Here is a 69857-nt window from a genome sequence, read left to right on the forward strand (position 1 = left end):
GGCTAAACTGACTGGCACCCTTTCCTCAGCTTTGCAATAGGGTAAAACACTCAGATGTATCCCTTGCCAAGGCTCACAGAAGACACAGGCTGCATTGCTGGATATTCTGCAACTTCATGCCCCACAGCATGTTTTCCCTGCATTTGTTTTTTCCCAGAGGTCTGCAGATTTGGGGATGAATGGGTGGAAAGAGCCTCATGGCGCTGCAGCTCTGTGTACTGGGTATCCTCTAATGGGTCAGCATGAATTGTCCCTGATTTCTAAATAATTCATATGTGATCTATTACTTTAATTTTTCTCCAATGAAATTTTGGGAAAGAAATGGAGTAACAGATAGTGCAGGGAGACTGAATTCTTCCCTCTTCCATGCAGGCAGTCCTTCTGTACAATGCTAACTTAGTGTTTATCTGAGGACAGAACCTTCTGCAGGTGTCTGAAGCTGCAGGGAGAACCCAGGCTCCTTCCCCCAGCAAGGCCAGGGAGCACGCTCTGGCCAAGGCCTGTGCTGCTGCTGCTCCTTGTCCCTGTGCCCCAGGGTTTGCTCTCTCCTTCCCAGGAGCCGCTACACCCAGGCGCGGAAGTGTGCGGCCGAACTCCTCCTGTCCTTGGTGGAGAAGATGGGAGTCACCAAGCTCGCGGGCACCCCCAGGGCTGAGAGGCTGGCACAGGTGGCAGGGACACTGGCTCAGGACTGTCACAAGGACACCAGGTAATGATCTTCATTTCACCTCCAAAACCAGGAGAACCATTTTGTGTTTGGCTATAAAGGCAAAACCACAAAAGAGTGGAAACTCAAGGAAATAGTAAGACACCTTTCTGTGTGGATAAGGGTCATCAGATCATGGAATATGCTGAGTTGGAAGGGACCCATGCAGGTCATCAAGTCCAGCTCCTGACTGTGTGCAGGACAGCCCAAGAGTCACTCCATGTGCCTGAGAGCATTGTCCAAACGCTTCTTGAGCTCTGTCAGGCTTGGTGCTGTGACCACTGCTCTGGGCTGCCTGGGGAAATGACTGTACTGGGTAACCTGAGGTTGGCCAGCAAGAAGGAGCATTGCCACCTTGCTGTGACTTGAAGGATTCTTTACTGAGATCAAAAGAGTGCTCAGGTTAGCCAGTCCAACAGTTTAGGTTGTGCAATAGAAAGCCAAATGTTGGGTAATGTTCATCACTGAAGGATCCCAAACATCTAGTTCACATTAACTTAAGACTTCCCTAGAAATAGTTCAGAGGTATCTGGCAACATATTCAGTCTTTCTAAACCTCTTCTGCAGATTTCTAGAATGCTGTTTTCTGTGGCTCAGTGACCTCCAAATTTCTTCTTGAAGAAAACTGTGGTTTCCTAGTGGCAAAATCACCCCAAACCACTAAAATCCCCTTACTTTGATGATGAAATTCCCATTAATAGCTGCCAAGAACACCAGAGCAACTAGCTGTCCCTGTGCATACATATAGTATAGAATAAACAAAAGCAAGGATGAGGTGAGAAAGGTAAATTACTGTGCAATGGCAGTAGGACACTGCTAATAGGCTCTGACAACAAAGCAGATTTGTTTCGCTTGTTCCCTGGGATCCTTTGATCCCACAGAAGCACACCCCCAGTTTCAGAGAGAAATGGTATTTTTCTCTTGCCCCACGTTCTCCTCTTACCTCTAGTGTTCAGCTGCAGCACTGTGCAGTGTCAAGTGAGGTAAATCTCCCTCTTTGCTGAGTAGGTAGTGCCTTCTCATGCAAGCATTGCACCTGATGAGTTTAAGGCATCAGCCTCTTCTGTTAACACTCCTCCTTGGTTCACTTTTCTATTCTTTCCTTCTTTCCTTCCTTAGGCATTATGGACAGGAGATGGTGAAGATGTTACTGAATAATCAAAAATTTAAAAAGATTTTGGAACAATCTCTTTCCCCACATGACCTGGAAGATATCCTGACAAGAATTAAGAAGAAAGTAAGTGCTTGGCAGGAGGAATATATCCTTTGTGCAAGTATTGTGCCTGCTAAAATGAGATCAAACGTACCCAATGTGTCTTTCTCTCATTCCTCTTCTGCTGAATCACTTTGCTTCTGGGAATGAGCTGTTAATCCTCAGCCTCTTCATCTGCAGACCACAGAGGAACTGCAATTATTAGGGGAAGAGTGGGGTTTTGAATACTTTGAATATTGGTCACAAAGAAGAAAGGGAAAGAGGAGAAAATGGGTTTACACTCAGTTTATGCCCCAGCCACACTCTCCCTACTCTGCCCGGAGTAAAGCAATTAAGTGGGAATGGTGCTTCTGAACATAACAGAGTCTTTCTAAAAGAGACTGGAAGTAGCAGTACCAAGGAAATTTCCAAACATAGAAAAGATGTCCAAGTCAATCCTAGTTACTACGATTGCTGTCTGTCTTTTGGGAATACTGCCCTGCTGTAAAGCCCTGTGGAGCTGGAAGAAGCTTAGTGAATTCAGCACCATCCAATGGGAAATCATGTGTTTGTTTGGGGGGGATTTTATTCTTTTTATCTACACTACAGAAGGGAGTGTGCCTTGGTGCAGGAGCAGGGAGAGTAAGCGTTGAACCAAATCAACTTCCAGCATAATGGGCCAACCTCCAAAGAGTCCAATTTGTTCTGCTGCTTCCTTTAAGACCACTCAGTGCCTGTCAGTTTGCATTATTCCCATTTATGCTCAAGACTAATGAATTTGGGAATTTAGACTGCTGCTCAGTGTGGTCGCACCCATAATCTGCCTTGGGCTACTGAAAACAAAGAGTTGGCATCACTGAATCTCTGGTCTTTTTCTTGTTGTAAATTAGGAAATGTTTCCCTAAGCCTTGGTAGCAGTGATCCTGGTTCTAACTTGTGTTTTAAAGAGGGAATTTCCTATTTTATTTTCTAAAGATTCATGAGGTTTCTCTATGTCTTTGTAGGGGATGGAAAACCAGAAGGGTGAACACCCATCTGTCAAGGAGCCGGTGAAGGAGAGGAACGATGGCTCAAAGAAGCCCCAGGCCACATTGCCTTCTAGCAAATGGTACTGAGCACTTTTGTCAGATGTGACCAAGCACACGACAAACTTTACATGCCTCTTCCTCAGGCAAATCTTTCTGCTGGAGATGACCAGTGCCAGAGATTGTTTCCTTTCCCTACAAATGCTCTAGGATTAAAAAATGTCAACTTCTGCATTGTGTTGAACACAACTTCTCTGCAGGGCTTTGCACAAAAATTGGGTGACAAAGAGACACCCATTGGTTGCAGCTCAGACGATCCAGTGCAGTGGTAGTGGCAGTGTTGTGGAGGCTAGGAGAGGGCTAAGTCTCTGCTGCCTGACTTGAGACAAGTCAATCCAACCAGGGTTTTTTTTCATCCAAGTGGAGTCCTTTTTAGATGGGTGTTTTAATGAGAAGTCCCAGTCTAGAAGCAAGATGCCATTCCCCAAACAAGCAGTTCCCATCCATGTGGTTTGGCCTGGCTGATTCATGGTTTTCTTATCCTGAAACAGTACAAAGTTTGAATAGTAAGTAGCAAGGCAATTCCTGAGCAGCTTTGGTCAACAGGTGTCTCAACGTGGACTTTTTGTCTTGCTATTCCTGTCCTTCATAGAGTTTGCTTGTTGGACAGCATGTTTGGTTTATTTCCCCCTGTGCTGCAATCAGCATTTAAGAGAGGAATTTGGTCCTTGCTGTCTCTTCATGCCAGTGGCAGAGCTACTTGTACCTGTTCTCCTCTGATAACAGAGGGAATTTATTTAGCTCTGTCATGGTCAGCAGTGGCAGGAAAGTGACCACATGCCTCAGTAGCATGGCTAGCATCTTCCTGTGCTCATGGAAGAGATAGGTTGATCCAAGAGGATTATTCCCGGAGGGTTTGTTAAGCTGTGCATCTAGTCTCTAGGGAAGCAAATGAAATGTGAGTGTAGTTCTGGCATGTCTGGCTTCTGTTTCTATCTCTGTTCCTGATTTTCTGGATCCTTCAGCTATGCCCCTGTTCATCTGTTCAGATGCATCTGAGCTGCTTTTCCAGATTGTCATGCCTGGTGTAGAGACACTTCTCCAGAATGATGAGTTTCCTTATTATAAGACACACACGTCCCATATGAGCAGGCGTTTAAACTTGGAAGTAGTGTCTCTCTTTCCCCACAAAGCATGCCTTGGAAGGCATCTGAAGATAGATCAGATGCATCTCATCCTTGGTTTTCCTGAGTGAGCAGTGATGAGAATGTCACTTGCAGATTGTCTCCCATAATGATTGTCACGAGGTCCAAGTTGTTCTTCAGAGCCTCATGATTTTCTAGCTTGAAATCACATCATTACGAAAGCTCCTCAAGATGTTTGGCTCACAATTAACTGAAGGTATTATCAGCCAAAGGTCCTAATTTGGTTTTGTTTTCCAGGGTGAAGTCTGCCCCTGGTGGATGCCTCCTCCACCATCCTAAAGCCCAGGTCACATCACCTGCAGCTGTGGAAGGAAGGGAATCACTCCAGAAGCTTTACCATCTCCTGGAAGCCAAGGGGTTTCAGGCACGGATGGAAGGAGTGGCACTCCTCCTAGATCTGTGCAAAACCAGCCCCCAGCTGATCTCCAGTAACATTGTCCAAGTAAGTGGGGTATCTTCATTGCTCCTTTCATTTAGCTCCTTTCCCAAGCCTGTAGAAGTAAAGTTAATTCAGTGTGTCTTGGCACTACATCCTGGCTGTTTGGGACAGGCTAGTCCCTCTTACCCAGACAAATTTAATTCAGGTCCAAGCTTCAGGACAAGTTCTTTCAGCCCAGCTGTATTTGTCTGGCAGGTGCCTATTGCTGCTGTTCATCAGATGATGGCAGAATTTTCTGCTGGTGTAACTGCTGCTGTCTCCTACTCCCAGCTGGGTGAAGTGAAGGGAATCCAGCCATTGAAAGCATGGCAGTTATTCTCTAGACAGCAAATAGGTTTTCATGGGGAAGAGAAGTGTCAGGCTGAGTTGGTTTAAATGAAATGTTTTTAAAAGGATACTTCTGTAAACTCCATCTTGTCTTGCACAGGCACAACTCTGGCTACTCATTTCCATCCTCATCCCTGTTCCTCTTGGTAAAATAGTGCTCACCCTTCTTGAGGGGCCTTTTTATCTCTTTGGAAAAGGAGGAAAACAGCTAAGGACAGATCTATCCTTTCTCCTCCCAGTGGCTGCTTTTTCCCTTTTTCCTGAAAATGGTACCTGATGATGTGGCTGTCAAGGGACTGAACCTGCTCCAATGAGAGCTGTAGAGCACATTACATTTCAGAAGTCCACCTGTTAGTTAGAGAAATGATCTGGATCCGGGAAGAGTTGATCAGAGCCTGCCCATCTCCAGACACAGGTTCTGAGACAGACAAAATAAAAGTTAGATCTCCTCCCGCCACAGTTTTGGCAAAATCATAACTGCCCTCAGTACTTGAGGCAACTGTATGGAAAAATGGGCATGGTAAATATCGGCTTCCATACTTTGAAAGCAAAGGTAGTCTTCTGAATTAATAAATGGAATTGATTTAATGATTTCTAGGTGGAGGGAAATACCATAGGAACTTTTCTGTCCCCAACCAAAATTCTTAAAAACAGGAGAAAATCTTTCAAGCAGCATCAGGTTGCGCAACTATTCCAGTGAGTGGCCCACAGGAAAATGGTGAAACTGTGCAGGCAAGGGCTGACCTGACGGAAAGATCCCTTTCATCTTTTATATTGCTAAGTGCTCATTTCTGCATGCCCTCTTGAAACAAGGACATTTTAATCCAGCTTTCATGTTGTTTGTTCTCTTCACAGATTTTTGATTATTTTGTCCTGAGAATAAATGACACCCACAAGAAAGTGAAGCAGAAGGCGCTGGAGGTGCTGGCAGAAATCATTGGACTCCTGGAAGATGCCCTGAACCCGGTGATGGTCCGTTTGGTGGAAGGGATAACAAAGAACCTGAACTCAAAGGATCCCGGGGTTCGTGCTGCAGCTGTGAATGCACTGGACAAATCTGTTGCTCATTTGGGTAAGGCTGAGCCCTGGCATGGACTCTCCTCAGCTGTGTCTCTGTCTCTCCCACACAAGAGAGAGCTGAGTGCCTTGGGAGCTGTTGCTGTCTGTGGAACGCTCCAGCTGACACCCACCAGAAGCTGTGGAGGTGCAGTCCTTATGCACCATCCCCAACAGGCTGGAATGTGCAGCAGCATTTCCCAACAGTCCCAGGAGCCCTGGGCTCTGTGCTGCTGGTCTGAAGAGCAAGTCCTGGACTACAGCTTTGCTACAATTCAGAGGCAAAGGGGTTTTGGAGTTTGCTTGGGCCCCGTCTGACTTCCCAAATGAACAGCTTTGCTGTTGGCATGAAGGGACACTGGCCCATCAGAGCTTCTGCAGAGCAGCCACCTGGAAGGCTCCACAAGGCACTGGGGGAATATGCCTGAAAAATGGAGTGTTGAAGAGGCAGGTCTTCAGGGGCAGTTTCCACTTTCTCCACCTCAGCTGCTCTGTGAACTCACAAACTGCCTGAGTCAGTGCCTTTCTGTGTCCCAAGTACGGGCTTCTTCCCTTTTTGCTCTGGGATGCAAAACCTTTTCACTGCTTCCATGTGACTGAACTCTTGAGGTCCCTGATGTGAAATGTTTTAACATCGCTCCTGGGACAGCAGACAGCTTTGGATTTACAAATGTGAAAGGAGAGCTTTTCTTTTGGAATTTTAAACCCTGCCAAGTAGGCTGGAAGGAAAGAAAAAAAGGATTCAAAAATCAGCAGAAATCGACTTTATTGTATAAAATGGGGTTGCCCCTGCCCTTTTCCTCCCCACTCTCCTTTCTCCTATGTCCTCAGAAGAGTGAGCAGAGATGTGTGTTTCACTTGTAGATGAAGTATCAATGATGAAAGAGCTCAGCCACCAATGGAGCCAACTGAGTGGCCAAGCTCTGCTGGAGGTCACGGAGCGTATCACAGGTATGGCCTCCCCTTCTAAGCCAAGAGGTCTCTGAGGGAGTATTTACAGGGGATGCCTGTGAACAGAGAGGAGAGTAGCTCCTCCACATCAGGAGGTGCTGAGCTTGTCCCTCCTGCCCAATAGCCAAGGCAGGTGTATTTGGCAGGCTTTCCCTGGCTGCTGCAGAGCTGTGCAGCCTCTGAGATGGGGGCAGAAGCCTCACTGAGGCTGAGCTGTCACTGGGGCTCTTCTCAAGTTCCGTAGTGACCAAAGTCTTTAACTGCATTTAAACTCAAATGAAGTCCCATTTTAAAATGGGGACCAGAACCCTTTTCCTGCTTAGCAGAATTGGTTTTGGGTACTTTCAGGAGCTCTTTCAAAGTTGATGACTGCTAATGGATTAACAGCATAGAGAAAATGAAGTCTCTTCCACCAGAGAGTAATAAATGGATACTACATAACATTTTGCCTGATCAGAAAATAAGACTGGTCTCCTGAGCATTTCAGGTGTTGATCTCTCAGCCAAATCTGCCATGCAAGGAGCTTGTTGGTAGTAAATTTTTGTCTGTGTTTGATACAGTTCAGTTCAGAAAGTGAGCAGAGAGCAGATTCCAGAGACAATGTGAGAAAACACTTGTGTTCTGGCTAAATTTCAGTCCCCTGTGTAGCCTTTTTCTCTCTCTATGCCCCTATTTCAGTGGACATTGTAAGAAAAAATGCCATTAACATTGGGAAGGGAAATGCCATTAAAATGTGGAGATGCTCAAATGTCAGGGCAATGGGGCCTGGGTAATTCTCTAAGACACACGGAGGTTTGAAAGAGCTCTTTGTTGGAAGCCACAAAAGCACTCTGCCAAAGACACCAGCTCGTCACTGCTGTTTCTCATCCAGCTATCAAGCAGGACCCATCTCTGGTGGGCTGGAGTTTTGAAGTGTGTTCTAATACTGCCCTTTGCTGTGGGCCATGGAGCAAGGGGAAGAGTCAGATGAGACTTTTGGCCCCTGACATCAAAGTTACAAAAATGGAATCATCCCTTTTATTAGAAATTTCTCAACTGCCTTTGTAGGATGCATTTCCAAATCTTCCGTGTGGGTTTAGACAATTTCTTAATGGAAATAAAAGGCAATTTGACATTTTATTCATTGTTCATGCAGAAACAAATTGTGAAATAATTTAGTAAAGGTACCAAGTCTGCCACAGGTACAAGGCTCTGTTTGGAGAAATTAGTCCTGAGGGGTTGGTGGCTCTGTTTCAAGGATGATCAGCTGCTTTGCCCATTTCTGGGTCATGGGGCTCTGTGTGCTATTTCACTGATCTTGGCCAGAGAGGCTTCCAAGAAGCAAAACCAGAGGTAGATCCTTGTTTGCATTGAGGTTGATGAGTAAGGAGCTGTGTCTCTGTCCCGGCAGATCTTGTGGAGTGGGTTTATGCCAGGAGCCCTGAAGTGGTCCAGCGCTACGCCCTGCCCGTGCTCTGGTCCTGCCTGGAGAACAAGGCGCTGCCTGTCCGAAGCGCCAACATCTGCGCTGTGGTCACCAAGCTTGCCTGTGCCCTCTGCGAGGTGATGGGCACCCAGCTGATCAAGTGTGCTGAGAGCAAGCCTCCACACGTGCAGGAAAACCTCTCCAGCCTTTTGGGCTGGTGAAGGTTTCATGTTCTCCAGAAAGCTGACCAAGTTCTGAGTTGGACACCTCCGGATGGGAGTTTTAGCTGTGCCAAAAATGACCAAAGACTAAGGAAGGGTGTGCATCTGCCCCACTCTCTCCATCGCCCTTCCTAGTCATGGCATGGGGGGCCTGAAGCAACTCCAGACTGAGGATTAGGTGAAGATCAAGCATGGATCAGCCTCACACAGAGGTAAGCGGGGAGCTGGGCTACTCTCTGGTGGGAGGAAGGGTCTTTTGGCAGCCCAGACAGGCTGCGCTCACTGGCAGGGAACACTTGTGCCCTGCATGTGCCCCCTGCAAGGAGCTGTGCTGCTGCCAGTGCCCCTGGAGCTGTAGGGCTGCTGAGCTGTGGGGCAGGGAGAGGAGCAGGAGGCTGCATGTGCAGCTGAGCCATTCCTGGAGAGCACAGGGCTCTGGGCTCCCTGCTGTCCCAGGGCAGCCCAGTGGCCAGGCTGTTCCTGTGGTAGCTCTGGGGAAGTGGGGCAGGATTTTCCCCTGGCCTGCTTCAAGTGTCTGCCAGGGAGGAGCATGTTTCCCTGTGCAGCTCTTTAGAAGCTTCCAAGGAATCTGTTCCATGAAATATGGAGCTTCAGATGCTTTAGATTTTCATTGCAGTCTCTGTTAAACTTTGTGTCTCCCCTTTGCAGGCCTGACTGGCTACAGTCTTACCAAGAGGTTTTCCCTGGATGTTTCTGATGTTCCCTTACTGAAAAAGTCCTTGCCTCCAGAAGAGCTGTTTTTTCTCAAAGATCAGGAAGAGGCTGCTGACTGACCGAAGAGTGTTTCAAGAATAGGATTTATGTTTTAGGCTTTAAAGCTGCAGATGTACATATGTTCTGATATTTAGATGTAGTTTTTAATAAATGTGTTTTGATCATATCTTTAAATTTTGATGACATCATTTTAATTGTATTTATTTTATTGTGATTATTTTATAATCTAAAAAAAAAAAAATAAAAAAATTACATAAACCGAAGGAGATTGGGAGTGCATCTCACTCGATGTGCCAGTGTCTCACCACGTTCTTTCCTCACTTGCCCTCTCTTCTTCCTCTTTTGCCATGATTTTTTTGTGCTATTTGTGCTGCTCTTTGTTACTTGGCATTACAATATGACCAACTGTTCACATGTTTGGGGGACAATGAACCCAAAGGATCCTGTCTTGTCCAAAGTTTTCTACCTGGATGTGTTCTGTGCTCCCCAAAGGCCTAAGCAAAGAAACCAAGAGTAGTGTGCCCAAATGGGAAAGCTTTGCTCCTCTGCAATCTCACACAGGTCTGGCTCACAGGTGTCTTCAATCACAATTCCATAGGTAAGAAGAGGTTGTGTATTTCACTGGGAAAAGATGCACTGCTTTGGAAAAGTCATCTGTATGTATATTTACCCAGGACAGCAGTCCAGCTGTGTTGTTTGCAGGAGGATGAGTGGACTGTGAGGTCAAGAACAAGTGACAAGGGTTCCTCAAATCTAAACTGGAGTCTGGGTACCATTCAATCCACAGCTGAGAGATCATTTGTTCCCATGGACCAGTGCTTGCAAGGGTAATGAATTCCTGCATAGCTGGAACAAGCATTTCTGGATTCAGCTCCAGCTCTTTGTGGGCTGCATGATCATTGACAATGCTCCCTATTGTCCTTGGTTAGAGTCTAACGATGTATTCCAATCCCGTCCTCGAGAGCTGTTGAAACCAGGAGGGGCATTGTACTTTTCCTCATCTCCTGTTAATGGGCCCATCAATGCCTTTCCCCATGACTCAGAGATAACTCCCTCTGGGAGCCATTTCTGTCTAATGGACCCACCTCATGACTCATACAATTACAACAGCCCATTGTGAAATGCTGTGCCCAGGAGGAGGAACTAAGCATCCCCACCTGGATACAATCTGGAGTTTGGGACAGAACAAGAGTTGGGGGGGGATAGAATGTAAGTAAACAAAGCCCAGAAGGTAATCTCACACCTGAGGAATTGCAGCTGTACTAATTATCAAAGATTAGAAACAGGCCTGCCCTTAATAGGCCACAGCTGTGTCCAATAAGAAGAGTGCTACAAAAGAGTGGTTGAGGAGCGAGATGGAGTTTGTTGGCTGTGCTGTGAAGAAGGAGCTATTGCTCTGATGAGCTGCCCATGAGAAATCATTGAGAAGGTATGAGAGCTTTGCAATTAGATCACAACAAAGAAGTAGTCTTTCCACTGGATCTTTGGAAGACGACACGCTTCTACAGGATCACTGCTCCAGCAGAACAACATCTGCTCTTCTAGGAGGACTGCAGCCACTATCTAACTGGACTGCTACCAATACCCTGATCAACAGGGTGTCAGGTTGTATTATGACTCTGTCAGTGGTTTTTCTTTTGTATTACTGTATGTGTTTTGGTTGGTGGGGTTTTTTTGTTTGTTTGTTTTGGTTTTGTTTTTTTTTTTCCTTTTCCTAGTAAATTGTATTTCTAACTTGGAGTCTCTTGCTGGTTTTGCTTTCAAACCAGAATGTCTTTCCAGAAATTATTTTGCGGTTTCCTTTGATAGTCATTTGAAGCTTTTAAATGTCACATTTCAATTTGCTTTGCCTTAAGGAAAGCCACTTCTGGGCCCAGTGGAAACTGTGACCTTTTGACAGCAAATTCCTCATGGTTGCCAGCTTCTGATGTTACAGAAGAAACTGCACGTGATTGCGTTAATTGGGTTTTCTGAAGGAAAAACTCTGTGTATCACATGGCTGCATGTGTTTGCTTAGCTGTGGGTCTAGTCGTGGCCTAGTAAAGCCCAGGCAGGGTGGCATGTTGCAGGGAAAACTGGTCCATGAGCTTATGGGGTTGCCACCAGCAGCAGGTCCTTTGGGGATTTCTCTGTAGACAAAATTAGAGACCTGCTCTATGCTGCAATATTCTCTTAGATCTTTCTAAAATATCCTAGAAAAGGCTGTGAAACTTCACATCTCTTTGCACAGCCACCGTTTGAAGAGGGACATTTTTGTCCCTCCTCAAAGCTATTGCTCTTGCACACCAAAAACATGAACATCCACAAACAGCAGTGATGCATGGTCCTCCTGCTGCTGCTGCTTCAAAGCACTGGGAAGTGCAGAGCTGGGTATTACCAATATGAGCACTTAATTAGCATTTGGTGCTCCTTCACCATATCCAGATCTCAGGGCTTTTAGTTTCAAAGCAGCCCCTGTACCGGCTCTAGGGAAGAACAGTAAATGGGAAACAGCAACTGCCAGCCTTGCAGGTGAGTTGGGGAAAACCTGGAGTGTCTGAATCAAAAGACGAATGGGAAGAGTGGAATTGCCAAAGCCAAAGCTTCGTTAGGAGAGCAGGATCAGTTTTTTTTGCATGCTTGCATGAAAATAATTTTGGACCTCCTTTTTGTATCTTGTGCAGAAAAAGGGGGCTTAATAATTCAGTGCTACTTAAAAACACAGTGGGATCTAGCTCTGTAGTGGTTCACAATGAAGCAGACTGCCTGCTTTGTCACTGCCAGCCCTGGTGACCCTGCAAGGAACTGGAGTGTATCCCATGCCTGTTTTACCTCCAAGCAAAGCTTGGTTTTGCTTATTAGTGTGGAATAAATAAAAGAGTAATAAAATGGACAATTAAGCTGGTCTCTTTGGAGGATATGCTCATGCTTTCACATGTCAGTCCTGTACCACATGCTCCCAAGGCTTGTCACTCATCATGAAATATTTTAATTAAGAAACTCAGATCCCATGTTACACCTGAATAAAATTGCATCAGATCATCAAGAATTCTGTTGGCAAGAACAAGACAAAAGACTTTTGACACTCACTTGGAGCTTTCCTGGATTTCTGCAACCTTCTGTGAAAAGCTGCTGTAGGCAGAGTGTTTGGAGTTGGTTTGGGCCTTTATGAGAGATATGTGGAACAGTCTGCAGGGCTCTCCTGGCAGAAAACTGTTTGTCCAAGCCCGGGGACATTGAGCTGGCAGAAGCGGAGCAGCCCCACTCCCAGCCCGAGAGTCTGTGAGCTGAGCCACACTGGGGAGAAAAGACACTGAGGGGCTCCAGCCCAGCTGCTTCACCTGCCGTGCCACTCCACGGAGCTCTGCCATTGGGAGAAAGTCCATGCCGGATGTGCCACTGAACTTTCATCGGCTGCTGGAGCTACTCCATGATAGCTCCTGTTCTTCCTAAGGGAGAACCTGGGGCCATCTTGGAATGCCTGTCCTGGGGGGATTTTCCTCTGGCACTTTGGGTCTTTGTTCCAGTGGGGGGACGGTGAGGTCGGACAGTTTGATATCTAGAAGTTACTGGCCTTTTTTTCTTGCTTTTCAGGCTTTCTGTTAATAAACTGTTGGGTTTTTTCCACTTTCATCGATTAGTATTCAATTCCTATTGCTGGAAAGGGATTGTTGGAACACTTTAGAGGAGACGACCTATTGCAGAGTGTCCTGTTTTGTCTCAGACTGTGTGAGACAGATGGCTTCACACAGGAGCATCCCTAAAGCTGCTGAGGAGAAGGCACAGAGGAAGACAAACCCAGGATTTCTGAGGGAAATTCCTTGACACCAAACCAACCTGAGTCATCAAACAGCACACCTGACGTTTCCAGACATGGGCCAAAGGGGAAACCTTTCAGTGTGTTTGGTCCAGGCTGGGTTATGCTCAAGGCAAAGGTGTGTCAGGGCACTTGGCTCCTTCTCGCCTCATTGTGTCTGGCACGCACAGGAGCCCAGAGCTCCTGCAGAAACCATCGCAGCACTCAGTGGGAGCAGCTTGTGTCCAGTGCTCACATAGAGCTGTGGAGTCCAGCACTGCAGTTCATTGGAATGAGGAACTGTTCCAGCCCTCTTGGGAGGAGCTAAGGAGCTTTGGCCTTCAGATCAGCTCCTTGCCAGCTCTTGATTTGCTGCCCTGGGAGAGCTGCTGCTTGTGGCAACACTTGTTTCACAGCTGACAGCCCTGCTCTGCTGGCCAGCAGCCATTGCAGGAGCTTGTGCTGGTGCCATGGAACCTTTCAGATCTTCCTAAGGAAAGCTCAGGGCAGAACTTGTCAAAAGAGCATTGCCTGGGCGATGCCTCTGACATTAAATCTTTCCTCTGTGCTCTGTGTGACACTAAGTAAATATTTGAGGAAGCAAGTTTGGTGCTCCAGAAATTCCTCAAAACGGTCAGTTAAACTGTAAGAAAACATGATTTGGAATGTGTAATCTGACTTTAATTCATTGTGCGGAAAGCTACAGGAGCACTTCTGAGCTGTGTGTCTAACCTGAGTGATCTTGCCACCAAGAACTGAGAAAAGTGGGAGAGATGGAATCAGCAGCACAAGTATCTGCATTGTGATTCTCCCACAGGCCTGAGGACAGGACCCCCTTCCTCTGGGCCATGGCTTTTTACCCCACATCAAAACTTGGTGCCTCGGATTGTGGTGGTGAACGGGCCCGGCCTTGTCCGGCCCCACGGTGACCTGGGACACGCTTGTCAGGCCTCGGCCTTGCTGAGCAGCCCCTGGGCTCAGCTCCTCCTGAGCTCCTCAGAGACACGGAGTGCTCCCAGGAGCTGCTGCTGTCTGACGAGCTCCTGGGCTCTCCTTTGGACAGCCTTGGAAAGCCCTTTTGTTGCCTGAATGGCATGGCATCCTTCTTCTCCCACTGTCAAAGGCAGGCTGCTGACCCACAGTGCGGCCATGACGAAGCATTTGATGGCTGAGGCCCACTCTCTTGTGGCCCATAAAGAGCGCTCCAAAAGGAGGCCCTTGGAGCTCTCCTGGACCACAGGGGCTGCCAGCAGCAACCTCCCTCTGACTGGGGCCTCTCAGAGGCAGCGAGCTCTCAAGTTTGCTGCGCTGGCAGGATGAGCGACCAACAATGGATCCTGGGCCAACAGCCCCACTCCTGGAGGCTCCGGTTTAACCACTGTTAGGCTTGAGTGCTGTTAAGCTTTTAGGCCATATTCCTTTTTAGCCTTGTCCTTTCTTTGGCTTTGTCAAAAGCACCTAAACACACACACACACACACAGTTCTCAGAGTGTTTCTCGTTTGATAGACTGAATTTTGTTTGTTGCTTTTTTTTTCCTTCTTGTTCCTTAATCAAGTAGTAAGTAGCGGATGTCAATCAACTAATAGTGTGGATGTTGCCAATGAATTTTCTTGAGCTGTTGCTCAATATTCAATCTGGTTTTTACTGAACCTTGCCTGGGAATTTTTAAGCAATCTCAGACACTTGTTCATAACAAGCCTTGGGAGCATGAGGTGCAGTGTTGACACTGGAAAGCAGGAGAGTCATTCCAAAGGAACATGTTTGCCTGCCCATTTTATTACTCTTCTATTTATTTCACTCTAATAAGCCTAGCCAAGCTTTTCTTGGAGCAGAATGTTTGTGGGATGCACTACGGCGTTATCCCAAAGCTCTGAGCTGAATGGCACCCAGGCTGGAGTGGAAATAGATTTGAGGAGCCCTTGTCACTTGTTCTTGGCCTCACAGTCCACTCATCCTTCTGCAAACAAGTTGCAAACAACACAGCTGGACTGCTGTCCTGTAAATATGCATACAGATGACTATCCCAGAGCAGTGCATCATTTCCCAGTGAAATACACAACCTCTTCTTACCTATGGAATTGTGATTGAAGACACCTGTGAGCCAGACCTGTGTGAGATTGCAGAGGAGCAATCTCACACTCCTCTTGGTTTCTTTGCTCAGGCCTTTGGGGAGCACAGAACACATCCAAGTAGAAAACTTTGGACTAGACAGGATCCTTTGGATCCATTGTCCCCCAAACATGTGAACAGGTGGCCCTGTTGTAATGCCAAGTAACAAAGAGCAGCACAAATGACACAAAGAAACCATGGCAAAAGAGGAAGAGGAGAGGCCCAGCGAGGAAAGGACGTGGTGAGACACTGACACATTGAGTGAGCTGCACTCCCATGACCTCTAGGCTAGCAGGTCCTGGTCCACATTCTCTATTTGGTTTATTGAAATTTAAATTTTTTTTTTTTTTTTTAAATCTTCAAAATACAATATATACAATTAAAAAGATGTCATCAAAATTTGAAGATAGAATCAAAACATTTATTCACAACTACATCCAAATATAGAATATAAATCCATCTGTAACTGTGAAGACTAACACATAAATCCCATTCTTGTGACACTCTTCAGACTGGCAGCAGCTTCTTCCTGAGCTTGGAGGATGGAGCGCTCTTCTGGATGGGAGGCAAGGAGAACATTGGAAGTGTCCAGAGAAAACTTCTTGGTAAGACTGTAGCCAGTCAGGCCTACAAAGGGGAGACACAAGGTATAACAGAGACTGCAATGCAAACCTAAAGCAGCTGAAGCTCTATATTTCATGGGACAGATTCCTTGGAAACTTCTAAACAGCTGCACAGAGAAACATGCTCCTCCCTGGCCGACACTTGAATCAGGCCAGGGGAAAACCCTGAGCCACTTCCCAGAGCTAGCACAGGAACAGCCTGGCCTCTGGGCTGCCCTGGGACAGTAGGGAGCCCAGAGCCCTGTGCTCTCCAGGAATGGCTCAGCTGCACATGCAGCCTCCTGCTTCTCTCCCTGCCCCACAGCTGAGCAGCCCTACATCTCCAGGGGCACTGGCAGCAGCACAGCTCCTTGCAGGGGGCACATGCAGGGCACAAGTGTTCCCTGGCAATGAGCACAGCCTCTCTGGGCTGCCACAAGACCCTTCCTGACGCCAGAGAGCGGCCCAGTTCCCACCTCACCTCTGTGTAAGGCTGGGCCATGTTCACCTTGTCCTCATTTGGAAATTACTTCAGGCCCCCCATGTCATGACTAAGAAGGGAATTGGAGAGAGCAGGGGCAGATGCACACCCTTCTGTAGGCATCCCCAGCACCTCTTGGCAACTTGTTCCCAGTGCCTCTCCAGCCTCACTATAGAGAATTTCTTCCTAGAAAATTGCTAAGAGAATAAAAATGTTTCTGTAAATGCATCAGCCACAAATGGAGAGCTAAGGAATATCTCTGTCTTCTCATGGATGTGGGGGGAAACACGGAACAAAGGATGACTGAAGAACTTAATGCACTCTTCTCTAGGTAAAAACTGTCAGGATGGCTGGGCCCAGGGAATGGTGCAATTCAGTGGGATTAAATCGAGCTGGCGCCTGGTCACAAGTGGTGTTCCCCAGGACTCAGCACTGGGGCCAGTTGTGATTCCTATCTTTGTCAATGATGTGGAGAAGAGGATCAAGGGCACCTCAGGCAGTTTACAGACCATGCCAAGCTGGGTGGGAGTGTTGATCTGCTGGAGGGCAGGAAGTCTCTGCAGAGAGCTCTGGACAGGCTGGATCATGGGCTGAGGCCACTTGCATGAGGTTCAACAAGGTGAAGTGCCCTGTCCTGTGCTTGGGCCACAGCAGCCGCACGGAAGGCCACAGGCTGGGGGCAGAGTGGCTGGAAAGCTGCCCAGCAGAAGAGGACCTGGGGATGCTGGATGGCAGTGGCTGAACGTGAGGCAGGTGTGCCCAGGTGGCCAAGAAGGCCAATAGCATCCCATCCTGGGATATGCTTTAGTGGTGGCCTTGGCAGTGTCAGGGGTCTCAGGTGATTGGAAGGACTCTATGATCTTAAAGGTCTTTTCCAATGGAAATAGTTCTGCAATTCTAAACCTCCATTCCTGTTTTGGAAGGATGCAGTTCCAAATAGACGTGCATTTGTGTTTTTAAGGAATTTAGCATTGACCTCTCCTTGAAAGTAATAGGAATTAGGCTTGAAATGTTCTCAAAACACTTTAATTCCTTGATCTTAAGCTGTGTGTTTGAATCGAGGTGCTTTTGTACAGGAAGGTTGGACCAAGGGATAAATGCAGGCAATTCAGCTGCAAGGGCATTTGTTTCATCTGCTTTCCTGCTTCCTTTCCCCATGGGTGGCAGATTTGAGAGTATTTGTCTTGTTCTTTGACTTCTGGCTCAGACTTGCTCATGGATGTGTTGTGAAATCTTATCTACCCCTTTGTAGTGAAAAATGCTTGCAGACTGGTGGGAATTGCTAGAGACAAGGCTTACAAAACCGGTATGATTAGCCCAGTGTCCTTGCTTAAATCCAGGTACCCTTGTATTAAAAAGGAACTAACTATTCTAACTCCCCTGCCCCCTCCCCTTTTTAAAAAGCTTTTGTAGCTCTTGGGGCAAGACCTGTGTGCTACTCCAACTCTTTGTTGTCAAATGTGTGGAGTGCTGTGGCTGCTGTAGCAGCAGCCTGAGTTCAGTGGGAACAAGCCCAAAGCACTGGGTCCCACAACAGTGGGCACGGTGGGAGACCTCCCTCTGCTGCCGTGGCCATCCAGCCACGGGGAGAACAGCTGCTGGGGCTTCCCCCATTCTGCTAACAGCACTGCCTCCAGCATGTGAACTGTATGGCCATGATTCTGCCAGAATGTGGAAAACACATCGTTTGAATAGATTTTGATGTTGTCTGACATCACGTGACTGGAGCAGTTTGGTGGGCAGGACGGTCTGTGGGCAGGGCCATGGCAGGGATCAGTGGCTGGCAGTGGCACTGGCAGTGTTATTTTCCCAGGCAGGCTCCTGATCCAGCTGTGGGGGAAGGCACCAGCAGCTGTATCAGCCCAGCGAGCAGCAGCACATGGAGGAGACCCTCATCTACAGAGATCCCGTCACCCCATTGCTCCCCCCATGTCAGAGGGGAATGATTCTGCCGCAGGAGAAGGGCTGCAGCAGCCTGGAGACTCCTTCAGGCAGGGCTTGGTGCAATCTCCTTCCTGCAGCTATGCCTGGAGGATGTTGGCCTGCAGCAGCGGTGCCGATGCCCAGGAATGCTGCTGGGCTCAGGGGGCAGAGTGTGTACAAAAGCTGATTATATCGGCCCACTGAACACTGGGGGCATCTGATGCAGAGTGCAAAGCTTCTTTGAATGGATAGGAGAGATGAGACTTAAAGAAATAATTTTGCAGTTGCAGAAAAAGGGATCAAACCCCCCAGTCATGTGGGTCAGGCTTAGTTCTGCCAAATCAAGGATGATTAGGTTTATCTGCTCTGTTGGGGAGTATTTCAGAATGACCTGCCCCATGCTATTTACATTAAGAAAATTTGGAATTGTCAGGAACTGCCAGGATCAGAAATGTTTTCAGAGAGATCATGTTTTTGTTGGGTTTGGATGTCTCTGCAATAAAGAAAGTAGGAAATAAACCCCTGGAACAATGAAGTAGAGCAAAGAGGAGTGTTTAGATGGTGAATTTTTTCCCCACAGCTCTTGGCCAATGGAATTTTGGGGTCATCCACTGGGGAGTGCAAAGTTGCTTTTACTTCCACCGCCCGGTGCCATTGTCTTAGTCCCAGTACTTTGATGAGAAGAGAATTAAACAAAATCCCACACCAAGAAGCTGCAACCCAGAACCGAGTGGGAATTACAGAATTAAAGGCCTTGAAAAGCAGCTTTGGAGAGGGCCTACATCCTAGATAGTGTGAAACCCTCAGGCCAGGCTGGGCTTATGCCTGGCTGCCCTTGAGGAGGGCATGGAAGGGGATGGAGTTGGGGTGGGGTTTTTTAGCCATGGAAACGAGAGATCCATGGGAAGCGTGTCACAAAGGGGTAGCCCCAGGCTGGGCTGCTGAAGGTTGTGCTTGACACGGCCACAGTGGCAGCAGACGCGTCTGGCTCTGCCTCTCTGTGCCGAGCGCTGGCGATTGGAGTCACCCGGCCTTGTTCTAAGGCTGGGTACCGAGCTCCCGTCGCTGCCAACTGCGAGAGCGATCCCAGATTCAAACCCAGACACTTCTGCCTGGCAGAAGCACGGGTTTGGAGATGGACTTTACTAGAAAAGGCAAGACCACGGAAGGGAAAGGTGAGGAGAGAAGGGAGCTAAAAGGCCAGAGCCAAATTGAAAAACAATCCCCCCAGATTTCAGGGACAACTGGTCCATGGTGGTCAGTGCTGGCTCTGTGTAGGTGGCTGACATCTACAGATGATCCTGCAAGGACACCCATGGTAGCACAGTATTGTCTCGTTAGTTTATGCTGCTTTGTCCTTTTTGACAGTGGCCAAATCCCTCATAGTGTCCGCCAGGAGAGGGGCTGTGGCCACAACTGAGCCCAAATTGGAGATGGTCATGAGATGCAAATCCTGTTGCTTTCTTTGCCATCAATGTTGGGTTTCACTACAGATAAATTTCCTGTTCTTCCTTTGCTTGCTGATTTGGTTGAACATTGAGGATGGTATTACGGTGCTACGGAAACACCAATAAGGCCTGCCTGGTGGCTGACAAGTCTTTGTGGTTTGCTGAACTAGCAGTCACAGCTGTGTGGGTTTCTCTTGTGGATTCACAGAAGGCAAGCCTCAAGAAGGAATCTTTGTTCCCCTTTTACAGTTGGAGCCTTCTATCTTTCCTTTCAGTCTTGCTAACTCAATACTATTTATAGTAATTGAACATAGGGTAGTTCCACGAAAAATAAAACCAAAGACATTGTCTCAAAAATTAAAAAAACCCCTTGAATTTCTCACCCATTCAATGCGTTGATGATAAAGCTGGGAGTTCACTGAACCCACTTCTTTTCTTGTGAGCATGGCTCAGCCTCACACAGAGGTGAGGTTGGATCTGGACTACTCTCTGTTGGAGGAAGGGTCTTGTGGTAGCCCAGAGAGGCTGTGCACATTGCCAGGGAACAGTTGTGCCCTGCATGTGCCCCCTGCAAGGAGCTGTGCTGCTGCCAGTGCCCCTGGAGCTGTAGGGCTGCTGAGCTGTGGGGCAGGGAGAGGAGCAGGAGGCTGCATGTGCAGCTGAGCCATTCCTGGAGAGCACAGGGCTCTGGGCTCCCTGCTGTCCCAGGGCAGCCCAGAGGCCAGGCTGTTCCTGTGCTAGCTCTGGGGAAGTGGGGCAGGATTTTCGCCTGGCCTGATTCAAGTTTCGGCCAGGGATGAGCATATTTCCTTGTGCAGCTCTTTAGAAGCTTCTAAGGAATCTGTCCCATGAAATATGGAGCTTCAGATGCTTTAGGTTTGCATTGCAGTCTCTGATACATTTTGTGTCTCCCCTTTGCAGGCCTGACTGCCTACCCTCTTGCCAAGAAGTTTTTCCTGGCAAGTCCATCTATGCTCCTTCCCTCCAAGCCGTTGCCTCCCATCCCCAAGAGCTCTACTTCTCCCATGGCAAGCAAGATGTTCCATGGAGAGCAGGAGACTGGGAAACCTGGCACCGGCTTGGATCAGGAGATTAGACAGAAACAGCTCACTTCAGAGAGAAAAGGAACTAAGGTAAGGAGACCAAGTTAAGTCCAGTGGGGTAAATTTTCCATTTGTGTCCTATTGGCAGAGCTCTGAGACCTTTCCCCTGGCAGGAACTGACCCTATCAGTGAACTTTGAACAGGTCCAGATTTGGCTGTTTAGCTGGGCCAGAAATGATGGGATACCAAGGATGGGTGTGCATCTACCCCCAGTGTCTCCAGCCCCGGTTCATGGCCATGGCATGGGGGCCCTGGAGCATCCTGGGCAGGCAGAGAGCTTGCAGAGAGCAGCAGGGCAGAGAGCTCTGCTGAACTTCCTAAATGCCAGTGAGCTAGAGATGATGGGTGTGTGGGAGCTGGAGAGCAGCGAGCATCGCTAGAGCTCAGCAGCATCTGGGCTCAAAGGCTGCTGGGGAAGTGTAGGAGGGAAGGGCAGCAGCAGAAGGAATGAAGGGCTTGAGAAAAACAGGTTTTGACATCCTGCAGAATGGCTTTGTGGGGCCATGGCTGGAGATCAGCACTGGCTGGGAGGCACCTTAGGGGCAGGGAGAGAACAGCAATCTAAACCCACTGCCATGCCATCCAAAAGGCCAGTGGAGGCAGTGGCACCCCAGAACATCTTGATGTCAAACATGGGGATGCCAGCTGGGAATGCAGCCACACTTGCAGAGGAGTGAGCATGAGGGGAGTGGTGTCGAATGTGTGATTTGGTCTCTCCCTCACCAGTTACCTTTGCATTCCTCGTGCTGGACCCAGCAGCAATATCAGTTAGACTTGTCCTTTCCTGCCAGGTCTCAGTTGAGGGCATACCTGAATGTTTTGAGTTAGGAATGTTGCAAATCTGGATCCTTTTTCTACTCTTTCCAGGTTTCCTTGCCATATGCCAGTGGTGGGGAAATGAAGAAGGGGTCACTGGGACTGCCTTTGATCCCCCCAATACACAAGGCAGGAAGTCTCCCTGTTCCCAGTGCTGCTGGGTCCGTGTGCAGCTCTCCCCAGCTGGATTTGCAGGAGTCCCGGGAGATGAGGTAAGCCAAGGTGTCTGCTGCTCCAGTGTGCTGTTCACCTGACTCTTCCCATCTCCTGAGGTGATTTTCCACAATCTCCCATATATTTAGGCAAGTATTCTGTGTATTCACCATTTTGCCCATTCAATGTCAAACCCAACAGCAATGCCCCCAAGAGCAGAGGTGGTGGTGGGGAAGAGGAGGCAGAGCTTGAAAGCACCTCCAGAAGGGTCCTCTGCTGGACTTGCCTATTGATTCCCTCTGTAATTGTTGTGGGATCATTTGGGATCTGTTTTGCATGGGTCTGGATCCTGCAGAATTTTGAATGCTGTGATCCTTGACTGTTAAATTCTGCAGCCAGGAGAAGATGCATGGGCAAATATTGGCTGTTGGAGAGGTGTTTGCAAATTCAGGTGCTGCTTCTGTAAGCATCAGCTGTAGTTTCTCTGTGCCTGGGCCTCCACTGTGAAATGAGATCCCCGATAAATTTTGAGATATCGATGTCTCTTCTGATTGATCTTTAATGTTTAGATCTGGGCTTAAGGTTAAAGAGGGCAAGGTGCTAGAGAAGAGCCATAGGACTGTACCTGATGGAAAGATCTTGGCTTGGATATGTGTGAGAAAATGTAGCTGTGTAGCTTATCCGAGTGATAGCCATAAAGAGGGAGTCACAGAAGTATCATTCCAATTGGAAATCTTTGGTAGGGCTTTGAAAGTGCATTGTGAATATCCTTCCCTAGCAGCTGAGTTGGAAAAAGCCATTTTGTTCTGGAAAGAGCCAGGAGGTGTAATATCATTCTCAGGAGACAGCAGTGCTCTGACCACATGTAGCACGAGGCTGTTGCCAGTGCAAGGCACAAGCAGGCAAAGTCAAGCTTGGGCAGCAGTACCAAAGTAGCTGCCCTCCATACAGACTCGTGTCTCAGCCCAGCAACTCTTGCTGCTTCAGAGAGGCTTTAGGGACCACTTAGCTCCAAAAGGAGAGACAGCAGTGTTGGGGAGTTCTGATGCAAGTTGAAGAATGACTGCTGTGTTTTAGCCGGAGCTTAGCCTGCTCTATGTGACTGCAGCAACTGAATGCTTTAGGACAATTTATCAGCTTTGCATCCTCTTGTGATTTATGAGTTACATTTGCTGCTTCATAGAAGTGACCATGCTAAGTAGGTGTGCCTCCTTTTGTGGTACACCCATTCCCTTCCTTCTCCTTCTACCTCCTCACATGTTCTTTTGTCCTCCATTTTTTCCAGGTCAGGATCCAGCAGCAGAAGCCAAGAGAAGTCCTCTGGACATGCAGGTAGGTATGGGGCATGTCTGTCTTAAAATGACATATCTAGTCTTGACTCTGAGGTGACATTTAGAAGACTTGGTTAAAACACATTCATGTAAAACTTTCTTTAAATTCATTTCAATTCCTTGATGGGCTCAGTGGACTCTCCCAGAGCCCAGTCACTGAGAGTGTTCTCCAGTGGTGCAGTGAAAATTCCTCCAGTGTGAACTGTTGAGGGGCAGGAGCTGGAGTGGTACCTTGGGGTCCTGGAAATGCTGTGCAGGAAAAGGAAACGTTCCTCTCCATCCTGCACATGCCTTTTATCTCCATGTAGCTTTTATAATGTCAGAATTAGTAGAAAAAGGAAGGCATTTAGCAGGAAATGAGAAATATTCCCACTCCTTCCATCTGCCCTTGAAGGAGAAAACCTTTCCTTTGGGCTGTTTCTGATCTGAACCCTCTGAGATGTGAAGGAGATTCACGGACATTGCCTGGTTTTGCACTGGCAGGAATAGGGAAACCTCATCTGACAGAAAGTCCTTTGACATTTTCCAATGAGGGAGAGGGAGATTTCCAAATGGATGCAGCCTAGGCAGGGTGTGAGTTTGTCATCCTCTGACAGCAAAAGCCCAAAGCCACCTATGGCAGGCTCACAATGACAAATCTCTTCCTCAGCTGTCTCTGCCTGGGTCAGTGTTCCAGGCTGAGGTTGGGGGGCAGGAGATGCCTTCTGCCTTGTGCCTGTCCCTGCCTTGCCTGATCCCTGACAAGTGGAATTGTGCCAGATAAACTGCTGTGTCTGGTGCTTCTGGGACAGGCAATGCTTTCAAGTTGGAAGCCTGTTGTTGTTCCTTTGGCATCTCTGGGTGTGTAATGATGGGAGAGATGAGAGTGGAAGAAAGAATTCTGCTGATGCAGAGAAAGGGATCAGATCCCCTGGTTCCTTGGCTTAGGGTTGCTTCTGCCAAATCCTGGCTATGTCCTGCTTGGAATGACTGCCTCGTTGCTGGTATGCAGCTGCAATGCTTAAATGCTGGTCTGTAGTAGTATTGCTCAGTAAGTAAGGTGACATTTTTCTCAATTAATTTTTTATTATCATTTACTTATCTCATTAAACCTTTACTGTTGTGGTTTAAGAAATGATCTGGCTATTTTACAGTGTCCTCTTAATTAAAAGAAAAGAGTTCTTATATAGTGCCATAATCAGAATTTTTTTGCGGCAAGTTATGTTTATGTAGATTGGGGTCTCTGCACAAAAGATAGCAGGGAAATAACCCATGGGTCAGTGAGGCTGAGCAAAACCAGAATGTTTGAAGCTAATTAGTTCTGTACAGATTTGGGTGCTTGAATGCTAGAAATACATAATAGGAGTGCAAAGATTCTTTTACTCCTTACATGGGCTGTCATTGATCATGTGCCAGCACTTTCTTTATTGTAAAGAGAAATGGAATGAGTTTGGCATCAACCAGGCTGTTTCTGTGGTACCCATGAGGAAGAGGCTCAGGGTTTTTCCCCGGCCTGATTCAAGTGTCTGCCAGCAGGAGCATGTTTCCCTGTGCAGCTCTTTAGAAGCTTCTAAGGAATCTGTCCCATGAAATACAGAGCTTGAGATGCTTTAGGTTTGCATTGCAGTCTCTGATACATTTTGTGTCTCCCCTTTGCAGGCCTGACTGCCTACCCTCTTGCCAAGAGGTTTTCCCTGGCAAGGCCCTCTATGCCCATTCCATTGAAGCCATTGCCTCCCATCCAGAAGAGCTCTGTTTTAGTCATGCCAAGCCAGATATTGAGCAGAGAGCAGGAGAATGGCAAAAATGTCAGCAGCTATGATGAGGACAGTAGAAAAATCCAGGAGCAGACTTCAGAGGGAAAAGCAGTTAAGGTAAGGAGTCTAAGCTAAGTCCAGTGTGATAAATTTTCAGTTTATGTGCTGTAGGCAGAGCTTGGAGAAGTTTTCCTCTGCTGTGAGCCCAGTGCAGGAGCTGAGCCAAGGAAGAGCTCAGCTGGACACTGTGCTTCAAGCTGTCTTTTCAATGAGTCTGAAATGCAGACTTCATGTCCTCAGAATGTATCAATAACAGGAGAGGTCATTGAATGATGACTGGGCTCTGTTATGGTTCCTCCTCCATCTTATGGCTGAGAAAACACCAACAAGCGGTCAGAGCAGCTAAAATTGTGCAATCCGGAAAAGCAATGCTTCTCCATTTAGGAACCTATGGGTATCTATGAAGCATCTTTATGTCTTGGTGGTGTTTTTTGTCAGCTTTGTTGCTCTGGATGGAAAAAGGAGTTTGCTGGATTCTGCCAAGTCAGGTTGTCTCATCTAGTGAGTTGTACAGCCATGCCCTCTGCACAGTTGCCTCGGATGGTATTTCCAGACTCCATCAGCTTCTGGGCAGCTGTGTGCTGTGGCATGGCTTTGTCGAGGGGGAAGGGATGGGAGGTGGCCATGGGGAGAGCAGCCCAGAGCCCAGGCACTCAATTGCCTTTGCAGCAGGGCCAGGACCTGCAGTTGTTCTGGGTTTGCCGTGGGGTGTAGGAGGAGGCAGATGAACAACAGCTTTGGTAGACACAATGTCCAACCAAAGGCTTGGCTACTTGATTTCAGCCCTGCAGAGAAAGGGCCCAGTGTATCCCTGACAGGGATTGACCCTTGCAATGAACTTTGAACAGGTCCTGATTTGGCTCTTTAGCTGGGCCAGAAATGATAGGATACTTAGGATGGGTGTGCATCTACCCCTGCTGCCTCCAGCCCTATTCCTGGCCATGGCATGGGGGCCCTGGAACAACGTGGGCAGGCAGAGAGCTTGCAGAGAGCAGCAGGGCAGGGAGCTCTGCTGAACTTCCTAAATGCCAGTGAGCCAGAGATGATGGGTGTGTGGGAGCTGGAGAGCAGCGAGCATCGCGAGAGCTCAGCAGCATCTGGGCTCAAAGGCTGCTGGGGAAGTGTAGGAGGGAAGGGCAGCAGCAGCAGAAGGAATGAGGGGCTTGAGAAAAACAGGTTTTGACATCCTGCAGAATGGCTTTGTGGGGCCATGGCTAGAGATCAGCACTGGCTGTGAGACACCTTAGGGGCAGGGAGAGAACAGTGATCTAAACCCACTGCCATGCCATCCAAAAGGCCAGTGGAAGCAGTGGCACTCCAGAACATCTTGATGTTAAACATGGGGATGCCAGCTGAGAATGCAGCCACACTTGCAGGGGAATGAGCATGAGGGGAGAGGTGTCAAATATGGGACATGGTCTCTCCCTCACGAGTTCCCTTTGCATTCCCATCCTGTGTCAATCTGCTCCATCAGTTTGTCTTGTGAATTCCTGCCAAGTGCCAGTTAAGGGCATATCTAAATATCTTGAGGAATGAATGGGGGCAAGGCTGGATGCTTGATCTGAGCACTGTGTTCTACTCTTTCCAGGCTTCCTTGCCATATGCCAGTGGTGGGGAAACGAAGAAGGGGGCATTTGGAAAATCTTTCATCCCCGTAATGCACAAGGCAGGGAGTCTCCTTGTTGGCAGTGCTGCAGGGTCTTTGTGCAGCTCTCCCCAGCTGGATTTGCAGGAGTCTCAGGAGATGAGGTAAGCCAAGGTGTCTGCTGCTCCAGTGTGCTGTTCACCTGACTCTTCCCATCTCCTGTGGTCATTTTGCCCAGTCAGCTGTCCCATGTGTTTAAGTAAACCTTTTTGTATTCAGCATTTTGCCCATCTATGATGATCCAGCACAATGTCAAACCCAACAGCAATGCCCCCAAGAGCAGAGGTGGTGGTGGGGAAGAGGAGGCAGGGCTTGAAAGCACCTCAGGATGGGTTCCCCGCTGGATTTGGCTATTATTTCAGCCAGAGCTTGGCCAGCTCTGTGTGACTGCAGCAACTGAAAGCTTAAGGACAATTAATCAGTCTTGCATCCTCTTTGGGTTTTTGTGTTGCATTTCCTCCTTCATCAGAGTGACCATGCTAAGAAGGTTTGCCTTGTTTCATGGTGCACCCATTCCCTCCCTTCTCTTTCTACCTCCTCATATGTTCTTTTGTCCTCCATTTTCTCCAGGTCCGGATCCAGCAGCAGGAGCCAAGAGAAGTCCTCTGAACATGCAGGTAGGTACAGGGCGTGTCTGTCTTAAAATGACATATCTAGTCTTGATTCGGAGGTGACATTTGGAGAGATTGGTTGAAACCCATTCTTTTAAAAATTGGTTTAAATTCATTTCAATTCCTTGACGGGTTCAGTGGACTCTCCCAGAGCCCAGTCAGTGGGAGTTGTTCCAGTGGTGCAGTGAAAATTCCTCCAATGTGAACTGTTGAGGGGCAGGAGCTGAAGTGGTGCCTTGGGGTCCTGGAAATGCAGTGCAGGAAAAGGAAACGTTCCTCTCCATCCTGCACATGCCTTTTATCTCCATGTAGCTTTTATAATGTCAGAATTAGTAGAAAAAGGAAGGCATTTAGCAGGAAATGAGAAATATTCCCACTCCTTCCATCTGCCCTTGAAGGAGAAAACCTTTCCTTTGGGCTGTTTCTGATCTGAACCCTCTGAGATGTGAAGGAGATTCATGGACATTGCCTGGTTTTGCACTGGCAGCAATAGGGTAACCTCATCTGACAGAAATTCCTTTGGCATTTTCCAATGAGGGAGAGGGAGACTTCCAAATGGATGCAGCCTTGGCAGGGTGTGAGTTTGTCATCCTCTGACAGCACAAGCCCAAAGCCACCTATGGCAGGCTCACAATGACAAATCTGTTCCCCAGCTGTCTCTGCCTGGGTCAGTGGTGCAGGCTGAGGCTGGGGCAGGAGATGACTTCTGCCTTGTGCCTGTCCCTGCCTTGCCTGATCCCTGACAAGTGGAATTGTTCCAGACAAAATGCTGTCTATGGTGCCTCTGGGTCAGGCAATGCTTTCAAGTTGGAAGCCTCATGGACACTGTTGTTGTTCCTTTGGCATCTCTGGGTGTGTAATGATGGGAAAGATGAGAGTGGAAGAAAGAATTCTGCTGATGCAGAGAAAGGGATCAGATCCCCTGGTTCCTTGGCTTAGGGCTGCTTCTGCCAAATCCTGGATATGGCCCCTTTGGAATGACTCCTTCACTGCTGGTATGCAAGTGGAATGCTTAATGCAGCTAGTGAGGAGTATTGCTCATCAAAAAGTTGCCAATTTATTCTGGATTCATTCTGGACCAGGAATTACCTATCTCATTAATCCTTGCCTATGTCTATTTATTACTGACATTTTACAATGGGAAAGAAATCCAGTTTTAAGATGGGTGTTTCCTTCTAACAGCTTGGATACCACATGATAGTATCCATTGTGAAACCACATAAAGAATTAACTCTGTGAGTGTTAGCAGTTCTGTTGGAGAGTATTTCAGAATGACATACCCTCCACTGCTTCCATGAAGAAAATTTTGAATTGACGGTATTAGCCAAGATCAGAAATGTTTTGAAGCAGGTCATGTTTTATGTTGGTTTTGGGTGTTTTGGCAGGAAACAAAGCAAGGAAAAAAAACTCCCTGGAATAATGAAGCAAATAAAAGTGGCAATTTGCAATTGGGTGGCCAGTTTTTTCCCTGCAGATACTGACTCCTTGAATACTGGGGGCATGCAACGTGGATTGCAAAGCTTCTTCCAACATGAGGTGCCATTGTTTATGTGCCAGCACTTCCTCTGTTGTGAAGAGAAATAAAAGCAATCAACCAAACCCAACCCAGAACTGAGTGGGAGTTACAGAAACCAGAGCCATGAACAGTAGCTTTGGAAAGTAATTACTTCCTAGGTGTAATTGTCAAATTCTGGAGACCACTGTGATTGCCAACAGTTCTGAAGGAAAGGAATTTCAAAGTAGTAGATGAGCAATGAGCAACACATGAGCAAAGCCATAGAAGCTTTTCCCTCCTGGCTTGCCAACTCCATACAGTTCAGGGGAATTCTATTGAGGCTAGTTTCATGAAAACTAAAACCAGAACGATCTTCAGAGTACTTAGAAAAAAATCCTTGGATGCCTTATCCATTAGATGTTTTGATTGTTAAGGTGAGAGTTCACCCAACTCACTTCTTGCCTTGCGAGCATGGCTCAGCCTCAAAATAATGTGAGGTTGGATGTGAGCTACTCTCAGTTGGGAGGAAGGGTCCTGTGGCAGCCCAGAGAGGCTGTGCTCATTGCCAGGGAACACTTGTGCCCTGCATGTGCCCCCTGCAAGGAGCTGTGCTGCTGCCAGTGCCCCTGGAGCTGTAGGGCTGCTGAGCTGTGGGGCAGGGAGAGGAGCAGGAGGCTGCATGTGCAGCTGAGCCATTCCTGGAGAGACAGGGCTCTGGGCTCCCTGCTGTCCTAGGGCAGCCGAGTGGCCAGGCTGTTCCTGTGGGAGCTCTGGGGAAGTGTTTCAGGATATTCCCCCTGGCTTTCAGCTGTTTAGTAGTTTCCAGGAAATGTGTCCCATGAAGTACAGAGCTTCAGATGCTTTAGATTTACTTTGTGGACTCTGTTACATTATGTCTCCACTTTGCAGGCCTGACCTACTGTAGTATCTCCAAGAATCTTCCCCAGACACGTCCCTCTGCACTCCTTCCCTCCAAGCCCTTGCCTCCCATCCGTGAGAGCTCTTCTTCCATCAAGCCAAGCGTGATGTTTAATGGAGAGAAAGAGACAGGGAAATATAGCTCTGGCTACAATGATATCAGAAGAAGCAGCCAGGAGCAGACTTCAGAGAGAAAAGCACTTAAGGTAAGGGGAGGCAAACCTAAGTCCTGAGTGGTAGAATTTCAATTTATGTGCTGTAGGCAGAGCTTGGAGAAGTTTTCCTCTGCTGTGAGCCCAGTGCAGGAGCTGAGCCAAGGAAGAGCTCAGCTGGACACTGTGCTTCAAGCTGTCTTTTCAATGAGTCTGAAATGCAGACTTCATGTCCTCAGAATGTATCAATAACAGGAGAGGTCATTGAATGATGACTGGGCTCTGTTATGGTTCCTCCTCCATCTTATGGCTGAGAAAACACCAACAAGCGGTCAGAGCAGCTAAAATTGTGCAATCCGGAAAAGCAATGCTTCTCCATTTAGGAACCTATGGGTATCTATGAAGCATCTTTATGTCTTGGTGGTGTTTTTTGTCAGCTTTGTTGCTTTGGATGGAAAAAGGAGTTTGCTGGTTTCTGCCAAGTCAGGTTGTCTCATCTAGTGAGTTGTACAGCCATGCCCTCTGCACAGTTGCCTCGGATGGTATTTCCAGACTCCATCAGCTTCTGGGCAGCTGTGTGCTGTGGCATGGCTTTGTCCAGGGGGAAGGGATGGGAGGTGGCCATGGGGAGAGCAGCCCAGAGCACAGGCACTCAATTGCCTTTGCAGCAGGGCCAGGACCTGCAGTTGTTCTGGGTTTGCCGTGGGGTGTAGGCGGAGGCAGATGAACAACAGCTTTGGTAGACACAATGTCCAACCAAAGGCTTGGCTACTTGATTTCAGCCTTGCAGAGAAAGGGCCCAGTGCATCCCTGGCAGGGATTGACCCTTGCAATGAACTTTGAACAAGTCCTGATTTGGCTCTTTAGCTGGGCCAGAAATGATAGGATACTTAGGATGGGTGTGCATCTACCCCTGCTGCCTCCAGCCCTATTCCTGGCCATGGCATGGGGGCCCTGGAACAACGTGGGCAGGCAGAGAGCTTGCAGAGAGCAGCAGGGCAGGGAGCTCTGCTGAACTTCCTAAATGCCAGTGAGCCAGAGATGATGGGTGTGTGGGAGCTGGAGAGCAGCGAGCATCGCGAGAGCTCAGCAGCATCTGGGCTCAAAGGCTGCTGGGGAAGTGTAGGAGGGAAGGGCAGCAGCAGAAGGAATGAGGGGCTTGAGAAAAACAGTTTTGACATCCTGCAGAATGGCTTTGTGGGGCCATGGCTGGAGATCAGCACTGGCTGTGAGACACCTTAGGGGCAGGGAGAGAACACTAAACCCACTGCCATGCCATCCAAAAGGCCAGAGGAAGCACTGGCACCCCAGAACATCTTGATGTTAAACGTGGGGATGCCAGCGGGGAATGCAGCCACACTTGCAGAGGAGTGAGCATGAGGGAGAGGTGTCAAATATGGGACAGAGTTTATCCCTCACGAGTTCCCTTTCCATTCCCCATCCTGTGCCAATCTGCTCCATCAGTTTGACTTGTTTATTTCTGCCAGGTCCCAGTTGTGGGACATATCTAAATATCTTGAGGAATGAATGGGGGCAAGGCTGGATGCTTGATCTGAGCACTGTGTTCTACTCTTTCCAGGCTTCCTTGCCATATGCCAGTGGTGGGGAAACGAAGAAGGGGGCATTTGGAAAATCTTTCATCCCCGTAATGCACAAGGCAGGGAGTCTCCTTGTTGGCAGTGCTGCAGGGTCTTTGTGCAGCTCTCCCCAGCTGGATTTGCAAGAGTCTCAGGAGATGAGGTAAGCCAAGGTGTCTGCTGCTCCAGTGTGCTGTTCACCTGACTCTTCCCATCTCCTGTGGTCATTTTGCCCAGTCAGCTGTCCCATGTGTTTAAGTAAACCTTTTTGTATTCAGCATTTTGCCCATCTATGATGATCCAGCACAATGTCAAACCCAACAGCAATGCCCCCAAGAGCAGAGGTGGTGGTGGGGAAGAGGAGGCAGGGCTTCAAAGCACCTCAGGATGGGTTCCCTGCTGGATTTGGCTATTATTTCAGCCAGAGTTTGGCCAGCTCTGTGTGACTGCAGCAACTGAAAGCTTAAGGACAATTAATCAGTCTTGCATCCTCTTTGGGTTTTTGTGTTGCATTTCCTCCTTCATCAGAGTGACCATGCTAAGAAGGTTTGCCTTGTTGCATGGTGCACCCATTCCCTCCCTTCTCTTTCTACCTCCTCATATGTTCTTTTGTCCTCCATTTTCTCCAGGTCCGGATCCAGCAGCAGGAGCCAAGAGAAGTCCTCTGAACATGCAGGTAGGTACAGGGCGTGTCTGTCTTAAAATGACATATCTAGTCTTGACTCAGGGGTGACATTTGGAGAGATTGGTTGAAACCCATTCTTTTAAAAATTGGTTTAAATTCATTTCAATTCCTTGACGGGTTCAGTGGACTCTCCCAGAGCTCAGTCAGTGGGAGTTGTTCCAGTGGTGCAGTGAAAATTCCTCCAATGTGAACTGTTCAGGGGCAGGAGCTGGAGTGGTGCCTTGGGGTCCTGGAAATGCAGTGCAGGAAAAGGAAACGTTCCTCTCCATCCTGCACATTCCTTTTATCTCCATGTAGCCTTTCTAGTGTCAAAATGAGAATAGAACAGGAAGGCATTTAGCAGGAAATGAGAAGTGTTCCCACTCCGTCCTCCCACTTTTGAAGGAGTAAACCTTTCCTTTGGGCTGTTTCTGATCTGAACCCTCTGAGATGTGAAGGAGATTCATGGACATTGCCTGGTTTGGCACTGGCAGCAATAGGGAAACCTCATCTGACAGAAAGTCCTTTGGCATTTTCCAATGTAGGGAAGGAGACTTCCAAATGGATGCAGCCTAGGCAGGGTGTGAGTTTGTCATCCTCTGATAGCACAAGTCCAAAGCCACCTATGGCAGGATCACAATGACAAATCTCTTCCCCGGCTGTCTCTGCCTGGGTCAGTGGTGCAGGCTGAGGCTGGGGCAGGAGATGCCTTCTGCCTTGTGCATGTCCCTGCCTTGCCTGATCCCTGACAAGTGGAATTGTGCCAGACAAACTGCTGTGTCTGGTGCATCTGGGACAGGCAATGCTTTCAAGTTGGACACCCTCATTGACACTGTTGTTGTTCCTTTGGCATCTCTGGGTTTGTAATGATAGGAGAGATGAGAGTTGAGGAAAGAATTCTGCTGATGCAGAAAAAGGGATCAGATCCCCTGGTTCCTTGGCTTAGGGTTAGTTCTGCCAAATCCTGGATATGGCCCCTTGGAATGACTCCTTCATTGCCGGTATGCAGCTGCAATGCTTAATGCAGCTAAGGAATTAGTATTACTCAGTAAGTAATGCACCTTTTTTTTTCGCATTAATTCTGGACTAGAAATGATTTATGTCATTTATCATTTCGTTTCTTACTTTTGTTATTGACCAGAGCATTCTGCAGGGTTAAAGAATCCAGCTTTGAAACAGGTATCCCTCTCATAGTGCTTGGCTGACACATGATTTTATTCTCTGTGAAGCCATGTAAAGAATTAGTTCTCCTAGGTCTCACAGCTCTGTTGGGGATTATTTGAGAATGACCAGCCATCAGCTATTTCCATTAAGGATATTTTGAATTGTCTGTATTAGCCAAGATCAGAAATGTTTTGAGATAGGTCGTGTTTGTTTGGCTTTGGGGGTCTCTGCTGAAAAGAAAGCAGAGAATAAACCCCTGGAACAAGTAAGTAGAGTAAAAGTGGAGCTTTGGGATGAGCACTTTGTGCCTTACAAATCCAGGCTCAGAGAATACTGGGCACATCTAACGGAGAAAGCAAAGCTGCTTTTGCATCTAACGCGTGTTTCCATTGTTTGTGTCCCAGAACTTCTTTTGTTGTAAAGAGTAATATAAAAAATCCCCAAAACTGCAAAACCCGACCTAGAATTGAGTGGGAAATACAGAAACAGAGGTCTTGAAAACTACTTTTGAAAACAATTACTTCGTTGCCAGTGTCAGATTCTAGAGAGCACTGTGAATTCCCAACTGTTTGGAAGGAAAGTGATCCTGTAGTAGTGGGGAGGCAGTGAGCAGCACATCAAGTGGAGCTCTTCTCTCTTGGCTTTGCAGCTCCATATTGTTCAGAGAAATTAAAATGATGCTAGTTTCATGAAAAATAAAAAACCAAGCAATCTTTCCAGTATCTAAAATACACTTTGAATTCCTGAATCATTAGAAGGGCTGATTATAAAGTCGTGAGTTCAAGTAACTCACTTCTTTTGTACCTGGTTGACAGCTTCTTCTGATACTCCCACAAAAACCCAGAGAAAGGGGGAAAAGAGCTCTCAGTGTAAGACAGGACCTGGGATGCCTCTGTTCCCAAGGGAACTCACAGACCTGTTTGGTTTGGAGACGCCTGTGCCGGACCCCGGCCATGGGAATGGAGGTCTGGGCTCGGGGCCAGCTCTGGGGGCCTTGGCCCAGGAGCCCCAGCAGCATGGATCAGCCTCAGAAAGAGGTAAGGGGAGATCTGGGCTGCTCTCAGTTGGGAGGAAGGGCCTTGTGGCAGCCCAGAGAGGCTGCGCTCACTGGCAGGGAACACTTGTGCCCTGCATGTGCCCCCTGCAAGGAGCTGTGCTGCTGCCAGTGCCCCTGGAGCTGTAGGGCTGCTGAGCTGTGGGGCAGGGAGAGGAGCAGGAGGCTGCATGTGCAGCTGAGCCATTCCTGGAGAGCACAGGGCTCTGGGCTCCCTGCTGTCCCAGGGCAGCCCAGAGGCCAGGCTGTTCCTGTGGAAGCTCTGGGGAAGTGGGGCAGGATTTCCGCCTGGCCTGCTTCAAGTGTCTGCTAGGGAGGAGCATGTTTCCCTGTGCAGCTCTTTAGAAGCTTCCCGGAAGTCTGTCCCATGAAATACGGAGCTTCAGATGCTTTAGATTTTCATCGCAGCCTCTGTTACATTTTTCAGACCTGACTGACTGCCATGGTCTCAAGGAGGTTACCCTTGGATCTGTAGTTTCCCTGCCATCTTCCCAAATGCTCTTACCTTCCAAGACCTTGCCTTCCATCCACCATTGCCCTCTTTCCTCAAAGCCCAGACCTTACTGTCCTTTATTATTAAGCTGGCCATTCTACAGGGACAAATAATCCGGATTTGCAACATTGTTTTTTTTCTGCTTTGCTGCCTCATGATTTTATCCTCTGTGAAGCTGTTGTATAGAATGATTGGTTCTCAGAATTTTAACAGTCCTGTTGGGGAGTATTCCAGAATGAGCTCCATTGTTCTACTTGCAGTAAGAAAATCAACCTCTAGTCAGGCTGGCCCGAAAGTGGCCCAAACTCATACAGTTTAGAATGAAAATCCTTGGGGAAAATGAATTATCTAGTGTCAAGAACACAATTTACGTTTGGGTATCACTCCTGCAACCCTAGACTTTTCTTTGAATGTCCTCTAAAATATTCCAACAAAGAGAAGAAAATGTTGATCTAAATGCATCCAGCTATTAGAACCTGGGAGTTCTTTCTTTCAGGAACTGGAAATATGTTTACTAAAATCAGCATGAATAAGGGCAGATAAGAATCTCTGTCAAGAGCAATCTCCATCTCTGCCCTTCTCTATCAGACACAGAGGCTCTCCAGCATGCAGGGGCTGAGGCCTTTGTCATGCAGCAGGTTTCAGTCTGCTGGCCAAGAGAGCAATGTCATGTCTGCTGCCAGTAGCCCATCCCTTGGGAGAGGGTCTAGGCATTGTACCTTGCTGCTCTCAATCGCAATCTCTGTGTTTTAGGAGAGCTCTGCAATCTGGAACCTGTCTTTCCTGTTGCCCAGCATGGCATTTTTGGGGGCTTGAAGTCTGCCAGAGATTTACAGGAAGAACCTTTGCTTCCATTCCCAGGCCTCCCACTGAGCCAGGCCAAGGAGACAGATCATCCCAGAAGTGCTGATCTTAAGAGGGACAAAGAGCTGAGGGACACCTCTGGAAAGGTAAGGGATAAGGACAGGGATGAGCAGACTTCCTTTCCAGTGGCTGTTTTGTGCTTGGCCCAAAATGTCACTGAAAATCATAATCTTCCCCTCCTGGGGAGTAGGGGATTCTCTTGGGAATATATTTGACAACTCCAGGGCAATTGCTTGGCCATTTCCAGTGGTGCCAAGGTCACTGGTTTGGAGATGGTGCTAATGTCATGCCAGAAGCATTTTTTTATGTGCAAAGGCTGTTTTAGAGAAGTTCTGAGTGGCAGAGCAAGCTACACATTAGTGAACGTGGGCGAAGTGCATCCTTGGAAGCAGAGAAATAAAGATTCTAATGTTTGAGTGTAAGCAAGGCTGCAAAATCAAATGGGAGAGTTTGATTTTTCCTGGTTACCTTTGTGGCTGTATCTCACAGCCCTCTCATTCTCAAGTTTTCTGCTCATGAACATCAACGCTTCTGCAACTTGTTTTCACAAGACTCCTCCTTTTGGTCTGCTGGTCTCAGAGACCAAGTCCTTGAGAGCTGAGTCCTTCAGAAGCCAGGAAGTGAGAAACAGCTGCAATTGCTGGCCATGAGTCTTAAACAACAGCTCATTAGCCCTCCTTGCTGGGTGTTGCACATGGTTTTCATTCTCCTGCCATGGCCTGTAGGAACTGAACTGCCTGCACACTGGCCATGTGAGCTCTTCCTCTATCTTGGAGCACTCCTATGACTTTCATGCTTCAAGCAGGGCTTCCTGACATAGGCTGCAGTTGCAGCAGTGGAAGGTTGTGGCACTACAGTGATCCACCTCACTGTGTGTAATTGCTGAGGTGAGGACTGGAGACATTCCTCTGAAACTATTGGGATGTATATGGAGCTGCATTGATGCCTGTGGCACTCTGTGGACTCTGTGCTCCTGATGAGATGTTGTGTCTGGTTTGTGTGTCTCTGCTTACAGTCTGTGCTGTATTTCCATTGCACCTAGGTCCGTGCTACATTGGGCAAGCTGGCTCAAAAGAACTTAGAGTGGAAGAAAATGGAGCTTTTGGAAAAAGCAATGAAGAGGAGACAAAATGAATCATGCTTGCAGCTTCCTCCTAAGGCAGTTGAGCCCAGGGATGCAGCTGAAGCAAGTAAGTGGTGGCTACACTTGTGGTGGTCCTTTTTGACCACTTGCTTGCCCTTTGCACAATGTTGCAATCAGACTGGGGGGGCTGTTCTGCTTGCATCTGAGTGGAAGCTTGCATTAGGATTTAATTCTGTTTCCCAAAGAAAAATACAGAGGCCTGAAGTGTCTTGCTCATGGCCTCACTGAGTCAGTAACAGAAGATTAGCTTCCCACCTTCACCTCTAAAGTCCTTCAAAGTAGAAAACTTTGTCCTACAAAGAGCACTGGGGTTTCAGACTCTCTCATGGAAAGCAGCCTCCAGGGAAGGTGAGGCCAAAAGAATGCTTTTCTACCGGGGTGCAACCTGGAAGAAACAAAATTCATCTCCTTCTGATGAAAACACCAGAGATCCTTCTCCTGCTGCTCCCTGCTGAGGAGCTGGTGCTGTGGCGCTGTGCTGAAGCCCCAGCCAGGGCTTCTGTTGTAGCCCCAGGAGCAAGCAGCGTTCCCGACTGAATCCCGGCTGAGGGGCTCTGCCTGCAGGGCTGTGAGCTCTGCCCGAGGGCAGCAGCAGGGCCCTTAGGAGGCAGCACTCAGCCCGAGGGCATCACGCAAGGCTGTCTGCACTTTCTTTGGGAACTTCCCCTGCCTGCCTCTGGAACAGGAGAACAAAAGCAAAGCAATACTGGGTTTTTCTTGTTTCTTAGGGGAAGCAACACTGCAGTTTGGTTTTAAGCTAGAAGAGGGTAGATTTAGATTAGATATTGGGAGAATTATTTTTAAATGAAGGGGGTGAAAAGCTGGCAGGATTTGCCCAGAGAAGCTGTTGCTGGTCCATCCTTGAAGGTGTTCAAGGCCAGTTTGCATGGGGCTCTGAGGAACCTGATCTAGATGAAGGTGTCCCTGCTCACAGGGGTTGGACTAGATGGTGGTTAGAGGTGCCTTCCAACCCAAACTCTCTAGGACTCTCTGATTCTGTGATCACTGTCCCATGTTAGCGTGCCATTGTTATACTCAAAGTTCTTTGGGATAACAAAGAGATGTTGCCCAGCTCCAGCAAGTTTTCTGGCCCTTTCGATCGCCAGCCTCTCCAGCTGCCTCCACTTACAAGCTCCTCTTTTGTCCCTGCAGCCTTTAGCCTACCACCTGTCGATGGCACAGCTCCTAGTGTGCAGAAGAAACACCCTGGTAGTGCCATGAAGAAAAAGGTCCTCAGGAAGCAGGACAATGTGCCCTTACTGCCCAGTACACCCACCCTCCAGGGGGATGGCAGCTTCCCACGCAGCTCCTCAGGTAAGCCTGCTCCATGGCAGCTTTTTCCTGCTGGGGTTTGTCCTTGCACAAGGAGCACAAACTGCCTCTTGCCTCAGCCAGCACAGCTGGGATCTTGGGTCCATAGCCTGTCCTGAGAATGAACAGCAAATCTACTTTTGAGTTCCCCCAAAAGTGGATAGTCTAGAATATTTGAAGTCAATGGAAACAGAGGTCAGGTGTGAAGGGTCAGGTATGGCTGGTCCCTGGTCGGTGCTCTGTGGGGACTGAGCTGGGCCCAGCAGGGCTGGCTTGTTCAGGCTTGGCTTGGTGCTGTCGCGAGGCAGCTGCAGGTCTTTCCTCAGGGAGCTGCAGAGTGCCCCTGTCCTCAGGGCTGGGGGAAATCAGGGCGCTGAGAGAAGAGAGGCCCCTGAGGGGTTCCCTCCTGGGCCAGCCAGTCCTGCTGTCGGCACTGTCTGGCAGGGAGCGGGAGCTCTGCGGCCTCAGGAACCTGCCGCTGGCTGTGGCACCTGTGGCACTTGGGAGCTGACGCTGTGGGGGCAATTGTCAGGTGCAGCCTGGAGCTGTGCCCAGCTGGGGGAGGCTGGGAGCAAGCAAGGAGCCCCAGGAGCCAGCCAGCAGGGAAGTCTCTGAGCCAGGGGCAGGGTGTGCCACACGGAACCCTGGCTGGGAGATGGGGCTGCAGGCCGCGCCATGGCGGGGTGCCTTGCCCGGGGCTGCAGCGCCCACGGCCGACCCTCTCCTTACAGTGACCTCGCAGACGGCCACTGGGGCCAAGCGACGAGAGGAGCCGCTCCGTGGGCACGGGCAGAAGGACAGAGCCTTTTCAGACCCACCGCAGTCCTTGCAGGAGGCACTCTCCATGCTGGGCAGCGACGACTGGTAAGGAAGGCCCCGTTCCCTCGGTGTCCCTCTTAGCGTTAAGGTCGCTCAGAAGCGTGTCTTGCTCGTGCCTCGGAGCGCCGAGAGCCCAGAGGGCCAAAGGGCACTGGGGAAACCACTGCAGAGCAGGGAGAGCATCAAGATGGGAGAGCAGCCTTTTCTTGGCCTTGCTCTGCAGCAGTGCTGCAGCTGCAGCAGGTCTGTGCTGTTTCCTCCCTTTGCCTGCTGCTCCATGGAGCTGCAAAGGAAATGCTGAGGGAAGAGAGAAAGCTGTGGGATGAGATGATTTGCTGGCTGAAGGCAGAGGCAGGATGGCAGCAGTTTTGAGTGTAGAGATTTGGGTGCCTTGGGCCGCTGGCCCAGGGGGACTGAGTAAGATTCCTCTCTGCTCCCACTGCTGACAGCAATGGCAGGGACTCCTGCATGTGAGCCCCAGAAGCAGCTCCAGGGAGCTCCTCTTTCTGAGAAATGGACTGAGTTGTGCTTTCAAGTCCCTCAGCCTGCCTTTACTCCTGAAGGGCTTGTGGCAGAAGAGAAGGAAAAAGAAATAAAATCCTCGAGTAATCTTGCACTTTTGGAATTCAACTTTTCCTTCTCACTGCTTCATATAGGCCTGAGATGTTTTGTCAATACTCACAATGGGTCCCAAAATTCTACAGAGACAGAAGGAGGCCCAGAGGTGATAACCCTACAAATGTTGCTGATATTGGTTGTCTTTTTGATGTCTGGGTTTGCATCCACTCACTGATGGATGCTTCATTCTCACAGGGATAAGCGTGAACAATTGGCCACAATGCATCTCCTTTGCTTTGCCCTGTCTCTTCTGCTTTCTCTTCCCCATATCTCTTTGGTGCCCTGTGAGGTGCAGAGAGCTTCTGCAGGTGTGGGGGGTCCTGATGACACTCGGGGGTGCCCGTGGGATCAGTCGCCAGCCCTGTGCTGCAGCCCTGATGCCTCACACACCTTCCTGAGCCTGAGGGCCTGCACAAAGCACGTGCTGAGAGATGGAGTTGTTTGCACCTTTTAGATAACATGTTGCTGTTGTGGGGGTTGTTTTAGGAAGGAGTGTTCTGGGAAGAGCCAGAGTTTCAACAGTTCTTGCCCAGGGGTAGAATCTTCTGGGACATCCTGCTGTGGTTTTGGGGAATGTGTGAGGTGGAGTGGAGTGGGTGACACACAAACCTGGACTGTAGAGTGGAAACTCAGCTCCAGAGTGGCAGGGCAGACTCTCAGTGCTGAACTGCCTGCTGGGGCTGACAAAGAAGGAAAATGCCCCAGTAACAGCCCAATGGGACTGTGTCTCAAGGACAGGTAAAGGGAGGTGACAAGAAACAGCAGCATGACCCGGCCTCACAGCTTCTAGCAGTGACAGAGGCACTTCATGTGCCAGAGATTTTCAGAAAGGACACAAATGAAGACTCTGAAAGCCCTCTCTTTGCCTCATGGATTTGTGTATGCTTTTGACAGCCACAGCATCCTGTGGCAATGTGTTCCGTGATTTGATTAAATACTCCTTGAAAAGCATCTCCCATGGTTTGACTGAGCTGCCTGCCTGGTCATTTCAGAGGGTGCTGCCTAGTTCTTGGGTAGAGAGAAAAATCAATCCTTTTGGTACTTGCCTTTCAGGGAACTGAAGGAGAAGGGACTCTTCAACATCCCACGCCTGGCTAAGTCCCATCCAGAAGTCCTGCTTTCCAGACTTCATGAGATTTGCTTGGCAGTTACCAGTGAGGTGAGAACATTGCTCTGAATTGTCCCCCATACTTCATACGTGGCTTGTAGAGTAGCTATGTGCTTGTTCATCTCCATGTGTGCTCAGGCACTGCCTTCATTTCTGGTTTTAGACCTTCTATTTCTAATGTCTGTCAGCTATCTGTAGGATCTGTGTGTACATGCAGCTGTATTTACTGGCAGGTCAGGTGTCTGGCACTTGTCTTTGAGTGTGGTGCCATTATAATACAAGGCAGAAACTGAGACACTAATGACATTATATGGCAGAGTCCCAATCTCTGCCCAAGCTGTAATTGAACACTGCAAATGAGGCTGTAGATGTGAGCCTGTGTTTTCTGTTTCCTGTCTGAGTGCTTAAGGTACAGGAGTTGCTTTTTTGAACAGGAGCACTTGACTGTTTTATTTTTATGACTTGTGCCTTTATGGTTTGAAAGCATCCCTTACTTTATTTTGCTTCTTTGTTTTTCAAATCAAAGGGCCTAAAATCAAAGCAATTGACATTATAGAAGGGTTAAGTAGAACACTTCAGTGAAACATTTTCTTTATGCCTGCAGTAAGCAGGTGTGAGGCCAGAAATTGATGCCAGAGTAAGTGCCTTTCTTGGGCTCTTCTGCTCTTTCTGTGCTTTTATGTTCCTCTATACACAGCAGGACATGCTGTGATTTCCTGGGAGTTTTGTCTAAGGAAACCGGTTTTCTTTTCAAGGTGATTCTTATGTTTCCCCTCATGACTTCCCCAGGTGACCAACCTCCGGTCTAAGGTGTCCTGTTCTGCAGTTGTCACTCTGGGAGAGCTCTTTGCCATCTTGAAGAAGGACATGGACTCCGAGGCGGATGAGGTTGCTGTGGTCCTTTTCCATATGGTGCAGAACTCCCCAGAGTTTATTCAGAAGGCAGCCTGTCAGAGCCTGGGGATGATGGTAGAGAACATGACTCCTGCACGAGCAATGACTGTTCTCATGGACAAGGGAGTCAAGTAAGTTCTTCTTCTTCTTTTAGTGATGTTCTTCACCTTCCAGTGTGTGGGTGAGGGAAGGGATGAGAGAGAGAATGGGAATGCTGGGAGGGAAGGGTTCTGTATCCTGTATCTTCTGGGGATTCAGTGACTTAATTCTCTGATCAACCTCATTGCTTTCCTCTTGTCACCTGTTTCTGCCCTCCTGCAGCCCATTAGGTCACAGAATCACAGAACTGTAGAATATGGGGAGTTGGAAGGGGCCCATCAGGACCATCAATTCCAGCTCTTGGCTTTGCACAGAACAGCCCAAGGGTCACACACCGTATACCTGAGATTGTTGTCCAAATGCTTCTTCAACTCTGTCAGGCTTGGTGCTGTGACCACTGCCCTGGGGAACCTGTTGCAGGGCCCAAGCACCCTCTGGGTGAAAAACATTTTCCTGATATCCAAACTAAAGCTCCTCTGATGCAGCTTCCTGCTGCTTCCTGGAGTTCTCTGTCAGAGTTTCCTTGATGTGGTGAATGGAGGGGAAGTGGAAGTGCCTGCAAGGGCTAAGGATAGAGCCTTGTGCTTTTGTGGGAAGAGGGACAATTGCAATTGCAGCTGTGAGTGCTGTTGCATATTTTGCAGCGCTAAGCACAGAGGCCCTGGGGAAAACCACATATCTTCATGATGCCATTAACCTGAGAAATAAGGAGGGTCCTTGCTGGGGTGTGGAGCACATGGGGGAGAGTGTGCTGGGTATGGCACAGCCTGCACAGCAGGTGCAGCTCCTGCAGAACGGAATCTTGTTTGAGTGTCCCGGCCTTAGAGCTCTATGTTCTATTCAACCTGATGTTTCATGTTAGCCTTGAGATGATGAATCACTTTCCAGGCACCTTCACAGGTCGAGTGCCATGGGACAGCTGAAGCAAATGCTGCCCTAAGTGTTGGTGCTGGGCCTGATAGTCCCCAAGAGACAGTCTCTAGAACAGGACAACCTGGCTAAACTGACTGGCACCCTTTCCTCAGCTTTGCAATAGGGTAAAACACTCAGATGTATCCCTTGCCAAGGCTCACAGAAGACACAGGCTGCATTGCTGGATATTCTGCAACTTCATGCCCCACAGCATGTTTTCCCTGCATTTGTTTTTTCCCAGAGGTCTGCAGATTTGGGGATGAATGGGTGGAAAGAGCCTCATGGCGCTGCAGCTCTGTGTACTGGGTATCCTCTAATGGGTCAGCATGAATTGTCCCTGATTTCTAAATAATTCATATGTGATCTATTACTTTAATTTTTCTCCAATGAAATTTTGGGAAAGAAATGGAGTAACAGATAGTGCAGGGAGACTGAATTCTTCCCTCTTCCATGCAGGCAGTCCTTCTGTACAATGCTAACTTAGTGTTTATCTGAGGACAGAACCTTCTGCAGGTGTCTGAAGCTGCAGGGAGAACCCAGGCTCCTTCCCCCAGCAAGGCCAGGGAGCACGCTCTGGCCAAGGCCTGTGCTGCTGCTGCTCCTTGTCCCTGTGCCCCAGGGTTTGCTCTCTCCTTCCCAGGAGCCGCTACACCCAGGCGCGGAAGTGTGCGGCCGAACTCCTCCTGTCCTTGGTGGAGAAGATGGGAGTCACCAAGCTCGCGGGCACCCCCAGGGCTGAGAGGCTGGCACAGGTGGCAGGGACACTGGCTCAGGACTGTCACAAGGACACCAGGTAATGATCTTCATTTCACCTCCAAAACCAGGAGAACCATTTTGTGTTTGGCTATAAAGGCAAAACCACAAAAGAGTGGAAACTCAAGGAAATAGTAAGACACCTTTCTGTGTGGATAAGGGTCATCAGATCATGGAATATGCTGAGTTGGAAGGGACCCATGCAGGTCATCAAGTCCAGCTCCTGACTGTGTGCAGGACAGCCCAAGAGTCACTCCATGTGCCTGAGAGCATTGTCCAAACGCTTCTTGAGCTCTGTCAGGCTTGGTGCTGTGACCACTGCTCTGGGCTGCCTGGGGAAATGACTGTACTGGGTAACCTGAGGTTGGCCAGCAAGAAGGAGCATTGCCACCTTGCTGTGACTTGAAGGATTCTTTACTGAGATCAAAAGAGTGCTCAGGTTAGCCAGTCCAACAGTTTAGGTTGCGCAATAGAAAGCCAAATGTTGGCTAATGTTCATCACTGAAGGATCCCAAACATCTAGTTCACATTAACTTAAGACTTCCCTAGAAATAGTTCAGAGGTATTTGGCAACATATTCAGTCTTTCTAAACCTCTTCTGCAGATTTCTAGAATGCTGTTTTCTGTGGCTCAGTGACCTCCAAATTTCTTCTTGAAGAAAACTGTGGTTTCCTAGTGGCAAAATCACCCCAAACCACTAAAATCCCCTTACTTTGATGATGAAATTCCCATTAATAGCTGCCAAGAATACCAGAGCAACTAGCTGTCCCTGTGCATACATATAGTATAGAATAAACAAAAGCAAGGATGAGGTGAGAAAGGTAAATTACTGTGCAATGGCAGTAGGACACTGCTAATAGGCTCTGACAACAAAGCAGATTTGTTTCGCTTGTTCCCTGGGATCCTTTGATCCCACAGAAGCACACCCCCAGTTTCAGAGAGAAATGGTATTTTTCTCTTGCCCCACGTTCTCCTCTTACCTCTTGTGTTCAGCTGCAGCACTGTGCAGTGTCAAGTGAGGTAAATCTCCCTCTTTGCTGAGTAGGTAGTGCCTTCTCATGCAAGCATTGCACCTGATGAGTTTAAGGCATCAGCCTCTTCTGTTAACACTCCTCCTTGGTTCACTTTTCTATTCTTTCCTTCTTTCCTTCCTTAGGCATTATGGACAGGAGATGGTGAAGATGTTAGTGAATAATCAAAAATTTAAAAAGATTTTGGAACAATCTCTTTCCCCACATGACCTGGAAGATATCCTGACAAGAATTAAGAAGAAAGTAAGTGCTTGGCAGGAGGAATATATCCTTTGTGCAAGTATTGTGCCTGCTAAAATGAGATCAAACGTACCCAATGTGTCTTTCTCTCATTCCTCTTCTGCTGAATCACTTTGCTTCTGGGAATGAGCTGTTAATCCTCAGCCTCTTCATCTGCAGACCACAGAGGAACTGCAATTATTAGGGGAAGAGTGGGGTTTTGAATACTTTGAATATTGGTCACAAAGAAGAAAGGGAAAGAGGAGAAAATGGGTTTACACTCAGTTTATGCCCCAGCCACACTCTCCCTACTCTGCCCGGAGTAAAGCAATTAAGTGGGAATGGTGCTTCTGAACATAACAGAGTCTTTCCAAAAGAGACTGGAAGTAGCAGTACCAAGGAAATTTCCAAACATAGAAAAGATGTCCAAGTCAATCCTAGTTACTACGATTGCTGTCTGTCTTTTGGGAATACTGCCCTGCTGTAAAGCCCTGTGGAGCTGGAAGAAGCTTAGTGAATTCAGCACCATCCAATGGGAAATCATGTGTTTGTTTGGGGGGGATTTTATTCTTTTTATCTACACTACAGAAGGGAGTGTGCCTTGGTGCAGGAGCAGGGAGAGTAAGCGTTGAACCAAATCAACTTCCAGCATAATGGGCCAGCCTCCAAAGAGTCCAATTTGTTCTGCTGCTTCCTTTAAGACCACTCAGTGCCTGTCAGTTTGCATTATTCCCATTTATGCTCAAGACTAATGAATTTGGGAATTTAGACTGCTGCTCAGTGTGGTCGCACCCATAATCTGCCTTGGGCTACTGAAAACAAAGAGTTGGCATCACTGAATCTCTGGTCTTTTCCTTGTTGTAAATTAGGAAATGTTTCCCTAAGCCTTGGTAGCAGTGATCCTGGTTCTAACTTGTGTTTTAAAGAGGGAATTTCCTATTTTATTTTCTAAAGATTCATGAGGTTTCTCTATGTCTTTCTAGGGGATGGAAAACCAGAAGGGTGAACACCCATCTGTCAAGGAGCCGGTGAAGGAGAGGAACGATGGCTCAAAGAAGCCCCCGGCCACATTGCCTTCTAGCAAATGGTACTGAGCACTTTTGTCAGATGTGACCAAGCACATGACAAGCTTTACATGCCTCTTCCTCAGGCAAATCTTTCTGCTGGAGATGACCAGTGCCAGAGATTGTTTCCTTTCCCTACAAATGCTCTAGGATTAAAAAATGTCAACTTCTGCATTGTGTTGAACACAACTTCTCTGCAGGGCTTTGCACAAAAATTGGGTGACAAAGAGACACCCATTGGTTGCAGCTCAGACGATCCAGCGCAGTGGTAGTGGCAGTGTTGTGGAGGCTAGGAGAGGGCTAAGTCTCTGCTGCCTGACTTGAGACAAGCCAATCCAACCAGGGTTTTTTTTCATCCAAGTGGAGTCCTTTTTAGATGGGTGTTTTAATGAGAAGTCCCAGTCTAGAAGCAAGATGCCATTCCCCAAACAAGCAGTTCCCATCCATGTGGTTTGGCCTGGCTGATTCATGGTTTTCTTATCCTGAAACAGTACAAAGTTTGAATAGTAAGTAGCAAGGCAATTCCTGAGCAGCTTTGGTCAACAGGTGTCTCAACGTGGACTTTTTGTCTTGCTATTCCTGTCCTTCATAGAGTTTGCTTGTTGGACAGCATGTTTGGTTTATTTCCCCCTGTGCTGCAATCAGCATTTAAGACAGGAATTTGGTCCTTGCTGTCTCTTCATGCCAGTGGCAGAGCTACTTGTACCTGTTCTCCTCTGATAACAGAGGGAATTTATTTAGCTCTGTCATGGTCAGCAGTGGCAGGAAAGTGACCACATGCCTCAGTAGCATGGCTAGCATCTTCCTGTGCTCATGGAAGAGATAGGTTGATCCAAAAGGATTATTCCCGGAGGGTTTGTTAAGCTGTGCATCTAGTCTCTAGGGAAGCAAATGAAATGTGAGTGTAGTTCTGGCATGTCTGGCTTCTGTTTCTATCTCTGTTCCTGATTTTCTGGATCCTTCAGCTATGCCCCTGTTCATCTGTTCAGATGCATCTGAGCTGCTTTTCCAGATTGTCATGCCTGGTGTAGAGACACTTCTCCAGAATGATGAGTTTCCTTATTATAAGACACACACGTCCCATATGAGCAGGCATTTAAACTTGGAAGTAGTGTCTCTCTTTCCCCACAAAGCATGCCTTGGAAGGCATCTGAAGATAGATCAGATGCATCTCATCCTTGGTTTTCCTGAGTGAGCAGTGATGAGAATGTCACTTGCAGATTGTCTCCCATAATGATTGTCACGAGGTCCAAGTTGTTCTTCAGAGCCTCATGATTTTCTAGCTTGAAATCACATCATTACGAAAGCTCCTCAAGATGTTTGGCTCACAATTAACTGAAGGTATTATCAGCCAAAGGTCCTAATTTGGTTTTGTTTTCCAGGGTGAAGTCTGCCCCTGGTGGACGCCTCCTCCACCATCCTAAAGCCCAGGTCACATCACCTGCAGCTGTGGAAGAAAGGGAGTCACTCCAGAAGATTTATCATCTCCTGGAAGCCAATGGGTTTCAGGCACGGATGGAAGGAGTGGCACTCCTCCTAGATCTGTGCAAAACCAGCCCCCAGCTGATCTCCAGTAACATTGTCCAAGTAAGTGGGGTATCTTCATTGCTCCTTTCATTTAGTTCCTTTCCCAAGCCTGTAGAAGTAAAGTTAATTCAGTATGTCTTGGCACTACATCCTGGTAGTCCTGGTAGTAAGAGGCTGGTCCCTCTTACCCAGACAAATTTAATTCAGGTCCAAGCTTCAGGACAAGTTCTTTCAGCCCAGCTGTATTTGTCTGGCAGGTGCCTATTGCTGCTGTTCATCAGATGATGGCAGAATTTTCTGCTGGTGTAACTGCTGCTGTCTCCTACTCCCAGTTGGGTGAAGTGAAGGGAATCCAGCCATTGAAAGCATGGCAGTTATTCTCTAGACAGCAAATAGGTTTTCATGGGGAAGAGAAGTATCAGGCTGAGTTGGTTTAAACGAAATGTTTTTAAAAGGATACTTCTTTAAACTCCATCTTGTCTTGCACAGGCACAACTCTGGCTACTCATTTCCATCCTCATCCCTGTTCCTCTTGGTAAAATAGTGCTCACCCTTCTTGAGGGGCCTTTTTATCTCTTTGGAAAAGGAGGAAAACAGCTAAGGACAGATCTATCCTTTCTCCTCCCAGTGGCTGCTTTGTCCCTTTTTCCAGAAAATGGTACCTGATGATGTGGCTGTCAAGGGACTGAACCTGCTCCAATGAGAGCTGTAGAGCACATTACATTTCAGAAGTCCACCTGTTAGTTAGAGAAATGGTCTGGATCCGGGAAGAGTTGATCAGAGCCTGCCCATCTCCAGACACAGGTTCTGAGACAGACAAAATAAAAGTTAGATCTCCTCCCGCCACAGTTTTGGCAAAATCATAACTGCCCTCAGTACTTGAGGCAACTGTATGGAAAAATGGGCATGGTAAATATCGGCTTCCATACTTTGAAAGCAAAGGTAGTCTTCTGAATTAATAAATGGAATTGATTTAATGATTTCTAGGTGGAGAGAAATACCATAGGAACTTTTCTGTCCCCAACCAAAATTCTTAAAAACGGGAGAAAATCTTTCAAGCAGCATCAGGTTGCGCAACTATTCCAGTGAGTGGCCCACAGGAAAATGGTGAAACTGTGCAGGCAAGGGCTGACCTGACGGAAAGATCCCTTTCATCTTTTATATTGCTGAGTGCTCATTTCTGCATGCCCTCTTGAAACAAGGACATTTTAATCCAGCTTTCATGTTGTTTGTTCCCTTCACAGATTTTTGATTATTTTGTCCTGAGAATAAATGACACCCACAAGAAAGTGAAGCAGAAGGCGCTGGAGGTGCTGGCAGAAATCATTGGACTCCTGGAAGATGCCCTGAACCCGGTGATGGTCCGTTTGGTGGAAGGGATAACAAAGAACCTGAACTCAAAGGATCCCGGGGTTCGTGCTGCAGCTGTGAACGCACTGGACAAATCTGTTGCTCATTTGGGTAAGGCTGAGCCCTGGCATGGACTCTCCTCAGCTGTGTCTCTGTCTCTCCCACACAAGAGAGCGCTGAGTGCCTTGGGAGCTGTTGCTGTCTGTGGAACGCTCCAGCTGACACCCACCAGAAGCTGTGGAGGTGCAGTCCTTATGCACCATCCCCAACAGGCTGGAATGTGCAGCAGCATTTCCCAACAGTCCCAGGAGCCCTGGGCTCTGTGCTGCTGGTCTGAAGAGCAAGTCCTGGACTACAGCTTTGCTACAATTCAGAGGCAAAGGGGTTTTGGAGTTTGCTTGGGCCCCGTCTGACTTCCCAAATGAACAGCTTTGCTGTTGGCATGAAGGGACACTGGCCCATCAGAGCTTCTGCAGAGCAGCCACCTGGAAGGCTCCACAAGGCACTGGGGGAATATGCCTGAAAAATGGAGTGTTGAAGAGGCAGGTCTTCAGGGGCAGTTTCCACTTTCTCCACCTCAGCTGCTCTGTGAACTCACAAACTGCCTGAGTCAGTGCCTTTCTGTGTCCCAAATACGGGCTTCTTCCCTTTTTGCTCTGGGATGCAAAACCTTTTCACTGCTTCCATGTGACTGAACTCTTGAGGTCCCTGATGTGAAATGTTTTAACATCGCTCCTGGGACAGCAGACAGCTTTGGATTTACAAATGTGAAAGGAGAGCTTTTCTTTTGGAATTTTAAACCCTGCCAAGTAGGCTGGAAGGAAAGAAAAAAAGGATTCAAAAATCAGCCGAAATCGACTTTATTGTATAAAATGGGGTTGCCCCTGCCCTTTTCCTCCCCACTCTCCTTTCTCCTATGTCCTCAGAAGAGTGAGCAGAGATGTGTGTTTCGCTTGTAGATGAAGTATCAATGATGAAAGAGCTCAGCCACCAATGGAGCCAACTGAGTGGCCAAGCTCTGCTGGAGGTCACGGAGCGTATCACAGGTATGGCCTCCCCTTCTAAGCCAAGAGGTCTCTGAGGGAGTATTTACAGGGGATGCCTGTGAACAGAGAGCAGAGTAGCTCCTCCACATCAGGAGGTGCTGAGCTTGTCCCTCCTGCCCAATAGCCAAGGCAGGTGTATTTGGCAGGCTTTCCCTGGCTGCTGCAGAGCTGTGCAGCCTCTGAGATGGGGGCAGAACCCTCACTGAGGCTGAGCTTTCACTGGGGCTCTTCTCAAGTTCCATAGTGACCAAAGTCTTTAACTGCATTTAAACTCAAATGAAGTCCCATTTTAAAATGGGAACCATAATCCTTTTCCTGCTTAGCAGAATTGGTTTTGGGTACTTTCAGGAGCTCTTTCAAAGTTGATGACTGCTAATGGATTAACAGCATAGAGAAAATGAAGTCTCTTCCACCAGAGAGTAATAAATGGATACTACATAACATTTTGCCTGATCAGAAAATAAGACTGGTCTCCTGAGCATTTCAGGTGTTGATCTCTCAGCCAAATCTGCCATGCAAGGAGCTTGTTGGTAGTAAATTTTTGTCTGTGTTTGATACAGTTCAGTTCAGAAAGTGAGCAGAGAGCAGATTCCAGAGACAATGTGAGAAAACACTTGTGTTCTGGCTAAATTTCAGTCCCCTGTGTAGCCTTTTTCTCTCTCTATGCCCCTATTTCAGTGGACATTGTAAGAAAAAATGCCATTAACATTGGGAAGGGAAATGCCATTAAAATGTGGAGATGCTCAAATGTCAGGGCAATGGGGCCTGGGTAATTCTCTAAGACACACGGAGGTTTGAAGGAGTTCTTTGTTGGAAGCCACAAAAGCACTCTGCCAAAGACACCAGCTCGTCACTGATGTTTGTCATCCAGCTATCAAGCAGCACCCATCTCTGGTGGGCTGGAGTTTTGAAGTGTGTTCTAATACTGCCCTTTGCTGTGGGCCATGGAGCAAGGGGAAGAGTCAGATGAGACTTTTGGCCCCTGACATCAAAGTTACAAAAATGGAATCATCCCTTTTATTAGAAATTTCTCAACTGCCTTTGTAGGATGTATTTCCAAATCTTCCGTGTGGGTTTAGACAATTTCTTAATGGAAATAAAAGGCAATTTGACATTTTATTCATTGTTCATGCAGAAACAAATTGTGAAATAATTTAGTAAAGGTACCAAGTCTGCCACAGGTACAAGGCTCTGTTTGGAGAAATTAGTCCTGAGGGGTTGGTGGCTCTGTTTCAAGGATGATCAGCTGCTTTGCCCATTTCTGGGTCATGGGGCTCTGTGTGCTATTTCACTGATCTTGGCCAGAGAGGCTTCCAAGAAGCAAAACCAGAGGTAGATCCTTGTTTGCATTGAGGTTGATGAGTAAGGAGCTGTGTCTCTGTCCCGGCAGATCTTGTGGAATGGGTTTATGCCAGGAGCCCTGAAGTGGTCCAGCGCTACGCCCTGCCCGTGCTCTGGTCCTGCCTGGAGAACAAGGCGCTGCCTGTCCGAAGCGCCAACGTCTGCGCTGTGGTCACCAAGCTTGCCTGTGCCCTCTGCGAGGTGATGGGCACCCAGCTGATCAAGTGTGCTGAGAGCAAGCCTCCACACGTGCAGGAAAACCTCTCCAGCCTTTTGGGCTGGTGAAGGTTTCATGTTCTCCAGAAAGCTGACCAAGTTCTGAGTTGGACACCTCCGGATGGGAGTTTTAGCTGTGCCAAAAATGACCAAAGACTAAGGAAGGGTGTGCATCTGCCCCACTCTCTCCATCGCCCTTCCTAGTCATGGCATGGGGGGCCTGAAGCAACTCCAGACTGAGGATTAGGTGAAGATCAAGCATGGATCAGCCTCACACAGAGGTAAGCGGGGAGCTGGGCTACTCTCTGGTGGGAGGAAGGGTCTTGTGGCAGCCCAGAGAGGCTGCGCTCACTGGCAGGGAACACTTGTGCCCTGCATGTGCCCCCTACAAGGAGCTGTGCTGCTGCCAGTGCCCCTGGAGCTGTAGGGCTGCTGAGCTGTGGGGCAGGGAGAGGAGCAGGAGGCTGCATGTGCAGCTGAGCCATTCCTGGAGAGCACAGGGCTCTGGGCTCCCTGCTGTCCCAGGGCAGCCCAGTGGCCAGGCTGTTCCTGTGGTAGCTCTGGGGAAGTGGGGCCGGATTTCCCCCTGGCCTGCTTCAAGTGTCTGCCAGGGAGGAGCATGTTTCCCTGTGCAGCTCTTTAGAAGCTTCCAAGGAATCTGTTCCATGAAATATGGAGCTTCAGATGCTTTAGATTTTCATTGCAGTCTCTGTTAAACTTTGTGTCTCCCCTTTGCAGGCCTGACTGGCTACAGTCTTACCAAGAGGTTTTCCCTGGATGTTTCTGATGTTCCCTTACCGAAAAAGTCCTTGCCTCCAGAAGAGCTGTTTTTTCTCAAAGATCAGGAAGAGGCTGCTGACTGACCGAAGAGTGTTTCAAGAATAGGATTTATGTTTTAGGCTTTAAAGCTGCAGATGTACATATGTTCTGATATTTAGATGTAGTTTTTAATAAATGTGTTTTGATCATATCTTTAAATTTTGATGACATCATTTTAATTGTATTTATTTTATTGTGATTATTTTAAAATCTAAAAAAAAAAAATAAAAAAATTACATAAACCGAAGGAGATTGGGAGTGCATCTCACTCGATGTGCCAGTGTCTCACCAGGTTCTTTCCTCACTTGCCCTCTCTTCTTCCTCTTTTGCCATGATTTTTTTGTGCTATTTGTGCTGCTCTTTGTTACTTGGCATTACAATAGGACCAACTGTTCACATGTTTGGGGGACAATGAACCCAAAGGATCCTGTCTTGTCCAAAGTTTTCTACCTGGATGTGTTCTGTGCTCCCCAAAGGCCTAAGCAAAGAAACCAAGAGTAGTGTGCCCAAATGGGAAAGCTTTGCTCCTCTGCAATCTCACACAGGTCTGGCTCACAGGTGTCTTCAATCACAATTCCATAGGTAAGAAGAGGTTGTGTATTTCACTGGGAAAAGATGCACTGCTTTGGAAAAGTCATCTGTATGTATATTTACCCAGGACAGCAGTCCAGGTGTGTTGTTTGCAGGAGGATGAGTGGACTGTGAGGTCAAGAACAAGTGACAAGGGTTCCTCAAATCTAAACTGGAGTCTGGGTACCATTCAATCCACAGCTGAGAGATCATTTGTTCCCATGGACCAGTGCTTACAAGGGTAATGAATTCCTGCATAGCTGGAACAAGCATTTCTGGATTCAGCTCCAGCTCTTTGTGGGCTGCATGATCATTGACAATGCTCCCTATTGTCCTTGGTTAGAGTCTAACGATGTATTCCAATCCTGTCCTCGAGAGCTGTTGAAACCAGGAGGGGCATTGTACTTTTCCTCATCTCCTGTTAATGGGCCCATCAATGCCTTTCCCCATGACTCAGAGATAACTCCCTCTGGGAGCCATTTCTGTCTAATGGACCCACCTCATGACTCATACAATTACAACAGCCCATTGTGAAATGCTGTGCCCAGGAGGAGGAACTAAGCATCCCCACCTGGATACAATCTGGAGTTTGGGACAGAACAAGAGTTGGGGGGGGGATAGAATGTAAGCAAACAAAGCCCAGAAGGTAATCTCACACCTGAGGAATTGCAGCTGTACTAATTATCAAAGATTAGAAACAGGCCTGCCCTTAATAGGCCACAGCTGTGTCCAATAAGAAGAGTGCTACAAAAGAGTGGTTGAGGAGCGAGATGGAGTTTGTTGGCTGTGCTGTGAAGAAGGAGCTATTGCTCTGATGAGCTGCCCATGAGAAATCATTGAGAAGGTATGAGAGCTTTGCAATTAGATCACAACAAAGAAGTAGTCTTTCCACTGGATCTTTGGAAGACGACACGCTTCTACAGGATCACTGCTCCAGCAGAACAACATCTGCTCTTCTAGGAGGACTGCAGCCACTATCTAACTGGACTGCCACCAATACCCTGATCAACAGGGTGTCAGGTTGTATTATGACTCTGTCAGTGGTTTTTCTTTTGTATTACTGTATGTGTTTTGGTTGGTGGGGGTTTTTTGTTTGTTTGTTTTGGTTTTGGTTTTTTTTTTTCCTTTTCCTAGTAAATTGTATTTCTAACTTGGAGTCTCTTGCTGGTTTTGCTTTCAAAGCAGAATGTCTTTCCAGAAATTATTTTGCGGTTTCCTTTGATAGTCATTTGAAGCTTTTAAATGTCACATTTCAATTTGCTTTGCCTTAAGGAAAGCCACTTCTGGGCCCAGTGGAAACTGTGACCTTTTGACAGCAAATTCCTCATGGTTGCCAGCTTCTGATGTTACAGAAGAAACTGCACGTGAGTGCGTTAATTGGGTTTTCTGAAGGAAAAACTCTGTGTATCACATGGCTGCATGTGTTTGCTTAGCTGTGGGTCTAGTCGTGGCCTAGTAAAGCCCAGGCAGGGTGGCATGTTGCAGGGAAAACTGGTCCATGAGCTTATGGGGTTGCCACCAGCAGCAGGTCCTTTGGGGATTTCTCTGTAGACAAAATTAGAGACCTGCTCTATGCTGCAATATTCTCTTAGATCTTTCTAAAATATCCTAGAAAAGGCTGTGAAACTTCACATCTCTTTGCACAGCCACCGTTTGAAGAGGGACATTTTTGTCCCTCCTCAAAGCTATTGCTCTTGCACACCAAAAACATGAACATCCACAAACAGCAGTGATGCATGGTCCTCCTGCTGCTGCTGCTTCAAAGCACTGGGAAGTGCAGAGCTGGGTATTACCAATATGAGCACTTAATTAGCATTTTGTGCTCCTTCACCATATGCAGATCTCAGGGCTTTTAGTTTCAAAGCAGCCCCTGTACCGGCTCTAGGGAAGAACAGTAAATGGGAAACAGCAACTGCCAGCCTTGCAGGTGAGTTGGGGAAAACCTGGAGTTTCTGAATCAAAAGACGAATGGGAAGAGTGGAATTGCCAAAGCCAAAGCTTCGTTAGGAGAGCAGGATCAGTTTTTTTTGCATGCTTGCATGAAAATAATTTTGGACCTCCTTTTTGTATCTTGTGCAGAAAAAGGGGGCTTAATAATTCAGTGCTACTTAAAAACACAGTGGGATCTAGCTCTGTAGTGGTTCACAATGAAGCAGACTGCCTGCTTTGTCACTGCCAGCCCTGGTGACCCTGCAAGGAACTGGAGTGTATCCCATGCCTGTTTTACCTCCAAGCAAAGCTTGGTTTTGCTTATTAGTGTGGAATAAATAAAAGAGTAATAAAATGGACAATTAAGCTGGTCTCTTTGGAGGATATGCTCATGCTTTCACATGTCAGTCCTGTACCACATGCTCCCAAGGCTTGTCACTCATCATGAAATATTTTAATTAAGAAACTCAGATCCCATGTTACACCTGAATAAAATTGCATCAGATCATCAAGAATTCTGTTGGCAAGAACAAGACAAAAGCTTTCTGACACTCACTTGGAGGTGTCCTGGATTTCTGCAACCTTCTGTGAAAAGCTGCTGTAGGCAGAGTATTTGGAGTTGGTTTGGGCCTTTATGAGAGATATGTGGAACAGTCTGCAGGGCCTCTCCTGGCAGAAAACTGTTTGTCCAAGCCCGGGGACATTGAGCTGGCAGAAGCGGAGCAGCCCCACTCCCAGCCCGAGAGTCTGTGAGCTGAGCCACACTGGGGAGAAAAGACACTGAGGGGCTCCAGCCCAGCTGCTTCACCTGCCGTGCCACTCCACGGAGCTCTGCCATTGGGAGAAAGTCCATGCCAGATGTGCCACTGAACTTTCATTGGCTGCTGGAGCTACTCCATGATACCTCCTGTTCTTCCTAAGGGAGAACCTGGGGCCATCTTGGAACATCTGTCCTGGGGGGATTTTCCTCTGGCACTATGGGTCTTTGTTCCAGTGGGGGGACGGTGAGGTCGGACAGTTTGATATCTGGAAGTTACTGGCCTTTTTTCTTGCTTTTCAGGCTTTCTGTTAATAAACTGTTGTGTTTTTTTCCACTTTCATCGATTAGTATTCAATTCCTATTGCTGGAGAGGGATTGTTGGAACACTTTAGAGGAGACGGCCTATTTCAGAGTGTCCTGTTTTGTCTCAGACTGTGTGAGACAAATGGCTTCACACAGGAGCATCCCCATGGCTGCTGAGGGGAAGGCACAGAGGAAGACAAACCCAGGATTTCTGAGGGAAATTCCTTGACACCAAACCAACCTGAGTCATCAAACAGCACACCTGACGTTTCCAGACATGGGCCAAAGGGGAAACCTTTCAGTGTGTTTGGTCCAGGCTGGGTTATGCTCAAGGCAAAGGTGTGTCAGGGCACTTGGCTCCTTCTCGCCTCATTGTGTCTGGCACGCACAGGAGCCCAGAGCTCCTGCAGAAACCATCGCAGCACTCAGTGGGAGCAGCTTGTGTCCAGTGCTCACATAGAGCTGTGGAGTCCAGCACTGCAGTTCATTGGAATGAGGAACTGTTCCAGCCCTCTTGGGAGGAGCTAAGGAGCTTTGGCCTTCAGATCAGCTCCTTGCCAGCTCTTGATTTGCTGCCCTGGGAGAGCTGCTGCTTGTGGCAACACTTGTTTCACAGCTGACAGCCCTGCTCTGCTGGCCAGCAGCCATTGCAGGAGCTTGTGCTGGTGCCATGGAACCTTTCGGATCTTCCTAAGGAAAGCTCAGGGCCGAACTTGTCAAAAGAGCATTGCCTGGGCGATGCCTCTGACATTAAATCTTTCCTCTGTGCTCTGTGCGACACTAAGTAAATATTTGAGGAAGCAAGTTTGGTGCTCCAGAAATTCCTCAAAACAGTCAGTTAAACTGTAAGAAAACATGATTTGGAATGTGTAATCTGACTTTAATTCATTGTGCAGAAAGCTACAGGAGCACTTCTGAGCTGTGTGTCTAACCTGAGTGATCTTGCCACCAAGAACTGAGAAAAGTGGGAGAGATGGAATCAGCAGCACAAGAATCTGCACTGTGATTCTCCCACAGGCCTGAGGACAGGACCCCCTTCCTCTGGGCCATGGCTTTTTACCCCACATCAAAACTTGGTGCCTCGGATTGTGGTGGTGAACGGGCCCGGCCTTGTCCGGCCCCACGGTGACCTGGGACACGCTTGTCAGGCCTCGGCCTTGCTGAGCAGCCCCTGGGCTCAGCTCCTCCTGAGCTCCTCAGAGACACGGAGTGCTCCCAGGAACTGCTGCTGTCTGACGAGCTCCTGGGCTCTCCTGTGAACAGCCTTGGAAAGCCCTTTTGTTGCCTGAATGACATGGCATCCTTCTTCTCCCACTGTCAAAGGCAGGCTGCTGACCCACAGTGCGGCCATGACGAAGCATTTGATGGCTGAGGCCCACTCTCTCGTGGCCCATAAAGAGCGCTCCAAAAGGAGGCCCTTGGAGCTCTCCTGGACCACAGGGGCTGCCAGCAGCAACCTCCCTCTGACTGGGGCCTCTCAGAGGCAGCGAGCTCTCAAGTTTGCTGCGCTGGCAGGATGAGCGACCAACAATGGATCCTGGGCCAACAGCCCCACTCCTGGAGGCTCCGGTTTAACCACTGTTAGGCTTGAGTGCTGTTAAGCTTTTAGGCCATATTCCTTTTTAGCCTTGTTCTTTCTGTGCCTTTGTCAAAAGCACCTAAACACACACACACACACACACACACACACACGCACACACACACGGTTCTCAGAGTGTTTCTCGTTTGACAGACTGAATTTTGTTTGTTGCTTTTTTTTTCCTTCTTGTTCCTTAATCAAGTAGTAAGTAGCGGATGTCAATCAACTAATAGTGTGGATGTTGCCAATGAATTTTCTTGAGCTGTTGCTCAATATTCAATCTGGTTTTTACTGAACCTTGCCTGGGAATTTTTAAGCAATCTCAGACACTTGTTCATAACAAGCCTTGGGAGCATGAGGTGCAGTGTTGACACTGGAAAGCAGGAGAGTCATTCCAAAGGAACATGTTTGCCTGCCCATTTTATTACTCTTCTATTTATTTCACTCTAATAAGCCTAGCCAAGCTTTTCTTGGAGCAGAATGTGTGTGGGATGCACTACGGCGTTATCCCAAAGCTCTGAGATGAATGGCACCCAGGCTGGAGTGGAAATAGATTTGAGGAGCCCTTGTCACTTGTTCTTGGCCTCACAGTCCACTCATCCTTCTGCAAACAAGTTGCAAACAACACAGCTGGACTGCTGTCCTGGGTAAATATGCATACAGATGACTTTCCCAGAGCAGTGCATCATTTCCCATTGAAATACACAACCTCTTCTTACCTATGGAATTTTGATTGAAGACACCTGTGAGCCAGACCTGTGTGAGATTGCAGAGGAGCAATCTCATACTCCTCTTGGTTTCTTTGCTCAGGCCTTTGGGGAGCACAGAACACATCCAGGTAGAAAACTTTGGACAAGACAGGATCCTTTGGATCCATTGTCCCCCAAACATGTGAACAGGTGGCCCTGTTGTAATGCCAAGTAACAAAGAGCAGCACAAATGACAGAAAGAAACCATGGCAAAAGAGGAAGAGGAGAGGCCCAGCGAGGAAAGGACGTGGTGAGACACTGACACATTGAGTGAGCTGCACTCCCATGACCGCTAGGCTAGCAGGTCCTGGTCCACATTCTCTATTTGGTTTATTTAAATTTAAATTTTTTTTTTTTTTGAAATCTTAAAAATACAATATATACAATTAAAAAGATGTCATCAAAATTTGAAGATAGAATCAAAACATTTATTCACAACTACATCCAAATATCAGAATATAAATCCATCTGTAACTGTGAAGACTAACACATAAATCCCATTCTTGTGACACTCTTCAGACTGGCAGCAGCTTCTTCCTGAGCTTGGAGGATGGAGCGCTCTTCTGGATGGGAGGCAAGGAGAACATTGGAAGTGTCCAGAGAAAACCTCTTGGTAACACTGTAGCCAGTCAGGCCTACAAAGGGGAGACACAAGGTGTAACAGAGATTGCAATGCAAACCTAAAGCAGCTGAAGCTCCATATTTCATGGGACAGATTCCTTGGAAACTTCTAAAGAGCTGCACAGAGAAACATGCTCCTCCCTGGCCGACACTTGAATCAGGCCAGGGGAAAACCCTGAGCCACTTCCCCAGAGCTAGCACAGGAACAGCCTGGCCTCTGGGCTGCCCTGGGACAGCAGGGAGCCCAGAGCCCTGTGCTCTCCAGGAATGGCTCAGCTGCACATGCAGCCTCCTGCTCCTCTCCCTGCCCCACAGCTCAGCAGCCCTACAGCTCCAGGGGCACTGGCAGCAGCACAGCTCCTTGCAGGGGGCACATGCAGGGCACAACTGTTCCCTGGCAATGAGCACAGCCTCTCTGGGCTGCCACAAGACTCTTCCTGACGACAGAGAGCGGCCCAGTTCCCACCTCACCTCTGTGTAAGGCTGAGCTATGTTCACCTTGTCCTCATTTGGAAATTACTTCAGGCCCCCATGTCATGACTAAGAAGGGAAGTGGAGAGAGCAGGGGCAGATGCACACCCTTCTGTAGGCATCCCCAGCTCCTCTTGGCAACTTGTTCCCAGTGCCTCTCCAGCCTCACTATAGAGAATTTCTTCCTAGAAAATTGCTAAGAGGATAAAAATGTTTCTGTAAATGCATCAGCCACAAATGGAGAGCTAAGGAATATCTCTGTCTTCTCATGGATGTGGGGGGAAACACGGAACAAAGGATGAGGAAAAGACTGAAGAACTTAATGAACTCTTCCCTAGGTAAAAACTGTCAGGATGGCTGGGCCCAGGGAATGGTGCAATTCAGTGGGATTAAATCCAGCTGGCGCCTGGTCACAAGTGGTGTTCCCCAGGACTCAGCGCTGGGGCCAGTTGTGATTCCCATCTTTGTCAATGATGTGGAGGAGAGGATCTAGGGCACCTCAGGCAGTTTACAGACCATGCCAAGCTGGGTGGGAGTGTTGATCTGCTGGAGGGCAGGAAGTCTCTGCAGAGAGATCTGGACAGGCTGGATCATGAGCTGAGGCCACTTGCATGAGGTTCAACAAGGTGAAGTGCCCTGTCCTGCGCTTGGGCCACAGCAGCCCCACGGAAGGCCACAGGCTGGGGGCAGAGTGGCTGGAAAGCTGCCCAGCAGAAGAGGACCTGGGGATGCTGGATGGCAGTGGCTGAACGTGAGGCAGGTGTGCCCAGGTGGCCAAGAAGGCCAATAGCATCCCATCCTGGGATATGCTTTAGTGGTGGCCTTGGCAGTGTCAGGGGTCTCAGGTGATTGGAAGGACTCTATGATCTTAAAGGTCTTTTCCAATGGAAATAGTTCTGCAATTCTAAACCTCCATTCCTGTTTTGGAAGGATGCAGTTCCAAATAGACGTGCATTTGTGTTTTTAAGGAATTTAGCATTGACCTCTCCTTGAAAGTAATAGGAATTAGGCTTGAAATGTTCTCAAAACACTTTAATTCCTTGATCTTAAGCTGTGTGTTTGAATCGAGGTGCTTTTGTACAGGAAGGTTGGACCATGGGATAAATGCAGGCAATTCAGCTGCAAGGGCATTTGTTTCATCTGCTTTCCTGCTTCCTTTCCCCATGGGTGGCAGATTTGAGAGTATTTGTTTGGTTCTTTGACTTCTGGCTCAGACTTGCTCATGGATGTGTTGTAAAATCTTATCTACCCCTTTGTAGTGAAAAATGCTTGCAGACTGGTGGGAATTGCTAGAGACAAAGCTTACAAAACCGGTATGATTAGCCCAGTGTCCTTGCTTAAATCCAGGTACCCTTGTATTAAAAAGGAACTAACTATTCTAACTCCCCTGCCCCCTCCCCTTTTTAAAAAGTTTTTGTAGCTCTTGGGGCAAGACCTGTGTGCTACTCCAACTCTTTGTTGTCAAATGTGTGGAGTGCTGTGGCTGCTGTAGCAGCAGCCTGAGTTCAGTGGGAACAAGCCCAAAGCACTGGGTCCCACAACAGTGGGCACGGTGGGAGACCTCCCTCTGCTGCCGTGGCCATCCAGCCACGGGGAGAGCAGCTGCTGGGGCTTCCCCCATTCTGCTAACAGCACTGCCTCCAGCATGTGAACTGTATGGCCATGATTCTGCCAGAATGTGAAAAACACATCATTTGAATAGATTTTGATGTTGTCTGACATCACGTGACTGGAGCAGTTTGGTGGGCAGGACGGTCTGTGGGCAGGGCCATGGCAGGGATCAGTGGCTGGCAGTGGCACTGGCAGTGTTATTTTCCCAGGCAGGCTCCTGATCCAGCTGTGGGGGAAGGCACCAGCAGCTGTATCAGCCCAGCGAGCAGCAGCACATGGAGGAGACCCTCATCTACAGAGATCCCGTCACCCCATTGCTCCCCCCATGTCAGAGGGGAATGATTCTGCCACAGGAGAAGGGCTGCAGCAGCCTGGAGACTCCTTCAGGCAGGGCTTGGTGCAATCTCCTTCCTGCAGCTATGCCTGGAGGATGTTGGCCTGCAGCAGCGGTGCCGATGCCCAGGAATGCTGCTGGGCTCAGGGGGCAGAGTGTGTACCAAAGCTGATTATATCGGCCCACTGAACACTGGGGGCATCTGATGCAGAGTGCAAAGCTTCTTTGAATGGATAGGAGAGATGAGACTTAAAGAAATAATTTTTCAGTTGCAGAAAAAGGGATCAAACCCCCCAGTCATGTGGGTCAGGCTTAGTTCTGCCAAATCAAGGATGATTAGGTTTATCTGCTCTGTTGGGGAGTATTTCAGAATGACCTGCCCCATGCTATTTACATTAAGAAAATTTGGAATTGTCAGGAACTGCCAGGATCAGAAATGTTTTCAGGCAGATCATGTTTTTGTTGGGTTTGGATGTCTCTGCAATAAAGAAAGTAGGAAATAAACCCCTGGAACAATGAAGTAGAGCAAAGAGGAATGTTTAGATGGTGAATTTTTTCCCCACAGCCCTTGGCCAATGGAATTTTGGGGTCATCTACTGGGGAGTGCAAAGTTGCTTTTACTTCCACCGCCCGGTGCCATTGTCTTAGTCCCAGTACTTTGATGAGAAGAGAATTAAACAAAATCCCACACCGCAGAAGAAGCTGCAACCCAGAACCGAGTGGGAATTACAGAATTAAAGGCCTTGAAAAGCAGCTTTGGAGAGGGCCTACATCCTAGATAGTGTGAAACCCTCAGGCCAGGCTGGGCTTAGGCCTGGCTGCCCTTGAGGAGGGCATGGAAGGGGATGGAATTGGGGTGGGGTTTTTTAGCCATGGAAACGAGAGATCCATGGGGAGCGTGTCACAAAGGGGCAGCCCCAGGCTGGGCTGCTGAAGGTTGTGCTTGACACGGCCCCAGTGGCAGCAGACGCGTCTGGCTCTGCCTCTCTGTGCCGAGCGCTGGCGATTGGAGTCACCCGGCCTTGTTCTAAGGCTGGGTACCGAGCTCCCGTCGCTGCCAACTGCGAGAGCGATCCCAGATTCAAACCCAGACACTTCTGCCTGGCAGAAGCACGGGTTTGGAGATGGACTTTACTAGAAAAGGCAAGACCACGGAAGGGAAAGGTGAGGAGAGAAGGGAGCTATAAGGCAGAGCCAAATGGAAAAACAATCCCCCCAGATTTCAGGGACAACTGGTCCATGGTGGTCAGTGCTGGCTCTGTGTAGGTGGCTGACATCTACAGATGATCCTGCAAGGACACCCATGGTAGCACAGTATTGTCTCGTTAGTTTATGCTGCTTTGTCCTTTTTGACAGTGGCCAAATCCCTCATAGTGTCCGCCAGGAGAGGGGCTGTGGCCACAACTGAGCCCAAATTGGAGATGGTCATGAGATGCAAATCCTGTTGCTTTCTTTGCCATCAATGTTGGGTTTCACTACAGATAAATTTCCTGTTCTTCCTCTGCTTGCTGATTTGGTTGAACATTGAGGATGGTATTACGGTGCTACGGAAACACCAATAAGGCCTGCCTGGTGGCTGACAAGTCTTTGTGGTTTGCTGAACTAGCAGTCACAGCTGTGTGGGTTTCTCTTGTGGATTCACAGAAGGCAAGCCTCAAGAAGGAATCTTTGTTCCCCTTTTACCATTGGAGCCTTCTATCTTTCCTTTCAGTCTTGCTAACTCAATACTATTTACAGTAATTGAACATAGGGTAGTTCCACGAAAAATAAAACCAAAGATATTGTCTCAAAAATTAAAAAACCCCCTTGAATTTCTCACCCATTCAATGCGTTGATGATAAAGCTGGGAGTTCACTGAACCCACTTCTTGCCTTGTGAGCATGGCTCAACCTCACACAGAGGTGAGGTTGGATCTGGACTACTCTCTGTTGGAGGAAGGGTCTTGTGGCAGCCCAGAGAGGCTGTGCTCATTGCCAGGGAACACTTGTGCCCTGCATGTGCCCCCTGCAAGGAGCTGTGCTGCTGCCAGTGCCCCTGGGGCTGTAGGGCTGCTGAGCTGTGGGGCAGGGAGAGGAGCAGGAGGCTGCATGTGCAGCTGAGCCATTCCTGGAGAGCACAGGGCTCTGGGCTCCCTGCTGTCCCAGGGCAGCCCAGAGGCCAGGCTGTTCCTGTGCTAGCTCTGGGGAAGTGGGGCAGGATTTTCGCCTGGCCTGATTCAAGTTTCGGCCAGGGAGGAGCATATTTCCTTGTGCAGCTCTTTAGAAGCTTCCAAGGAATCTGTCCCATGAAATATGGAGCTTCAGATGCTTTAGGTTTGCATTGCAGTCTCTGATACATTTTGTGTCTCCCCTTTGCAGGCCTGACTGCCTACCCTCTTGCCAAGAAGTTTTCCCTGGCAAGTCCATCTATGCTCCTTCCCTCCAAGCCGTTGCCTCCCATCCCCAAGAGCTCTACTTCTCCCATGGCAAGCAAGATGTTCCATGGAGAGCAGGAGACTGGGAAACCTGGCAACGGCTTGGATCAGTATATTAGACAGAAACAGCTCACTTCAGAGAGAAAAGGAACTAAGGTAAGGAGACCAAGTTAAATCCAGTGGGGTAAATTTTCCATTTGTGTCCTATTGGCAGAGCTCTGAGACCTTTCCCCTGGCAGGAACTGACCCTTTCAGTGAACTTTGTACAGGTCCAGATTTGGCTGTTTAGCTAGGCCAGAAATGATGGGATACTTAGGATGGGTGTGCATCTACCCCCAGTGCCTCCAGCCCCGGTTCATGGCCATGGCATGGGGGCCCTGGAGCATCCTGGGCAGGCAGAGAGCTTGCAGAGAGCAGCAGGGCAGGGAGCTCTGCTGAACTTCCTAAATGCCAGTGAGCCAGAGATGATGGGTGTGTGGGAGCTGGAGAGCAGCGAGCATCGCGAGAGCTCAGCAGCATCTGGGCTCAAAGGCTGCTGGGGAAGTGTAGGAGGGAAGGGCAGCAGCAGAAGGAATGAGGGGCTTGAGAAAAACAGGTTTTGACATCCTGCAGAATGGCTTTGTGGGGCCATGGCTGGAGATCAGCACTGGCTGTGAGGCACCTTAGGGGCAGGGAGAGAACAGCGATCTAAACCCACTGCCATGCCATCCAAAAGGCCAGAGGAAGCACTGGCACCCCAGAACATCTTGATGTTAAACATGTGGATGCCAGCTGGGAATGCAGCCACACTTGCAGAGGAGTGAGCATGAGGGGAGTGGTGTCGAATGTGTGATTTGGTCTCTCCCTCACCAGTTACCTTTGCATTCCTCGTGCTGGACCCAGGAGCAATATCAGTTAGACTTGTCCTTTCCTGCCAGGTCTCAGTTGAGGGTATACCTGAATGTTTTGAGTTAGGAATGTTGCAAATCTGGATCCTTTTTCTACTCTTTCCAGGCTTCCTTGCCATATGCCAGTGGTGGGGAAATGAAGAAGGGGTCATTGGGACTGCCTTTGATCCCCCCAATACGCAAGGCAGGAAGTCTCCCTGTTCCCAGTGCTGCTGGGTCCGTGTGCAGCTCTCCCCAGCTGGATTTGCAGGAGTCCCGGGAGATGAGGTAAGCCAAGGTGTCTGCTGCTCCAGTGTGCTGTTCACCTTCCTCTTCCCATCTCCTGTGGTGATTTTCCACAATCTCCCATATATTTAGGCAAGTATTCTGTGTATTCACCATTTTGCCCATTCAATGTCAAACCCAACAGCAATGCCCCCAAGAGCAGAGGTGGTGGTGGGGAAGAGGAGGCAGGGCTTGAAAGCACCATCAGAAGGGTCCTCTGCTGGATTTGCCTATTGATTCCCTCTGTAATTGTTGTGGGGTCATTTGGGATCTGTTTTGCATGGGTCTGGATCCTGCAGAATTTTGAATGCTGTGATCCTTGACTGTTAAATTCTGCAGCCAGGAGAAGATGCATGGGCAAATATTGGCTGTTGGAGAGGTGTTTGCAAATTCAGGTGCTGCTTCTGTAAGCATCAGCTGTAGTTTCTCTGTGCCTGGGCCTCCACTGTGAAATGAGATCCCCGATAAATTTTGAGATATCGATGTCTCTTCTGATTGATCTTTAATGTTTAGATCTGGGCTTAAGGTTAAAGAGGGCAAGGTGCGAGAGAAAAGCCATAGGACTGTACCTGATGGAAAGATCTTGGCTTAGATATGTGAGAGAAAATGTAGCTGTGTAGCTTATCCGAGTGATAGCCATAAAGAGGGAGTCACAGAAGTATCATTCCAATTGGAAATCTTTGGTAGGGCTTTGAAAGTGCATAGTGAATATCCTTCCCTAGCAGCTGAGTTGGAAAAAGCCATTTTGTTCTGGAAAGAGCCAGGAGGTGTAATATCATTCTCAGGAGACAGCAGTGCTCTGACCACATGTAGCACGAGGCTGTTGCCAGTGCAAGGCACAAGCAGGCAAAGTCAAGCTTGGGCAGCAGTACCAAAGTAGCTGCCCTCCATAGAGACTCATGTCTCAGCCCAGCAGCTCTTGCTGCTTCAGAGAGGCTTTAGGGACCACTTAGCTCCAAAAGGAGAGACAGCAGTGTTGGGGAGTTCTGATGCAAGTTGAAGAATGACTGCTGTGTTTTAGCCGGAGCTTGGCCAGCTCTATGTGACTGCAGCAACTGAATGCTTAAGGACAATTTATCAGCTTTGCATCCTCTTGTGATTTATGAGTTACATTTGCTGCTTCATAGAAGTGACCATGCTAAGTAGGTGTGCCTCCTTTCGTGGTACACCCATTCCCTTCCTTCTCCTTCTACCTCCTCACATGTTCTTTTGTCCTCCATTTTTTCCAGGTCAGGATCCAGCAGCAGAAGCCAAGAGAAGTCCTTGGAACGTGCAGGTAGGTATGGGGCATGTCTGTCCTAAAATGACATATCTAGTCTTGACTCAGGGGTGACATTTAGAAGACTTGGTTAAAACCCATTCATTTAAAACTTTCTTTAAATTAATTTCAATTCCTTGATGGGCTCAGTGGACTCTCCCAGAGCCCAGTCACTGAGAGTGTTCTCCAGTGTTGCAGTGAAAATTCCTCCAGTGTGAACTGTTGAGGGGCAGGAGCTGGAGTGGTACCTTGGGGTCCTGGAAGTGCAGTGCAGGAAAAGGAAACGTTCCTCTCCATCCTGCACATGCCTTTTATCTCCATGTAGCTTTTATAATGTCAGAATTAGTAGAAAAAGGAAGGCATTTAGCAGGAAATGAGAAATATTCCCACTCCTTCCATCTGCCCTTGAAGGAGAAAACCTTTCCTTTGGGCTGTTTCTGATCTGAACCCTCTGAGATGTGAAGGAGATTCATGGACATTGCCTGGTTTGGCACTGGCAGCAATAGGGAAACCTCATCTGACAGAAAGTCCTTTGACATTTTCCAATGAGGGAGAGGGAGATTTCCAAATGGATGCAGCCTAGGCAGGGTGTGAGTTATTCATCCTCTGACAGCACAAGCCCAAAGCCACCTATGGCAGGCTCACAATGACAAATCTCTTCCCCAGCTGTCTCTGCCTGGGTCAGTGTTCCAGTCTGAGGGTGGGGGGCAGGAGATGCCTTCTGCCTTGTGCCTGTCCCTGCCTTGCCTGATCCCTGACAAGTGGAATTGTGCCAGACAAACTGCTGTGTCTGGTGCTTCTGGGACAGGCAATGCTTTCAAGTTGGAAGCCACATGGACACTGTTGTTGTTCCTTTGGCATCTCTGGGTGTGTAATGATGGGAGAGATGAGAGTGGAAGAAAGAATTCTGCTGATGCAGAGAAAGGGATCAGATCCCCTGGTTCCTTGGCTTAGGGTTGCTTCTGTCAAATCCTGGCTATGTCCTGCTTGGAATGACCGCCTCGTTGCTGGTATGCAGCTGCAATGCTTAAATGCTGGTCTGTAGTAGTATTGCTCAGTAAGTAAGGTGACATTTTTCTCAATTAATTTTTTATTATCATTTACTTATCTCATTAAACCTTTACTGTTGTGGTTTAAGAAATGATCTGGCTATTCTACAGTGTCCTCTTAATTAAAAGAAAAGAGTTCTTATATAGTGCCATAATCAGAAATTTTTTGCGGCAAGTTATGTTTATGTAGATTGGGGTCTCTGCACAAAAGATAGCAGGGAAATAACCCATGGGTCAGTGAGGCTGAGCAAAACCAGAATGTTTGAAGCTAATTAGTTCTGTACAGATTTGGGTGCTTGAATGCTAGAAATACATAATAGGAGTGCAAAGATTCTTTTACTCCTAACATGGGCTGTCATTGTTCATGTGCCAGCACTTTCTTTATTGTAAAGAGAAATGGAATGAGTTTGGCATCAACCAGGCTGTTTCTGTGGTACCCATGAGGAAGAGGCTCAGGGTTTTTCCCCGGCCTGATTCAAGTGTCTGCCAGCAGGAGCATGTTTCCCTGTGCAGCTGTTTAGAAGCTTCTAAGGAATCTGTCCCATGAAATACAGAGCTTGAGATGCTTTAGGTTTGCATTGCAGTCTCTGATACATTTTGTGTCTCCCCTTTGCAGGCCTGACTGCCTACCCTCTTGCCAAGAGGTTTTCCCTGGCAAGGCCCTCTATGCCCATTCCATTGAAGCCATTGCCTCCCATCCAGAAGAGCTCTGTTTTAGTCGTGCCAAGCCAGATATTGAGCAGAGAGCAGGAGAATGGCAAAAATGTCAGCAGCTATGATGAGGACAGTAGAAAAATCCAGGAGCAGACTTCAGATGGAAAAGCACTCAAGGTAAGGAGTCTAAGCTAAGTCCAGTGTGATAAATTTTCAGTTTATGTGCTGTAGGCAGAGCTTGGAGAACATTTCCTCTGCTGTAAGCCCAGTGAAGGAGCTGAGCCAAGGAAGAGCTCAGCTGGACACTGTGCTTCAAGCTGTCTTTTCAATGAGTCTGAAATGCAGACTTCATGTCCTCAGAATGTATCAATAACAGGAGAGGTCATTGAATGATGACTGGGCTCTGTTATGGTTCCCCCTCCATCTTATGGCTGAGAAAACACCAACAAGCGGTCAGAGCAGCTAAAATTGTGCAATCCGGAAAAGCAATGCTTCTCCATTTAGGAACCTATGGGTATCTATGAAGCACCTCTATGTTTTGGTGGTGTTTTTTGTCAGCTGTGTCTGCTTTGGATGGAAAAAGTGTTTGCTGGATTCTGCCAAGTCAGGTTGTCTCATCTAGTGAGTTGTACAGCCATGCCCTCTGCACAGTTGCCTCAGATGGTAATCCAGACTCCATCAGCTTCTGGGCAGCTGTGTGCTGTGGCATGGCTTTGTCCAGGGGGAAGGGATGGGAGGTGGCTATGGGGAGAGCAGCCCAGAGCCCAGGCACTCGATTGCCTTTGCAGCAGGGCCAGGACCTGCAGTTGTTCTGGGTTTGCCGTGGGGTGTAGGAGGAGGCAGATGAACAACAGCTTTGGTAGACACAATGTCCAACCAAAGGCTTGGCTACTTGATTTCAGCCTTGCAGAGAAAGGGCCCAGTGCATCCCTGGCAGGGATTGACCCTTGCAATGAACTTTGAACAGGTCCTGATTTGGCTCTTTAGCTGGGCCAGAAATGATAGGATACTTAGGATGGGTGTGCATCTACCCCTGCTGCCTCCAGCCCTATTCCTGGCCATGGCATGGGGGCCCTGGAACAACGTGGGCAGGCAGAGAGCTTGCAGAGAGCAGCAGGGCAGGGAGCTCTGCTGAACTTCCTAAATGCCAGTGAGCCAGAGATGATGGGTGTTTGGGAGCTGGAGAGCAGCGAGCATCGCGAGAGCTCAGCAGCATCTGGGCTCAAAGGCTGCTGGGGAAGTGTAGGAGGGAAGGGCAGCAGCAGAAGGAATGAGGGGCTTGAGAAAAACAGGTTTTGACATCCTGCAGAATGGCTTTGTGGGGCCATGGGTGGAGATCAGCACTGGCTGTGAGGCACCTTAGGGGCAGGGAGAGAACAGTGATCTAAACCCACTGCCATGCCATCCAAAAGGCCAGAGGAAGCAGTGGCACTCCAGAACATCTTGATGTTAAACATGGGGATGCCAGCTGGGAATGCAGCCACTCTTGCAGAGGAGTGAGCATGAGGGGAGAGGTGTCAAATATGGGACATGGTCTCTTCCTCACGAGTTCCCTTTGCATTCCCATCCTGTGCCAATCTGCTCTATCAGTTTGTCTTGTGAATTCCTGCCAAGTGCCAGTTAAGGGCATATCTAAATATCTTGAGGAATGAATGGGGGCAAGGCTGGATGCTTGATCTGAGCACTGTGTTCTACCCTTTCCAGGCTTCCTTGCGTTATCCCAGTGGTGGGGAAACGAAGAAGGGGGCATTTGGAAAATCTTTCATCCCCGTAATGCACAAGGCAGGGAGTCTCCTTGTTGGCAGTGCTGCAGGGTCTTTGTGCAGCTCTCTCCAGCTGGATTTGCAGGAGTCTCAGGAGATGAGGTAAGCCAAGGTGTCTGCTGCTCCAGTGTGCTGTTCACCTGACTCTTCCCATCTCCTGTGGTCATTTTGCCCAGTCAGCTGTCCCATGTGTTTAAGTAAACCTTTTTGTATTCAGCATTTTGCCCATCTATGATGATCCAGCACAATGTCAAACCCAACAGCAATGCCCCCAAGAGCAGAGGTGGTGGTGGGGAAGAGGAGGCAGGGCTTGAAAGCACCTCAGGATGGGTTCCCCGCTGGATTTGGCTATTATTTCAGCCAGAGCTTGGCCAGCTCTGTGTGACTGCAGCAACTGAAAGCTTAAGGACAATTAATCAGTCTTGCATCCTCTTTGGGTTTTTGTGTTGCATTTCCTCCTTCATCAGAGTGACCATGCTAAGAAGGTTTGCCTTGTTTCATGGTGCACCCATTCCCTCCCTTCTCTTTCTACCTCCTCATATGTTCTTTTGTCCTCCATTTTCTCCAGGTCCGGATCCAGCAGCAGGAGCCAAGAGAAGTCCTCTGAACATGCAGGTAGGTACAGGGCGTGTCTGTCTTAAAATGACATATCTAGTCTTGACTCTGAGGTGACATTTGGAGAGATTGGTTGAAACCCATTCTTTTAAAAATTGGTTTAAATTCATTTCAATTCCTTGACGGGTTCAGTGGACTCTCCCAGAGCCCAGTCAGTGGGAGTTGTTCCAGTGGTGCAGTGAAAATTCCTCCAATGTGAACTGTTGAGGGGCAGGAGCTGAAGTGGTGCCTTGGGGTCCTGGAAATGCAGTGCAGGAAAAGGAAGCATTCCGCTCCATCCTGCACATGCCTTTTATCTCCATGTAGCCTTTCTAGTGT

General features: G+C 48.3%; 2 protein-coding genes across 2 annotated transcripts in view; both read left to right on the plus strand.

The window, feature by feature from the left end:
* LOC132324373 (TOG array regulator of axonemal microtubules protein 2-like) overlaps nt 1-8631 on the plus strand; it is a 13243-nt gene extending 4612 nt beyond the window's left edge. Inside the window, exons 5-11 of the mRNA XM_059840419.1 lie at nt 557-709; nt 1826-1943; nt 2903-3006; nt 4366-4570; nt 5750-5966; nt 6815-6901; nt 8292-8631. Of these exons, the coding sequence (XP_059696402.1) occupies nt 557-709; nt 1826-1943; nt 2903-3006; nt 4366-4570; nt 5750-5966; nt 6815-6901; nt 8292-8527 (1120 nt within the window). The 3' untranslated portion in view covers nt 8528-8631. The remainder of the gene's footprint in view (nt 1-556; nt 710-1825; nt 1944-2902; nt 3007-4365; nt 4571-5749; nt 5967-6814; nt 6902-8291) is intronic.
* A 29917-nt stretch (nt 8632-38548) lies between these two features.
* On the plus strand, nt 38549-51063 carry LOC132324374 (TOG array regulator of axonemal microtubules protein 2-like). Its single transcript, XM_059840420.1, has 10 exons — nt 38549-38757; nt 40384-40489; nt 41228-41463; nt 42984-43136; nt 44253-44370; nt 45330-45433; nt 46793-46997; nt 48182-48398; nt 49247-49333; nt 50724-51063. Exons 1-10 carry the CDS (start codon nt 38549-38551, stop codon nt 50957-50959), a joined length of 1671 nt encoding a protein of 556 aa, XP_059696403.1. The 3' UTR covers nt 50960-51063.
* The last annotated feature ends 18794 nt before the right edge of the window (nt 51064-69857 follow it).

This window comes from Haemorhous mexicanus, chromosome 3 (genome assembly GCF_027477595.1).
Source record: "Haemorhous mexicanus isolate bHaeMex1 chromosome 3, bHaeMex1.pri, whole genome shotgun sequence".
Lineage (NCBI taxonomy): Eukaryota > Metazoa > Chordata > Aves > Passeriformes > Fringillidae > Haemorhous > Haemorhous mexicanus.

What these genes read in the sequence shown, in the direction of transcription:
- LOC132324374 (XM_059840420.1), top strand. Translation starts at nt 38,549, where the DNA reads ATGGGGCTGCAGGCCGCGCCATGGCGGGGTGCCTTGCCCGGGGCTGCA. An exon ending in CTCATGGACAAGGGAGTCAA is followed by an intron (nt 41,464 to 42,983) that starts GTAAGTTCTTCT and finishes TCTCCTTCCCAG; the next exon opens with GAGCCGCTACACCCAGGCGC. An exon ending in ACATTGCCTTCTAGCAAATG is followed by an intron (nt 45,434 to 46,792) that starts GTACTGAGCACT and finishes TTTGTTTTCCAG; the next exon opens with GGTGAAGTCTGCCCCTGGTG.